The sequence below is a fragment of the Nesoenas mayeri genome (genome assembly GCF_963082525.1).
Source record: "Nesoenas mayeri genome assembly, chromosome: 1".
NCBI lineage: Eukaryota > Metazoa > Chordata > Aves > Columbiformes > Columbidae > Nesoenas > Nesoenas mayeri.
In genome coordinates this window covers 184,239,412-184,311,500 of record NC_137541.1, presented here as the reverse complement: position 1 = coordinate 184,311,500, position 72,089 = coordinate 184,239,412, and the positions used below count along the sequence as shown (strand labels likewise).

The following is a 72,089-nucleotide window of genomic DNA, read 5'->3' as shown; positions in this document are numbered from 1 at the left end:
ACAGAAAAATATTTTTATGATGAAGTTTTTAAAACTAAAAATAACTTTGTGTAGACCAATAAGTGTTTCCCACAGGTCTTTTTAAAATTTTTTTTACACATATATTATTACAAGTTCTAAACACCCAATCTCATTTTTTTTTCCTATTATCACTAATACTTGGAAAACTTTGTTTGAGCAGGCTGCCTGAATTACTCTTGTACATAGTACTGTGTGACTCTTTTCACAACCATCTATTTTTCTAATAGAACTTATAATGTGTTTTAAAGATAGAAAAAATATTATATGCCCCACAAATATTAAGGGGACATCAGACAGAGTAGAGATGTGTAGCCACAGATTTCTGGTAACTTTTTTTTTTTACTCAGTGAAAGTGTTGCTTTGCGATTTTATTTTTGTTTTGTGCATTGTTGGCAGGAGTTACCTAGAATTTTTAGGTAACTGATGTGTTAATACATAACAAGCTAGATAAATTAGGTTTCAGAAGGAATTACTTTATTGAAAAATATCTTAGTTTTGGATGCTGGACAATTTCGGAAATGGTTAGAATAAGCTAGGCACAAAAATTTCTGCCCATGTTTAATAGGGTGTAAGGCAATGTCTGTAATTATTTTTTTTTAACCCTTTATTGTAAGTTTTTTAAACACTCTAATTCTAATAAACTTTGGACTATATCTATTCACTAGACAGTTGATAGTATCACAACTGAGAAATAGTTTTGATCTTAGCTTCGTATGTTGCTGTGTGAGAGCTCCAGCAGGCTTGCACGAATATTGGAGGAAGGCAGCAGAATTTGAGCTCTAGTGCAGCTAACACTTAAAGTTTGGCAGTTTTTTTTACTTTAATATTTGCATCTAATAATAATTTAGTGTATCATTTTAAAAATGGGTTCTCTTTATAGAGCATACTAAGTTTCATGACTTTATGTAATTCTACTCACTTTTCCATATCTCAATAATGAACTGTTGCTAGTGTATAAGGGTGACCTCATACATATTAATTACCACATATACACAACAGTAGAAAATGTGCATTATATACATTTAGCTCTTATTTTGTTATAAGTTTCTCAAGATATCTTCTAAAACTGGGGACGATATTGTTAGATTGCTCAAAACTGAAAAATAGCAGTGACTTTCAGTGATCGTTAATAATGTCTAAAGGAAACCACTGTTAGAAATAGAACCCCTTCACCCCGTGACTATTTAGTTTGTTTTCAGACACTGCAATGAGTGTATCCACAGTAAATAGATTATAATAAACTTTTCAACATTGAATCTAGTTGCAACTAATTATTTTATTTAGCATTAACTAAAATTCACTTGAAGATTTGGTCTGAGAAAAAGATAATTACACATCAAATAGGGCTTAAGCCTGTATTTTAATTTTAAGTGGTTTTATGTAGGTCCAGTTTCAATATTATCTTTAAGTATGTTAAATCTCAATATAAACATGATGGGGGGGGCATTTCAGAAGAACTGTTGTGTTTCTGGTTTAAGAACAGAAACTTTTTTTTTAGAAGGTGTAACAAAAGATGTGTGGAATACATGAAAATAATCACAAATCCGTTTTTCTTGTTAAAACAGGGTGCTTAATTATAGTTCCACGCCTGTGAGGCAACTTTTAGCTATTTCTGGAATATGCTCAAGGAATTAAGAGCAAATTTATGGAAATATTTGTAAACAGGTGACCTGATCTAGGCATCTGCTCGTTTATTAGGCATAGGATGTGTCTCGTCAGGGTATCTGCAGTGAAAAAGTCAAAATAAAGTTAGAATAAATTTAAGAATTTGGCTGTGTGAATGCATTATTTCCTCCAGTAGATATTTGGCTATAGTTACTACCTCTATCAAGTTATACTTTGTTCTTACTTGATCATGGCTAATTACTCTCATGGTTTGGTTTTCTGTTTGTTTGGTTTTGTGTTGTGGGGGAGGTGTTTTAAGTTTTAAAATTTTATTTCATCACTCAAAGTGTGTTTTATCACTGTAATATTTCAATTATATGTTTTAAAGTAGCAAATCTTCGTAGGCTACATTTTAATAAAGGCAATAATGGTACAGCCTTGAAGAGCAAAAAAAATTGAAGCTCCTCAAAGAAAAATACTGGAAGTTAAATACTTAACAGTCAACAGCATATTTTAGGAAATATAGCAGCAGTAATCACATCTCCATTGAGTAGTTTATACTTACCTGTTTGCTTGTTTGAGGGCGGAGGGAGAGATTTGGTGGCGGGGGGAGGGAGAACAACACCCTCCCCTCCTCCCCCCCCCCTTTTTTTTTCTTCCTCTTTCATCTTAAAATGCTGTGGGAAGAATGAAAGCAGAAACATGCTAATCTGATTTGTTTCAGGAGGCTTCTGATAATAAGTAGGCATATCACAGGTGTTCCTAATCAAGTCAGTTTGCTTAAAAAAAAAAGTATTTTTAAAATTAGGATTTCCTGTAACATAGACAGTGCGAGGGTCAAGCCGATGACCTACATCTATGTTTGGGGATCAACCATGAAACTGTGGGTGTTAGAAATATGTTATAATACATGACATTTTTATTGCAGGTTTCGACCTTTCAATAGAGAGCTGATTTTGGAGAATGGCTTACTCCTGTGACTGAAAAACTCTCTCTGGAAGGTTGATGGAGCATAAGCATGGTATATATTATATTAACATTTCTCTTATTACATGTGTTTTTTATTTTTAAAAAGTATACAGTGGTATAACTTAGATTATTCAAAATAGGCCTGTTCTGCTGGGTTTGCTCAATATTTCTTTACTTGTTAAAATAATTCTTCTTTACACTCCTTCTGTGAAATTATAAAAGACTAAGTAAAAGTATTCGCACAAGCTATGCTCAGAAGGAAATGAAGTGTTCAAAAATATGTATAAAAAGCTGAGTTTGCAACAGCCTTGATCATTGGAGTTATATAAATTCTCCACATAGTATTGTTCTCATGTTCTTGCCTTGGGAATTACTCCAACTGAAATGTTGCTAATCCAAAACCGAAGTATGGATGATATAGTGTTTATTTTTAAATAACTTTATTTTTTTTGTTGGGAGGGTGTGTTAAAGAATAGAGACTAGCTGAGTGAATTTCAAGGTACTGTGCAAAATTTCATTTTAAAAGCATTAATAAACAAGCTGCCTGACAAGCAAAGATGCAGAAAACAGGAAAAAATGGTCTTCAGAGCCCCACACCTGTACCAGAATGGTCAGAAATTGTATTTATTTTGTCCATTTGTCAGTAAATAGATATTATATAGTAAAACGGTGAACACTTGAGAATAATTAATATGGACTATGCTACACTCATATTGCAAGTCCTGCTTTGCACTAGAAGTACTAATTTGGCTGAAACTGAGAAATCCATTCAGAGTAATCATAGCCTATCTACTTGTATATGAATAATCTTAACTAACCATTTACATAAACAATTGAAATTAAAATAGTAACTGCTCTTGGATTTAGTAAATTTGTTTAAATACTAAATTCAGGAGTGAAAACTGTAAGACTTTATCTTCAGCAAAATATAGTACAGTACAACAAATTTTATGACCATGTTGTGACTTTAGCAATTCTAGCTTTCAGCTGGAATCCAGTTTTTATCCTTAATCGAATCTGCCTTCAAGAGCACTTTTTTTTTTTTGTAGAAAGTAATTGTACCATAAAATAAGAGAAGTTTTAAAAGCCAAAATTTTAGTTTATCCCAGTTACTGCTAATTTATAACAGGCAAATCCAGTGAGGTGTAAATTTCGTATTTCCTCAGTGTTGTAACTAATGTCTAGTGTAACTGAAGAATTGCTGCCTTTTACCAGTAAAATACCTCCTGTTACAGAAGTAGTTGAGGCATACATGTTTTGAATTTTTTTTTCATATAATATTATGATTTTAGGGTAGTTAAGACCTCCTATGGAAAATTATCAGTGAGAAACAAAACTTCGAATACAGAAAGTATAGGAAGTGAAACATAACTTTACAAGCTTTGTAGTTTGTGATTATTGCATAGGTAATTCTTTCATTTTTAATCTTGTCTTTCTTTCTGTGATTAAAAAAAATCACAGTGAAAGTATTTTTATTAATCCTGCAACAGTGTTTGGGTAACATGCCTAAAATGCTCCCAAATAAATAAATATTTCACAGTCTGTCCAGAAACTGCTCTGGCTTGCCTTTTTTTTTAAACTTTCTTTTTTTTTTTTTTTCCTCCTCTCCCTTTTTTCTTTTTGTCCTCTTAGGAATATTAGGATTTCACAGAACACTTCTTTGAATTTGTTCATTTTTTCCTTCTCTTTTTTTTTTCCTGTACAAAAGCAATTACATTCTTGTTAATGAAAATCAGGATTATATTGCAAGGCAAAGGTATCTAAGGCTCCCTTGTGACATATTTAAAAGGTGAAAGTTTGATGGAGTGTTCCTTGGTCTGACACAAGTTCAGAGCGTTTCTCATAGGTTCTTATTCAGAAAAAAAATATGGTTTCTGGTTCACAACTGTAAATCAAAGGGGTTTTAAATTCTGGGCCTAATCCTGCAAATTTTTAAATACACAAGTAGCCCTAATGACTCACTACCAGGAATAAGGATTTGCAGAATCATGTTCTCATTAGATGCAAACTTTATTTAATTTAATGAATAAAAGATAATAAAGTATTCTGAACTTCGAGACAAGTCTAAATAATTGTTATGGAGTCCAAAGAGAAGAGTTTTGCAGTAATATAGTAATTGAGTCTTACTCATTTACAAGCTCAAATAGCTTACAAGAGAGCTGCAGTTCTCAGTTATCATTAGAACCCACTTTCTAAGTGTTGATTTGCTCTAGAACATTTTTATTCTGAAATTTGGCTTTTTTTTTTTCTAGAACTGCTTTGTATTTGGTAGTCAGCATGGCTGTTTCCTGACCCAAAGAGTAGGTGAAACTGTCGAGAGAGATGTGGGGTGTGTTTGTTTTATTTTCTTATTCTTAGCCTCTGCTATTGCAGTTCTTATTTAGCAAAACTACCACTTGTTTTGTTTGAGGTTGAGCCTGAAATAAGGGCTGCAGTGCTGGCCCCTTAAAAATTGTTGGTGTGGCTGTTGCAAACTGTATGCTTGACTTTGTAAACTGTTTTGCAAAATCAAATTGTAATGAAGCTGAACAGATAAAAATGAGAAGCACTTCAGCAAAGAAGTCTGTACATGTGTAACTTTTCATGGCCACTTTTACTATTCGTACTATAGATACATGCTTGAGACTCTACAGACCTTGTTGACTGAATCACAATTTGAAAGCTGACAATGTTTTGCTTATTGCTCATCTAAAAGCACTGTTGCAGGTTACTTTGTCAACTCGTCTATGCTTTCTTTGAGGACTTCTCTTGCTATTAAAGGCAACTTAAATAATTTTCCTGAAGGAGATACATAGCTATAAATGCAACCCCTGCCTAGTTATTACAAAACATGTAAAATCAGCCATGATATCTTAAGCATGGCTGTTTTCAGTTTTGAAATCTGAAACAACTGAATTTTCTGGATTTTGTTAGTTTAAACTAGATCCAACCCTAACATTATTTTTAAATGGAGTTTTGTATACTATTAGATTTAAATAGACATTAACTTTTATTATTAGATTAGACATTTAATGAAACATGTATATAGGAAGGATTTAAGACTGGTATACTTACACCTCATTTTTCCTTGTCTGTTGATAAAATGGTTTTGCAAGGCAATAGGAAAAGAAAAACAAATGACATACACATTCTTAAGGAAAAATAGTTAAAACATGCTAACTGGGATAGTTAAGTGCTTATTATTCTCATTCAAACACAAATATATGAAAGTAAGGTATTACCCTTTTTATTATTTTAGATTTTATTTATTTAATTATTTCAACAAAATGCTAAGTAGAAGTTTATGTAAACCCATACATTTAAAATATAATTGGGCAAATGAGAAATTTAATCAGAGTTCTTAAATGTTCAGCTTCTGTATTGATGTCTCATTAATCCACCTTGGTTCAGACTGCTGTAGGTACACTAACATGAAAAAGGCCATGTATGAAGATGCAACTGCTGAGTAGTGTGTTTGAACAAACCACTGTTTCTAGCTTTTTTTTTAAATGTTGAATTTATTTTAAATGCATGGATATTCACAGTAAATTTTTTTCCAAGTTTGTTAGAGGTAGGATTTTTTTTTCAGACAACAAGTTTTTTCTGTTGCATTATTCTAAATTTTACAGCCATATTTTAAGAAAATTAGTGCTTTATAACAAAACATACTACAATAATATATTCAAAGCATAAAATGAGCAATAACTATTTTTAAACTTGTGCAGTACTTAAAAATCTTAGTAGTGTGCAAATATCTCTAAAATATTTACACCTTTCCATTAACCCACTAAATTTTAAGAGCTTGCTTTTTATTTCCTGTGAGTGTTCTCTTGGGGTTTGTTTTGTTTTGTTTTGTGGGTTTTGCTGGGGTATATTTTAAGCCTTCAAGCAAAAAAAATTCATTATTTTCTACATCCACTTCTTAGCTGATATGAAGAGTGTTGGTTTTTTTTTTTTTTAATTCCCCCTCAACCCACAGAAAGAAATAGATGTAAGTATTATATAAAAGTTAATATAAACATTTTGAAAGTATTGTAATTATGAATATGATTGTAATCTTCCTAAATATAACTGATAATTTCCTACTTCAAAATATATATAGCATAATATAAGTCACTTTTAGATTTAGACAGGACATCCAGTGGATCTGATAAATGAAAACATTTGCTTTAGAATGTCTGTATTCTTTTGGAGCAAATTTTTCTCTTGGTAGAATAGGTAGATACCATGGTCTTAATTGTGTTAACACTTTAGTAATTCTGAACACACTTTGCATCTTTTACAAGCTAGTCCATATTTTAGTCAAGATCAAAACTTAGAATTAGAAAAGGAGGATGCTCCATCTGTTGTGAAACATTGTAATGGCTCTTATGAGAAAGTCTATCTCTAAATTAAAATATGTATTAAAAAGTCTATGCAGAACAGAGTTCTCTGTTGATACTGTCACACTTGTCAGTATCTTGCACAGGCATAAAAACCTCCTTATCAAAATGCTGGTTATATACTGGTTATCCTGTCCCCACGCTCCTCAAAAACAAAATATTTTTTCTGGGTTCTCAGGACAAGAGAAAATTATGCTTTTAATATCAAGCACAGGAGTTGCACAAGCAGCAGTCAAATGTGTATTTTTCTTCATCTGTTTTATCACCTAACTCTAATAATATGTTTCAGTTCTGAGGCAGAGTGAGTAATAGGGATTTTAGTTCTCTATGACCAAAGTATTTTTTTAAACAGAGGGTCATATGCTCGTCTTTAATGCTATGTATGTAGAAATCCATAGCCTGGATAATATGCAAGAGTTACTAATATGTTTTCCACACTTCTTAAAGTCTTCAATTCATGACCCCTCTGATCAGTTCAAGAGCAGATAAAATATAGTTTGAAATAAACTCACAGGAAAATGCTTGTACTTTTCTTCCTGGAATTAGCAGGTTTAAAATTTGGATCTTCATCTGCATTGTGCCTGTTTTGCATCCAGGTTTAGAGTGTAACTAGGAGACTCTTGAATTAGCAGTGAGAGAATAATTCCTTCCAGGGTATTAGTACTGTTGGACTGTGTTCTTTTTTTACACCAGCAACTCTTCAATTTTTGTTAAGGTTCTTATCCCAGCTATGTCACTGTTACTACAGTGAATTTGGCTGTTAATACCGAGTGTTTGTTTCAGAAATTGATATTTTTGTGAAACTGCATAAGAAACTAACAGAAATGTAAAATACAAGAATGTTAGTAAGTTATCTCTTAAATATATTGTCCTTGTTTTGGTTTGGTTTTTTGCTATTTAGATATACAGATTTCTTCTGACATTTTTGGTGTGTAATACTTAATTCATCAGTCTTGGAGTTTTCTGACCTGAAAGTGATTATTCCAAATGCTGTCCAAATTTTTGTTGTTGTTGTTTTATTTTTAGATTAATATAACTTATGTTGCTGACCCACTTTCCATTATGCAAAAACCTGAACAGAATTTGTCTTTTGAGGTAGGACTTCATGAATGCTAACACTAGAGGGCAATTCAAAGCAGCAGTTTACCCCAGAACGGTTTCCGTGCCTGTGGCCCAGAGTTGAAAAAAAGGGGAGCCTATGGAGACCTTGCCAGGGTCACCCCTAGGCAGGAGCTGGTCTTCGTGATTACCCTCCTAAATCATTTATTTAACTTGCTTTTCGTATCCAGTAAATGGATCTTTGAGTGCTCCACTGAATGAGGAAGAAGTTAAGCCAGTTCTTATGCTTTGCTGAATTAGAAGTTAAGAAACATCTTCCACAGTGTCTTATGTCACTCAGTCTTGCCACTGTCAAAAAGGCATAACTTAGTCAGTGGTGGTTTTTTGATTGTTTGTTTTTAATTTGCTCTTATGTACCACATTGAACCCTTTGAAAGATACTAAGGTTTGGGAGGTAATGTAATGTTGCAATGCAACTTATATGCCTTTTGTTAAGTATCAAGGAAAATTGAATATATGGTGAGTAAAAAATATTCTTGTAAAATTCTTACACAATAATGCAAGATAATGCAAATTAATTAATAAGACAGTAAAAAATAATTCATTTTAGAGAAACAAAACAAAACAAACCACCCACACACACCAAAAAAAAAACCACACCAAAACCCCAAACAAACAAACAAAAACACACACAAAAAACCACCACAATACAAACAGCATAAGGCACCAGGCAGGTAATTTATGTCCATAACTTTATCAAGGGCAATATATTATATCAAATGTTAAAAAAAAAAAAAAAGGTTGAAGATGAGGAATCAGGTGCTGTATTTAATATTTAACCAAGGAGGAAAGATCATCTGTGTATATTATGCACAATCTAAACAATTTATATAACAGTGCATTACATAATAAATTACAGTTTTCACAGTTGCAATGTTCATCATAGATTTACAGAACATCCTAAATGCTTGTAAATAATAACCTGCAATGCAAATGATGTCATGGTTCTTGAAAAGCACTCAATTCTTATTTTAGCAACGCAAATTCTCTCATTATATTGAAATGTATGCACCCAACCATGTATATACTTGTGTCACAGTACAAATTTCAACCCAAGGGCATTTTATGTGTGTGTTTATACTTACCTCTCTGTCTTTTATATACATATATATCATATAATATGTATTTTATCTATACTTCTATATATTTAAAAGCTCATGTAAGATTAAAATGCTATGATCATTCCTAATCTCCATGCTGTTTTTTCAAGTAGTATTATCTTCGCATTTTTTTGCACAACTTCTTATAAATATCTAAAACTTATTTTTGCTTTAGCTTTTCTCAACGTTTCTTTTATAAATAATACTTAATTACAATCACTCTGGCAGTGCCACAAATCTATAGAAATACTACTATGCACTGTTACAGTAAACATTTACACCTGTCTTCTGCAGGTCTGATCAGCAACTCCAGTGCAATTTGAATATATGTAATCTGCTGACAATGATGTGCCCAACCATAATCGGTGCTGGAGCCTTGGGAAGAGAGATTGTGTCATCACACAGTATATAGTCCGACAATGACTGACTTTGATGAATCTGTGAAAGAAGAAAATAGTTTTTTCACCTCTTAATTTGGAAAATGCACACAAAAAAAGTAGAATTTAACCCACTGAAGTTGTTAGATTGTCTGGGCTTCGGGGGAGGTTTTTGGTTTTGCTGGGAGTGGGGGATGTTGATGAATTAGTTGATAATCATGTACAGTGATAAAGAGGAGTTAATCACACACATGAACTCTTGATTTTGATAACATGAATATTTATAGTGAATACCGAAGTGCTTAAATCAAGCATACATGTAAGTTTTAAAGGAACTGATTCCTTAGTCTTTTGCAGGTAAGACATTAACAATTTAAGCATAAGCATTTTCATGCCAACAAGGCTCTTGTCTCCTTATTTTCCTTTTACCAACTTCATTTTTGATCCTAAATCAGAGAGAGAAGTTCTGTTGTTAAGTTACAATTAAGAAATGTGTTTATTTGAACAAAGGAAGAACAAATGTGTAAGTACCAGCAATGTGCAGACCAGTATTGCAATATTGGTCTGTTCTATCTTTAAGCAGGTGGTTTCATGTGGCAGGCTGCAAGAGAGACTCTTTTTTTCTTCCCAGCTTTTGACAAAAAAGATGACGCATATGACTCAGAATTAGAAGGGGAAATCTGCCAGTTTGCATCAGTTCCTTAACTTGTGGGCTGCTATTCACCACAAGGAAAATCAGTATACTCACACCAGTGCTTCTTGAGAGATGAGGAGTAATCATTTCCTTCAGAAAGTGTAGGATGATTGGAGTAGGCCTTTCATATCTTACACTAGGTTTGTCATATAATAAGATATTTTACAATTGTATTAAATTTTTAGGAAGAAAAAAAGTCAGATGTTCTTAAATGCTACATCTACTGTTTAAAATACAAATCAGACATATTCTAGCTGAATTCAGAGTAAAAGCAAAGGATCTCTTCTGCTTTTTGAAAACATTTCTGATGGCACAGAAATTCAAAACCCATTGTAGATTTCCACAGTTGAAAGGTAAGTTTTTTTTACATCTTTTTAACCTAATTCCACATATCTGAATCTCCAGTTCCAGCTTTTAAGTAAGTTAGTAAGCCTGAAAATTAAATATAGTATCTTTGAGGGCAGAAGCCATCTGTTTTGAAGGGGAAAATAATTATTTGAAGTCAGGAAGATCTGATTTTCATAAATGCCATGCTTTAGACCTGCTAAAAAAAGATAATGGACAATGCAGAGATAATTCAGATTCTTTCATAGAGGTTTGGGTTATGATGGAGGGAGACTTCTTGCAATACTGATATTTGCTCAAAGAACGTATTGTGAACTCGCCTTTTTATTAAAAAAAAGTAAAATGCTAATTATTGAGATATTAATGTCTTCTTGGTTTGTGGATATTTACTAGACAGTTTTATAGGGCTGAGAGTACAATTTTGATTTTTTTTTTTTCTTGACTGCTAGTGTGCTTTAGGTAATGGATTATAAATCTTTTTTTTAATATATTAACTTCTAGTTAATTCAACATGGTTTTACTTTAAACTTTGTTGGTGAAATATTGAAAATCTAGCTTAATATAAAGCCATAAGAGGCACTGAGCATCCTTATCTTTTTTTCTTTTTCTCCAATGAATAAAGTTCCTTTCATTTGGCAAAACTGTTGTTGTTTTGAAAAAACATATCCTAAGTTAAGTTTATTTTCTAGCTGGAAAAAATGGATTTCACTGCTTAGAAATCTGTGTCAGCCTTAGAGAGCACCATTTTATTTTGCATTAGCTCAGTTCTGTGAGTGGTGGGTCTCCCTGATGGGGAAGTGGGGAGCCAACCCATGAACATTTTTGAAAGGGTGTTTACATGTCTGTGTGTTAGATGGTCTGTCTTCTATGAATATTTCACAGAGGGGTAGGGAAAAGATTAAAACAGCCTTCTGAGTTGCTGCAGCAGCATATTTCTTCAGCTACCATTGAATAAACGATAATCAAAGTGGATAATATGACTAGGAATCTGTACCCCCAAATGTGTTAAGGACATTTGAAACTTCTACTGAAGTCATTAAATAATGAAGTTGTAGAAATACAGCTAAGGGTTGGAAAAGTTACAGTGATTACTTGGAGGTGTTCACCTGCTGTTAACTAGCAAATTCCCTTAACAGTTGAGTTGATTTCTTCTCATGATTCAGTCTAACCTTTTGTACAAAAGTCATACAGTTGTCTGGCATTTTATAGCAGTCAGGTAAGGATGATGTCAAGAAAAAGACAAATTTACTGTCTGAGCCAGAAGGCAGGCTCACAAAAAGCAACTTCTTTCAGGACACGAGAAGCTCTTTGTTCTGTGGCCTTGGTCTTTTTGTGCTTTGACCCTTATTTTATGGCATTGTCACTCTGACCCTAAGTCTTTGAAAGGAGACATGCAGCAAATTTAGCCCTTTACAAGTGGGGTTGAGTTCTAAGCTATGGGCCTGGTTTTTGTCTTTAAGGGCATTATAGTTCCATACAATGCTGAGATGTAATGAGATCAAAATTTAATATGTATGGTTTTGTGTAGTGCAAGTAGTAGCATTTACATATCAGGCCACATTTTTAATATAGATTGCTATATTACTGTTCTATGATTTATGATAAGTGACCAATTTCAGATAAGATGGCAACCATGAAGACAGCCTGATTAACACTTTGGAAACTGATCCTGTGCACAGACCACCAGGGTTCCTGCAAAATGCTACCTGACTATTAACTATGCTATTGAGGACAAGAAATGCTTTGCTCTGCATTATACAGTTAGAAGATTTAACCAGCTGCATGGTTTGCTTTCCCAGAAGACTGGGTGCCAGCTTAGGGAAGCACATTTTACACTAGGCCTGCGACTGCTTCCCAGGCTAAATGAGTAAATCTTCTGAGAATGTAATAGAATTAACTTCTCTTTTTTTTCTTTAAGAAAACTAGAAATGAATGAGAAGGACAGAAAACTAATAGTTAGCTTATATGTTTTGATATGTATATTTATATTTTAGGAAGAATCAAAACTGTTTAAGAAGAAAACCTGTTTTGCTATCTTAACTTTCTATTACATAGCTGGTTTGTATTGTATGGGTATTGTTATTCTGAGAAGAATTGTTCCAGTTTCTTTCTTTTTTTTACCAGTAATTATTCTATATACTTCAGGTTTGTAAACTTGAACTAAAGTGACAGGATAATATTTTCTGAAGGTAATAGTGTATAATCTAAGGATATGGTTTTTGGAGAACTTGGGGGGGAAAAAAATACCTTTTTTAAAAAATATTTTTTAATTTGAAAAGGTGTTATGATTTTTTTTTTTTAATACTAATACAGAAACGGCAGTATTTTAAGACAGACCTGACTTTCTTTTTCATAAACCCACTAGACTACTAATATTTTTTGTGATAAAATCAGGAGGAAAAGAACATTTTAATTACAACTATAATGGAATATAAAACTTCATAGAACTTAGACAATAGCTTCTTCGTTTTTCTTAATTTTGTATGTGTCCTTTCAAGCAGAAAGAATGCTGGTACAGATTGAAAGTGTTCACACAGTTTTCTTCCTGTGTGTGTGCCAAAGGTTCAGGAAAGACAGATTTTTAAAAATGGTGTGCAAGCTATACCAGAGCTGTCAAGAGGGACCTAGAAAGCTCTTCTGAAATACAACTTCTACACAATGTTAGAACCCAGAGCTTGTTACACTGTACAAGTTCCCTGTGAAGTATTTCATATAGCAGTCTAGTTACTGCATCAACGTCTGACAAAACACTCTTTAGAAGCTGGGAAAAGAAGTGGGAGGAGTTAGTCTTATTCAATTTTGTTTTTAAGCTAGAGGTGACACTAAAATATACTGATAATATACTAAAACATGCATTGATGATATTTTGGTGTGCTGCATCATCTTCTCTTAGTTCTGCTCTTTGAGCTAGCAAGCTATAAAAACTGTTTGACATCCTGTACTTGTTCAAGTCAGAACTAACTACCTTCAGTCTCTTGCCTTCCACATACATCCCCTGCATTTTGGTTGCTGTTCAGCGCTCCAATAGAAGCATCGATATGGCAGTATCAAATAACTCTCTTCACTTAGGTTTGGTTTTGTGATTGCAGTGGGGGGAAAAATGCATCTAATACAGACGAATATGTGAGTCAAGCTAGTGTTAAGTAGTGACTGGAGCGCTGAGATGAAGTAAAAAGGAGTTAAAACTGAATATGATGCCAATAGACCATAACTGCACTTCCAGATTTCCAGGTATTTTTATACTTCTGAATTTCTTGATGTTTTACTTCCTGGTTTTTGTTTTTAGCTGCCTTTGTGATTCTATGCGGTAGTTCTCCAGCTAGTCTAAATACGTTGGTTCATGATCCTTAAATTTGTATTCAGAAAATTACCCAAAGTATTAACTGTGACTTTTAAATACAAATCAATAATAGTCTTAGAAATATTCAGCTGCTTGGTAGGAGGTATGGGAAGATCTATCATACATGGAGAGGGTGTATAAACTCAGTCCTGAATGACTGCTCCTTTTTGAAGTGAAGTGGAGCTAATTCATTGCTGGATTACAGTAATTTAACAAAAACAAAACAAACTAGCACAGAATTGCTAGGTTATAGACAGATTATTTTTTAGAATTGCAGTCTTAAATGTGAGTTCAAAATCTTAGTGTTACTTCAGGGGAGTAGCAAATAAGGTGTACAGTTTTATTCTCTTAATTCTTTTGCTCTGTGACCACTAAGTAGTCTCAATTAAGTGAATTAACTGAATATCATAGGCTATACCTGAAACAAATAATAACACAATAGTAGCCAAAAGCACACTGATACCTTTAAAGTAATGCTTTGAAGTATTTCCATTGAATCTTTCCTCATTTTTAAGAAATATATGCATATCACTTTAAAGGCTGCTGACATTAAGAATTAGGAGGAAAGAGTCCTTAACAACCAGAAGGCAGAGGTAAAAGAATATAAAACTTGCTTATTCTTAAAACTTACATTTAGAAGTAAATGCAAGAGTTATAAATTCCAGTGTGTTCGCAGTATATATATTACAGTGTTGAGTAAGTATATGACAAAAATAAAAAACTACAACAGTTTAAACAACTGGCGGGGGCAGAGTAGGGAAGTAAACAATATATTATCAAGATACAGCTACCTATAATTCCAGATCTTACAATTTTGATGTTTGAGAATAGAACTGTTTAGATTTCTTAATGCTGAAGTGACTTTATCTCTTTAACTCTATCTTTTGCTTGGATGAATCTAGTAAAAAAAATATATGTATGTATGTATTTGCAGCAAGAGCTGAACTGTTGGTGTGTTTATTCATATTCAATGGTGTATTAGTGGCAGTGAACTGTCAGCTGTGAGAGCTTTGCAAATACACCAGCAGTTGTCAAAAAAGCAATCACTGCAAAATATTTGGTCTACTGTCTGAGTAAGTTACCTCTTCTGGAACACACAGGACACGCTTGTCCAAACTGGCCCATTTTCTTCCTGTGCCATCTGAGTGCAAACCCCATCTCATTTCCAGTTTAAACTACGAAGCTGAACAGGGAAAACTGAGATCCGGAGATATACTTGCTGATGTCCATGCTATGGGGGCAATTAGCACCGGTGGACAAATGTAATGCTTTAAACTGGAACACTGACAGTCTTTCAGTGTTTCTCACCTTCAGATTTCCAATTTTAAAGTGAAATAAGGTTGGGAAAGGGTCACAATGAACAGTGAAGCAATAGCATTGCTTTCATAGTGGATTTGCATTTCTTCACTTCAATGAGGAAGTAACACAAAATGCAATATGGTTGTGTGCAAATGCTATGACACCATCAATGGGGAAGGTGTTTGGGGCAAGAAATATCAAGAGATGGCTTTTGTTGTATGAGTAAAAGGCACAAGGTAAATGTTTAGTCTTAGATTGTGTTCTTGGACATCTAAGACAATATACAGTATTTAATAGAAAGAACTTGATTTGTTTTACTCCAAATCACCGAACTATCAGATTGGTGACTAGTGGTACCTTTTTGGATACAATATGTTACACAGAGTTTATTAGTAGTTATAGTAGTCAGAAATTCACTTGTAACTGGTTTTCATGGTGTCAGAAAGAGATTGGTTTTGTCTTGGTGTTGTTGTAAACTCTTAACCATAAACCAATAAAAACTGAACATGATATTTTATACTAGGCTTGATCTCTGATAAATCAGCTAAGGATAATGAAATCAAGGAAAGGCTCCTTCCTCAATTTGGAACGCCCCAGTCACACAAACACCCTTTCTTTCTTTTTGGTAACAGTTTAGTTGCTTTTTCTAACAGCATTCCTGACTTCTGTGTATGTGTAGAGAGCCTACTTGGATGGAATTTCAGTTCTGCATCTTCAGAATCCTTCTTTCTTCCATCTTCCTCAGCAGAGCTCTCACTTTCAGGGACTTGGAGGGATCTAATGAAGCTGCTTGCATAAATGATTCCTGGCTTTTATGATGATGATGATGATGATTATTGTATTTCTTCTGTCTGTCTCACCCACAGATCCCAGTCTTAAAGGTACTAGAGGTAGGAGAATCACTTTTGGTAGCATGATTATATTTGCTTTATGACAAAAACATAGACCTACAAAGCTTTGTGCAGACCCTCCTGGATTTCAGTAGATTTCTGGCTTAGTTATCAGTAAACATTTTATTTTTGTCTTTTTCCTTCCATGTTTCTCCCATTCTTCAACTCCTTCTCTCTCATACAATGTCTTCGATTTTATGTGAAAACTTGCTTATTCTCCTTACAGACAAAATATATCCTTAATAGCAATGTAGAAGATCTACAGTCATGTTGTGTTCGGTGGTTTGTTTTGGTTTATGTTTTTGTTTTGTTTTTTGTTTTTAGTTTTGTTTTGGGGCGTTTTTGGTAGTCAGGTTTTAAAACAAACCAAAAAACCAGTCCTGTAATGCATGTCAGGTTTTGTGTTCATGTTGTGGGTGGAATTACCTGCAAGTTCTCATACTAGTGTACTTACTGTAGAAAATAGCATAATAGTTTTGCCAAGCCTTTATTTCATGGTGTTTGTAGTTTAATTTTAGAAGGATTTACTTATGCAACAGAAAAAACCTCCATGCTTAAGCTAGAGGCTAAAAACAAGTAGGCAATTGAAACAACAGTATGTAGTTAAACACATAGTTTACAAATGAAGAATTTGGCCTGAACATACAAATGAGAAGTGTACTTCCAAAGGTATTAAATGTTAGAGCTGTCTTATTTTAAAGAGTTCCCTTCAATCTTTGAGGTAAATCTACAAGTAAGAAACAGTATTTTCTCTAGCTGGAGAATGTATTTCATATTCTTTTTCCCAGAAAAGTTTAAGTAAGTCTCTTACTGCTAGTGTTTTTGCTTGCATCTATCTTTTTCTTTATCTTTGCCTTTCATGTTATATATAGACAGTGGAGATTTTTCTTTACCTCTTCCTCTCTTGGATATGCCCAGCACAGTTTCTTCAGGGGAGCGACCAATTGTCACAGCATACCTTTACAGTTATGTTTATTTTTATTTCAGGTATTACTTCACCAAGGTACTGAGGAAGTTGTGTCTATATAACCTAGCTTGCCTATTTTAGCTCCTATTTAAAAAACAAACAAACATAGGTAGTAAGGGAGGGAGGGAGAATGTAAATATAGTCATGCATGTATAAAATATACCAGAAATGGCTCTTTTATGCAGTTCCCAAAGTAGCATTCACACATAGATGGCTATATAAAAACCTCAGTGTTGCTGCAGCTACCTGTAAACTTACGCTGGCAAATCTCACTTTAATTGGCACATCTGTAGCAACAGACGCTTCTAGCAGAGATCATCCTGCTGTGTTATTGTAGGAGCAAAAATAGGAAGGGAGAAAAGGAAAACTTGCCAAACTTCCCCCTTTGCGGCCTGCCGAACTTCTTGTGCTTACAGATAGCCCTGTTGATTTACAGAAATCGTATTATCGTGAACTGACTAGAAGGCTCATTACAACAGAATGGAATACTTGGGTCTGGTCTGTGTAAGTAGCTTTTGTCTCAATAATTTGGTATAAAAACATTAATGAAAGCATAATTCTTGTTATCTAGGGAAGCAGTAGAAGTACTGTACACACTTGAAACGCTGGCATACTTTAGTATAGGAAAACGTTACCTGGCAGGGATGTGAACTCGAGTCTCTTCCCTACCTCTTCAAGTAGAGTAGTACAATCATTTGAGGCTGGAGATAGATGAACTCCTCTCCTGCTTCTAATAACAGATGAGTTACTGTTCTTGCTAACAATCTAGTTGGGTTTGTTTTTTTTTCTCCTCCTCTGAAATTAAGAAACACTTGTAAATGTGTCTGCCCAAAACTGTGGCAAGGGTAACCCACAGAGGTGACAAATGGCTTGAGGACTGATACAACACTTGACAGAAGCTTGTTTTGAAATTAGTTCTTATTCTCTTAGACAGTTGTCTTTTTCAGATCAGAGGTTTCCAGATGACCAGAAGTTAGGTTAGAAAATAACCCAGACTTTTTTGTTTTGTTTTGAAGTAAACATCTGTAAAATCTTTATTTCCTGTAATTAGACACACAATTGTCCAGTTCCTGTTTCATGTCCCATTAAGGTATTATGCACAGTTGACAATGAAGTCTAGAGCTTCACTGTAAATAAACAGTCAGCTTGGCAATAGACAATTGTTTTATAAACATTTTGTAGTTTATTAATACAGCTGATGTCAGTACAGGAAAACTACTGTTCAATAAGAAAATTCTGCATTCTGCTTTCAGCGTATGTTTCCATTTCCTTGAAGTATGGTAGACACCTTGGCATAACGTAGCAGCACATAATGGTTTGTGGGTTTTGAAAAGGTGCAGGCCATATTGTGCTGCCTCAAAAATACAAGGATTTCATCGTCCTGAAGAGAAATATCACTTATGAACTAGTCAATCTTGTGATGCTGATGTCTGTCATACTTTAGCAGCACGTAAATATTGGTGTTAAGACTGTAAATATCTCCAGTATTAACTGTGCTGCTGAAGTAAGGCTAGCCACTTCTGCATGTGAGTCATAGAAAAGGATGTTTCATGTATTTCCTGATGCTATTTTGTTGTTATAATTTATATGTTGATTGTTTATGAACATTTTCTTGGCTTTCGTTTGTATTTTCGTCTATTCAGAAACAATATTTAGGACTTCATAGTATCTGATGATAAATACAGAATAGACATATACACCTGCGAATGGTTTGGTTTACATTAAAGCTGAATTTATTAAAGGAAGCATCTCAAGCTACATCTGTCTAATAATGCCTTGGTAAGTGTGCCTATGTATTTTAAAACAAGTATTAAAAATGTATTACTTTAAATGTCAGTATTTCTTTATTAAATCTCTTAAAACTCTGTGTTAATTTTTGCAGCATTTTCTTAATGAATGGAACTGGGAAATATTTTGTCATGTTTTTAGCAAAGTGAGCACATAAAGCAAAAGTGTCTTCCAAAATTTTTAACAAAACTTATAGAACACTTCATTTCTTAAATCACCATGTCTATAGACAGGTAACAGTTTTATGGTTAGAAGTTTAAATTGTGTATCTGACTGTGAACTTATTATTTTTTTTTTCTCATCTTCCACTAAGATGTTTCTCTTGCAGGGAAATCTTTCATTGAAATGATTGAAATCACTGCAATGAGAATGGAAATTACTTGGGTCCTTTCCTTTTAAAAACTGCATGCAAGAACTGTGTGGTGAGTCAAATGTAGACTAATGGTTATGTAAATGTCACTAATTTTAGATACAGTCAAGGTCTGAAAGTGTGTTTCCTTTTAAGATTTTATTTTGTTCACTATCGTGACTCAGTATCACTCGCTAATGTCATTTTATCAGCCTTGTTTTATTTTACCATTAAAATACACATGCCTTCTCCAAGTAAGTACTCACAGCTTCAAGTTTATACATCACATAGATGTTTTAAAAGAGAAAAAAAGCTTATCTGCACTGGGGATTTGGTTTGACTTCAGGCTTCACGGGCCTGCTACTAGAGCAGTTGCACAGGTACAAACATGACTAGATGAATATGAATCCAAGTTGTTATAACTCATAAATCTGCATTATTTTACCATATAGAACTTCAGCCTGGTGTATGCACTGGTAAAAATCACACTTTTCTTGTCTGCCCCTGCTATGGATTTGAACTGGTGAAACTACAAATAGCTAAAATTTCCAATTTAGTTGAGACCTGAGCACTGCCCAGCAGTAAAGCCATGTGGTATTAGCCAACAACTTTTCATAAAGTAGATGCTTCTGTGTATACATATACCTGCAACAGGTGTCTTAAGATATGTGGCCAAAAGGAAGTTGACTACTCAGAAAAAATATGCTATCTGGCTCAAAGTTGGATACCTTTTTCCCTGAAGCTTCTTTGAGTAGCACTATGTTATATTTGCTTACCTGTAACTGCTTAATACTAAAGACCTGCATATACATTTCAGCCATTTGAAAACTTAAAATATGTTTGGAAAGACCAGACTCTCTGGGTCTTAAAAGAAAAATACATTATTCTTCCACTATTCTCCTCCTTCTCAAGGTTACTGATTTTTGTTAGCCAAGTACAACTGAGGTGTTCATCCTGTTACTCTTGTAGATCCAGTATTATAAAGTCGCTAGGTTTTTTTTCTAGGGCTTCCAAGAGTAGATGTGAATCTAAAGACGAGTCAGAAAGATTTGGAAGTATGCAACAAGTAAGTCTGTTTGCACGGCTTTGTTAAAGTCCAGTGGCCAAATAATTTGTTCCTGTCTACTTCATTGTGCCAATGCAGACCTTCTTGTGAATGGTGAAATGGGCTCCTTCCCTCTGATTCAATCTGCAAACCCCTGTAACTGGCACAGGTCAGGGGATGACAGGGAGTGGGACAAAGCAGAAGGAGAAAGGTCACACTGTCTTGTTTGGTGGCCCTAGCAGCTTATAACAGTTTAGTGAGATGATGAAAATACAATTTGAGGATTTGCAGAACCACAGTTCAACTGAGGAACCAAAGTTCAAGTCTGGATTAAGAAAAGGACTTCAAGTGTTTATGAGGGCCCATTCAAATTATTCAGATCCTAAACCTTTGAAAAGAACATCATATTTCTTGCATGGTTCACAGTTGCCTTAAATAATATTAGCTATTGTATTTTCCAGAGGTTTACCTGCATGGGGAATGCCATAGCAACTTCCTCTGCATTGCAGCTCTGGGGTCCTAAGGATTGTGCCTGAATGTAAGAAAGGAAGGCTTGCTGTTTTCATTTCAGGTGCTTATTTTCTGCCAAGCTTAGCTGCTGTATGGGAAAAATAAGCTTAATTCATGTAGAAGGGAAAGAAAAGATAGGCCTGCTTGAAAGTAGACTAGCAGCTGTATAGGAGTGAAGACAACTAGTGAGAGGACCATGTTGAAAAATCTAATGTTGAAAGGTTAGACTGGAGCTGAGAACTGGTATAGGAAAGACCGATATGACAAACTGGAATATTGAAAAGATTGGGAGAGGCTGGGAAAAGTTGTTGGTTTGTTTGTTTTTTCCTTTGAATTGGAAGAAGCAGCAGCCTAACAGAAGGGATCTGGCCTGAAGCAAAGAGAACACGAGTCAGGCTTGAGGAAAGGGGCTTGCACACCTCGGATCATTCCAAATATTCACTAAAATGCTCTGGATTTCAGATCCAGAAGAGAATGCAGACTGTTTAGTAGCTTTAGCTGTTATCTCTTAAATCACTGTTGATTTCATCCTCCTCATCTCATTCCACACAGAAAAGGGCAACCTTATTAGTGTTCTCAGCTACTTCATGAATTTTGGTCCTAAAAAGGAATCCGAAAATGACAAGAGTAGTTGAGGCTCAAAAGTATCTCTCGAGATTTAGTCCAAGCAGGGATAGGCAGAGCAGGTTTTTTAGGGCTGTGTCCAGCTGGGTATTGAATATCAAGGATGGAGACTCTGCAACCTGTCCTGTTCAGGTAGAATTTCCTGCATTTCGTTTTGTGCCTGTTACCTCCTATCCTGTCGCTGGACAACACTAAGAGCCTGGCTATGTCTTCTTTGCTCTCCCTTACCCCAGCAGCAGAAATTTATAAACTTTGATAAGATATCCACACACAAGCCTTTTCGTCTCCAGGCTGGAGTACCAGCTTTCTCAGCTTTTTCTCATGTAAAAGATGCTTTGTCATTCTCTCATCATCTTTATGGAAGTAAATGAAATGTTTCAACTAATGTGGGAATTGGAACTCAAAGTGGGGAATGCTCTTTGGGGAAAATAAACCAAAACACAATCTAATAACTTAACTGTAAAAACTGTAAAAAGAACATGAAGATCACAAAATGAAACACTGATAAGTTAGGTAACTCCTGCCTTAAGATTCTGCAATCTTCATTTGCCCCCTGGTGTTAGTGTGCTATGAAGCAATCTTCATGATCATACAGAATATTGAATCTAAAGATGGGATTGGCCTGGTGTGGTGCTGAGCCAGGAAAGATGTTTGTGGGCTCTGCAAGCAAGAAGCCTGATGCTGCTATATGTTTTACAGAAATTGATAGGAAATTCTATAAGCAATGCAGCAAAAGACTGCAAGTAGAGGAAACCACGTTTCATGGTTATGTCAAATGAGAATTCCTAAGAATTAGATATGATGTTTATTTTTCTGCCCCTATTCCTATATGACACTAAACAAGTTACCAGGCTATTGTTTTTGTAGTATTTGTATTCGTCACTTCAGAGGTGTCTGACTTAAGACCTTCATGTCTGTTTGAAACACTGGCCGTTCAGATTTGCAGCTGAGCTTCTGAGATGTAATTTCAGTTAAATAAAATAAAATGTTAGGTCTGACAGTCTATCTTCTTAAACAGGGTACCTTAAACTGTTGCATACTACTATAGTTTCTACATCTCCATGTCACATTTAAAATAGGAATAATAGTCACTTATCTTGAAGGGCTGTTGGTTTTTTGTTTGGTCTAAAAAAATTTAAAAAACCCTTTGTTTAGTATCTATACTACAGTGATGCATTTTCTCATGGAGTTTTCTATGTTACTTATTAACTCTGGTCACAGAGGAAGAGGTGAGTATTGTGCATCTTTTAAAGACCAGATCTGCAATTAACTTTCCTTGTTATCAGCTCAAGCTGAGAAACTGAGTTTCCACATTGTTGATTCATGGTCTAGTCATCTAGTTCTGTGAACTTCAAAATACTGATTTGTGTCCCATCTTGTCACTGGTTCATTTTTCGCACCTATAGCTATTATAATTAAACACTTGTCTCATTTTTGGAATGTGGTTTCACAAGTAAAACCTTCAATATTCTGCAAAATATTTTAGATGCTGAAGGTAATGCTCATGTTTGTACTTCAACGTATTTTATAATAAATTTACCTGTGCAGATCTATGTTGCAGAAGGAATGACCTAGTTAAATTGTAACACTTAATTTCTTATGCACAAGTGTAAACAGTGCATCTTTAAAAATGTAAAGTGACTTACACCTATGTATTCAGGACTTCTACAGGCCATTGTTCTTCTAATTACAAAAGCAGTTTTCTTAGTACTGCAAGTGGCACACTTTACTGAGTGAGAATGGTTCTGTACTTGATATTCAGATATAGAGATCTGAAAATGTTTCAGCTTTTTCCTTAATCATGGTATCTTGTTAAGTGTTGAGGGAAGTCTCTCCTAATCAGGTAGCAATACTAGCAGTAATGATTGAAACGTTTAGACTCTCATTATGTTCTTTATCACCACCTCCTGTCATAGAAGTCATGAGAAATGATTGACAGAAATATATCCGAAGTGGTGATCTATTTTACCACAGTTTAACTTGAAGCAGAGCAGCAATCCTTTATTTTAAAAAAAAAAGAGCTTAAAATGCATTTGAAGGAAAACTTACATCTGATGTATATGTAAATCTGCTTTTGAAGGTGGTGGTTATAAGTGTGTATCAGAACACAATGATTAACTATAAACAGAAACAAGAGGTGTCTGAGAAAATGCAATGACATGAGTGGCATTGTTCATCTTTCCATGAGGGGGCTAATTCACTGGAATATTACTTTTTCACCCAGAATTAAACCATTTATTTCTGTTGCAAGTTATTTAATGGCTCTCAGGTGCAACAACTCAGTACTTTTTCCAAATTCGATTCACTTGTAATAGCTCTATGTTAATAAATCAGATGAAATTTATCTAATACTGCTTCTGTGTCTTAATGTAAAATTGGAACCCTATGTTCAAAATTTCTGAAATTAACAAATTAATTATAACAGCATTTATCTAGCTTGAATCTTTAAATATACAGTGCTGAGTAGCTACAGGCTGACTTACTTACCTTCTGTGAAGAGATAGGAATAATGTATCCGTCAAGTTTTCTTCTGCTGTTTATAGCCATAGGAACAGCCATCAACAGAAAACTTCACATTTCCCTATGGTTTTTGCAGGGCAAACATGTGGCTTTATTACCTATTAAGGAACCTTTTGTCAGCAGCTTTTACACTTTTAAGTGGTTTTAAAAGTAAAAAAGTTTTGAATCTCTTTTATAATACTTATTTTTTTTTAGTATTTTATAATTTGAACTATATAAGGCAAAAATTATAGCATATAAAGTCTCAAATGTATACACTTTTAATATTTTATTGAAATAAAGGCAAAAGATAAACTCGAGGGAATATATTATTGGACCAGCTAGAATAGTCAACAACAATATATGACTGTGGTTCTACAGTCCTGTGATTCTTGAGCCAGGCAAGTTCGGAACTGACACAGTTTTCCTGTTTCCTTCATCATTAGTCTGGCTCTGATATTTCCATGGTGGTTTCACTCAATAACTTCGGGTTAGTTTTGATGAGATCAGCCAACCAAATGTGTTTGCTGTGTGAGCAACAGTGCTGGCGCCCAGGAAATGTTCCTTCTACTCTCAAGAATGGCATTCCAGTATTAAAGTTCATTTCCATTGCTTAATCCAATGTAAGGAATAATCTAGGCCTTATTCTTCCTTTCTTGATACTCCTATAGACAGACTTTGCCTATCTACTCTTCAAATCAGTATCAAAGCCCTAACAACATCTTGGTCTACCTCTTTACAGAAGATTGGTGTCTACGTATGAAACTAACACCAAAATGCTCATACAGATACATGTGGAAGCAGATGTGACACACCTTTCCTGTCATCAAAACAATGTGAAAGTCCCCCTCTTTTCCAATAAGCAGTATCTGTTATTTTCAGACACATCAATAAATATATAAACTATATTATTCATCTTCAGACACAAAAATAAGGGATTTCAAGTAGTATCAGATGAAAAGTAGCAGAAAAAGAGCTCTACTGTTTTGGAGATATGAAATTGGTTAAAAGACCTGTGTGACAACTAGTTTTAGGAAGCGTGCATGGATGAGAGTAGGTTGTACAGTCATAAAAAGGATTTCACTGCAGATTTGATAACATCGTGTAGCCAGACAGCCCCCTGTTGGCTGTATTGTTGTGGAGGTTCCAGAAGTAAATTGTGCTTGAATTCAGCAATTCTTTGCACTCAAAAAGCTATTTTTTCATTCCCATATCACAAACAGGGGAAAACAAACTGTGTTTGTAAAAATTACCTTTGATTCAAGTTTTATCTCTCTTGTGTAGGGGATAAATGTCAAAGCTTGATTAAATAGAGTTTCTGCATTCAGTTTCTTCATGTCTTTATAGAAGCTTATTTTAAAGAGCTGCAATGAAAATGTAGAACAGTAGTTTGTCCTTGTGATCAAACTTAAGACTAGCATACTGTAATGTCACATTTGCATTCTGGCTAATGCAAAGTATTTAGATAAACTTCTGTCAATAATGCAAGTAATAGATTTTAAAACATAAAAGTTGTAAGCTAGCAGGGAACTAGCCAGATAGAGGCTCAAGCCTTATCTAATGAGTGGGACTCTTATGCATGTCTCTGAGAGCTTCTGCTATTTAACAAAGTACAGTTTTACCAAGAAGTTTCTGTATTTTAATTTATGTTTGCTTTGCTTTAATCTCTTCTTTTGTAAGTGGCTTAAGTTGCTACCAGTGCAGTTGGCTGCTTACTTCCAGTCTGTGTTAAGATACCAAAAACCTTGTTCTTCAAAAGAAATAGGTGTCTAAAGTATTGGAAAATTGAAGGACACTTCTTAGGTGTTTTTACTTTTTTTGTTTAAGTGTTTGTGAAGGGAACCTAAAATCTGCCTTGTGATAGTCCTGTATATCCATGTGGTGATGGAGTGCTGTAGATACTGCATGAATGTGTGCAAGCACTTATTTTCTAGAATCTGATAATGCATCTATGCTTAAAGGGTGGAAATAGGTGACCCAATGAAACTTTCCAGGAAGAACCCTGCTTTGGAGGCACAGGATCTTCTGCTCTGAAATAAACAGTACAGACGTGATCTCTCTGCACCAGGTATGGCCTAGGTTATCAAAGCTCATGTTCTTTTGAAGAATTAGATTTGTGCCTAAAACTCCACAGCGTCAACAGTAGTAGAGGAATTTATATGAGAATTAGTCTTCTGCCACAACACAGAACAGAAGAGTAGCAGGATGCTGAGAAAGCCAAAGTGCTTGAGACCTCTTTCTTTCTCTCCTTCCCCTTCTGTACACATTAAAAGATTGATTGTAATCAGATATTGTATAACATTTGGCAAAAACAGCAGAGGGTAAGAATACATACTGTGGTTAAAGAGAGAGAATAGAAAAGGCAGAGACAGACCAAAAAGCTGCTTAAAAATTATGACCTACAAAATTCCATCAGAAGAAGTTAAAAAATTGGCTGAAGCAGTGTCAAGGTGAGGGAACTCTCCCAAGAAACAGAAAACCTGAGCTGCATGTTCTTCAGAAGCCCAAGGGGATTCAAGTTCACATCTCCTGCTTCTGAAAAAGTGCCCAGTGGAAGCTGCCCACAGATGTTCCCCATCTTTCTTGTTAAATCAAGGATATGTGCAAAACAGAATAGAAATCACAGAACGGTTTTGTTCAAAGGTTGTTGGCAGTGATAACTATTACTGTTAGCAGATGAAAGCAAGCTGCAGGTAGGATTTCAAAGGGTAGTGGAATTTGCTTTTATTGGACTAACTGTGCGGTTCCTTGCAAGTTCTTTTCCTAAGATGTTTCCTGAAGTAACAGTAAAATGAGCATAAAATAAATGCAAGTACCTGTTAAAGCTCACTAAAGGAATACCTTATGTTTCCAGTAAATGAACACCAAGATAACTGAATATTTGTGAATTGCATTACAGACCTCTATTATCCCAGAATTCTGGTTTTTATTGCTAAAGAGAGTACCAGTAAAGGTGACTTTAAACTGCTTTATGCTCCTATTTTCTCTAAAGCTGCTGAAAAAGGAAAGCAGGGAGGAACTAGCAGAGTTAAAGAAGTTCATGGCTATTCAACAACCAGCAAAGGGATTCACATCTTCCTTCCTTCACTCTTTTTGTCTTTATTTTTTTTTTTTGTTTTGTTTTAGGGTTGAGGAGGGGTGTTTGTTTGTAGTGGTTTTTGTCTGTTTGTGGGGGTTGGTTTATTTTTCAGGAAGGTTTACAATCTCCCTTCCAAGTCAGTGGAATTGATAAGAGCCTGTTCCGAGTGGAAGAAGATTTAAATAACTTACCCACATGAGAAAAATGACATTTTTCCTCATCTGAGGAATGGTTACTCCATTTCCAAATTAGGATTAAACTTTAGGACTTCTTCAAGGCTCTTGCAGTATTTGTAACTTTTATTTTGTTGAAGCAGTTCTAGTAGCTTAGGACATAAAGGTTACTTGCAGAGCCGTGATATTGAGATCCCATTATTTTATGCTTATTCAGATATAAAGTAAGTAGCCTGAGAAAGGCACTATGTTATGCTATGAAAGTATCCTCAGGCAGTTACCTCTAAAACTGCACTTTTTTCTCTTTAGTTATGAGCGATTGTCCAGAGCAGTGGATATTTTTAATGGTAATTGACAAATTCTTAACTGTATCTTTATTTTTTCACATTTATTTCAGAGTTCCTTTAAAAATAGCATCTGGTCCTGGTGATTTATAGTGTTTGAGTTTCTCAGGCTGCCAACAGGCTCTTCCTTTGAGACATCTAGGCCTGGTGAAACTACTCTGATTCCCCATAAAGCATGTCCTCAGGATAGGAATTTCTCTGTCACCCTCTATATTAAAGCCAAATAATTTATATGGAGCTTCTTTTCCTTTGCCAATTTCTTTCATCCTCCCCTTGGTACTACATAGACAAAACAAAAAAAACCTCCTGGATTCGAATACATTTTAAGAATACTTGGAATTCTTCTGTGTGTGTGTTTGTGCATTTGTTCACAGGCACTACGTGCCATTGTTGCCCCTGCATCTGGTATTCTCGTAGGGGAGGACGTTGTTCAGCTGCACCTGTGGCAGCAATAACCACGTGTCATTGTGCAAGAGCAGCATTGGTCCTGCCAAACTCTTGTTCTAGCCTGGTGGCTACCGGCAGAGCTTTTCACTAGCCAATGATATACTGGGTAGTCTTTCATTATTCACTAATTTATACTTATATTAACATTTAAATAGCTGTTAAAATTAGGTTTAGTTTTAGAAATTGTAATGTTTCTGTTATTTTTCTGTTGGAGAAACAGCTTTAGCCTAGGGAGAGAATTCTGTATTGGTGCATACCCTACAAATGAGCACAACCTCTCTAGCATTCACTTGCTGTGTAATGTAGTGGTGTTTATTAAAGACTACCTGCATAAAATGCATTTTACTTGGCTTAATGAGCATCACATGAATTTTGTAAGAAGGCTGAGCAAGTAAAACATCTTGCCTCAAGATGTCACAGATGATACAGGCACCTGGCCTCTGGTTCTAGTTTGCCTGAGCAGAAACACTGAGAAAGACCAGAACTCTTTTGCTGTTCCCACTTCTTGCTCTAGGCTGTCAGCAAGTCTCCTAACATGGCTAGACCTTGATTGGAGAGTGACAAGGAACAGAACATTTGCAAAACAGATCCTGATTTTCTCCTACTTAAATTCTTCTGAAGTTAAGCATAGCTCAAACCTGGGAACAGCAGACTGTGCAATGATGCAGAGTTGTAATTACCTTAGATATTTCATGATGTGTGGTCTGCAGTTCTTGAATCCCTCAGCAGCCTTGATGCTAGAGCAGAAATTATGAGTAACAATGACACCAAAATTAATTTTGATAAGGTCTAATCACCTTTGGATCCTTCAGCTGAAAGCAGACAGCAATCCTGCACTTCTCTGTCGAATCAGGCTCAGAATCACCCCTTATACGCCTCCACGGATGTCCAGCCTTCAGTATTGATTCAACCATTCTCTATTCTGCTGCTACTGAGAGATCACTTTCTCTAAATTTCCAACATCCTATGGCACTAGTTCCACAGAAAATATTCCGGTGCTTAGTCAGACCCAGAAGAGGACTGAAAGGTTCTTCTGTAAGGTTCTCTTTAGCTGGACATTCTATGCTAGGTGGAGAGGTCAGGTGTGGTTCACACAGGGCATCTTATAGAGATGGAACTTCCTGCATTTTTCAGCATCTCTGTATTCTCATTAACATTTCTTAAAGGCCAAGGGTCCTTGAGGTACCATCTAGACCCTCAACTTCAGCCTTTGAAGAAAGCCTATTGCTGCTATGTCACCAACTGTCCGAGTAGCATCCGTGTCCGCATTTCGTTCTCTGTTTCTCTCTCTACAAGGCAGCTCCTGACTCATTACCTGCATCCAATGAGTACAAAGCCTTCAAAGATCCAGTTGGCAGGACACTTTTACCAAATACCAAAAGCATTACTAAATGCCATCAGACTAGAACATTGTCTCAGGACAGCCTTCTCTGGAAGGAAAGTTGTCTCCAATTACAGCAAAATTGACACTTGGAGCAAAAAGAAGACAAAGTTTTGTCTCTGCTGCAGAAAGAGTTGTCTTCCCAAAATGAGGGTCCTAGACTACGAAGCTGTACAGGCTAAATAGGGTATTATTAATTCATATTTGTAAGTACTAATTTAAAACGGTAGAAATTGTCACGGATGTCTAGGGAGGAATTTACGTATGATGCAGTAGAGACCATTTATAGCAATAACAACTTTTCCAGAGACAGATATCTTTATAGACAACTTCTTCTTGGATTTTTTGAAGTACAAGCAGCTATTCAATGCTTTGCAATCTGTTTGTATAGACAAGGTTGTGCACGCTATTCTCAGGTCCACAAGAGAGAAAACCCCAGTTCCCAAGCACAGGTGTTACGGAGCGTAGGGTTTCCAACCATACAAACCTATGTGCCCTTCAGCAAAGCAGCCCAAAACTTAGAAAAAAAAAAAACACAAACCCTTGTGTGTAGCAGTTCACCTGCTTCTTTCATCAGTATGCCCGTGTCTCACCATTTAAACTGGATGTTCCATCTTTTCCTTTCAACCACTGAAGTGAGTTTCTAACAGGTCAGTGCCTACCAGCTGCTGCAGAGACAGGCTTGTGTATTTTATTTTAGTCACCCATTGACTTTGTTTTGTCCCACAGCATTTTAATCATTAGTAACATCACTTCTTTTCCTATGGAAAAGAAATTCCACTTTATCTTTTAAGAGAGGGGGGAAAGGTGGTAATGACTCCATTCCAGTACAGTGTTCACTTTGCCTGTCCCATATCTCAAGAGACATGAATACACACATCTGAAAGATCAGGTACAGAGTCATGTTGTCAGCTAGCAGTTTTTCATCACCACGTTAAAATGCTCTGCTCAGAGTTTTCAGAATAGTTCTTTCCATGTTGTTATCCACCCAGCCTGAAGGCACTGTGTGGTATTTGCATCAGAAGTCCTCACCTCCAGTAAAGGGTCTGTGTGCTTGTCACCACTTATTTCAGATGAACAGAAATCCACATCTTCATGTCCTGGATGCTTCAGATGTGAACTCCTATGAACTGTCATTAGATCCTCCACTCATGGCTGTATCTTGGCACTGAGAGTAGACAAGAAGTCAGCACAGGTGCCTCCAAAGAACATAGGTGATGAAAACCATAGCAGACTGATGTTCCTTTGGTCTTGTACAATTTCATGTGATACTCAGCTTTTCTGTTGAATCTCCAAGCCTACCTCAGGGGTTCAGTGAGAGCATGTGTTGGGTTTTCAATAGCTAAGCACAAGAGACTGCCACAGCACAGCTTGTAGGGGAAGCTATAACCAACAGAGCGGTTGGTTAGTGCATTTTCGAGCCAAGGTTCTGTAGAGAATATCTGAAATGAATGATGAGTCTAGCAAAAATATGATCTTTTGCCCATCCATTTCCACGTGTATCTGTAGAGATCTTGGGACTGCTTATGGATCGCACTATGACACTTCAGTTGTCAAAGAAAACTCTTATTGAATAACAGCAGAAAACATCATTAGCCCAACCAAAGCTGGGAGAAGAATCTCAGTTACATCAGGTACCACGGAGTTACAGTTCTTCATTTGCATACTCATCATGGGCATATTAACCATTAAGCCATTAGTGTATTCCAGGGATCCACAGATTACTATGCCATCTTCAGAAGACAGTGTTTTGAACAATAATAGGTAGCAAAGGAAAATTGTATGGCCTAAGGATCAATTTGCAAATTTGGAAAACAAAATAGAAAACGTTGTGTTCCAGAAGACACATTTCCAGTTTATGGAAAATTAGGAACTTATTAATAACAGGGTTACTGCTCACCATAATGCAACTGGAATGGAAACAAAGGCCATCAACAGTACATATCCAGTAATTATCCAGGAGGCTTATAAGCCCAGCACCGCCGAAGCAGTGCTGATTTTCTGGTTTTCAGAGTTTGTCTGGTTGGCCACCAGAAGCCTAGCTTCTGTTTCCAGATGTGAGGTACCAACGTGTTTAACCCACCTTATGGCCAGATCCTACAGTGTTTCACTTCATAGCGCAGGTGCAGAACTGACCTCCGAGAGAGAAATTTCGTTCTTCGGTATGCAAAACATTGGTGTAAGATGTTCTGCAGATACACTTACCCAATACATTGGAAAAAATAAAACAGCCCTGTAGTATCATGAACACAAGTCGCTCATTCTGTGTTGTTTTCACGTTCCTTTAGCAACTATTGCCCACCCATTCATTCACCCCATAAGATACTCTGCTTTTCCTTGTCCAGTGGCGTTGACATTTCTGACAGCTCTGTTAACTGTCCTCCCTTCAATACAATAAATTGTGTCTCTTTGCTCACACAAAGGCGGCAGCTCTTTCCAGCTGAATTTTATCCCTTAACTCCCTCTCTGTAATGGGAAATAAGTGAATTTGCTTTCTCCTGGGGATCTCTGCCTGCCCTTATCATGTAGCCTTTTCCTCTGTTCCACCAGTGACCAGTCCAACCAGCAAGCTAGTAAAAAGGTACAAAGATTAAAGGACGTGAGAATCAGCATGCTTTCTGTTTGCTGTCGAATACAACGTTGTCAATAAAATGGTATGTCAGCAATTATTTTATTACTCAGTTTAGTTATCACTGGGGAACAAAAACCAAAACTGTAGACCAGTCTTTTCAGAAGGCCCTCAATGAAAGCTACAAACTGCCTTTGAAAATCAAAGGAAGTTGAGATCCTGACTCCAAATTACTAGTAAAACTCCAGACTTTATGTTTCCAATCTTCTGCCTTTTTTTTCCCCCAATGGAGAATCAGAATGGAACAATGTTGCAACTTTTAATTCTTCACAGTTTCAGCAAGCACTCAGCTGACTGCTGTAGCAGAAACTTGCTTAGAAAGCAAAGCCCTAAATTAATTCTCTTAAGTAGACTTGTTCACATCACTGTTTCTAACCTTTAGGGCTACATCCATCATCCTTCTGACCAGAAAGAAGTCACCAATTATTGAACCATTGCGTTAGAATGGAAACTGAGCAGAACTGGAGGAAGGATTCTTGGAAAAATTTACACATCAGATCACACTTCAGGGGGTTATTTCAGCAGAAACTACACCGTGGTCTAGAAAACCGACATTCCTTTTCTTTTTTTTTTTTAATAGAAGTCAGATTTATTTGTATTTTATGCGATGATTGGTGATTTACATCCCACCCACCCATTTGAGAATATTCAGGGCTCCAGGCATATCTTCAGCCAGTTCCAGACTACTCAAATTGCTGTTGGTCCATCCATTTACTCATCACAACAAGGCCTTCTGTGACTAATTATGGCCTGACTGCAGCAGGAGAGGCAGCTTCAAAGAATGGGAGTCTTCAGATGCACTAGCAGTACCCTTGGTTCCCAAATTCTTTATTTATGTGGATTACACTGAGTTGACAGATTTAACTGGGCTGATGAAGATACGGTCAAAGAAGCAGAGTCACTCCCTTCCCTTTTATTGTTTTCTGAAGACGTAACAGTCATACACATCTGTCACTGGAGAGAGGAAGTTCTCCATCACTGGGCTTGATTTGGGCTTTTATACGCTGTTTCAGTAGCATCTGGGAATAGATCAATATAATATTTGGTAGGGAGTTGTATTTCCTCATGATGCACTATAAATCTTTTATTGTAAATACTCCCACTGTTTATTGTTGAAAATCAATAAAAATAAACCTTGTAAAGCTAAACCCTGGCAATTGTTCTGCAGAAAACAGAGAGAAGGAGTAAGAGGCAGAGCCTCCCTGCCCCTCTTGGATACCTCCCAGCTTGTTTCCCTATGAATATTCAGTAACACTTTCCAGCAATTTGGGAACAAATTAAGAAAAAAAAAAAAATCAAAGTTATGAACACTTCATTGTGATCTCAAAGAGGATTTCTGATCCACTTTGGTGGCTGTTACTGAATTCAGCTGTGAATCAAAACAGAATGTCACCCAGTCTGTGTTGGACATACCTTTGGCTTTTCACTTCGAGGGACAGACAAAAGCACATCAGCCTTGCTCAGCTCAGATTATACGAGCTATATTTGAACACTGGAAAAGTGGAACCTAACTAAAATAGGTAAAAAGTGGGAACAGCCCAATGTGGAGAAAAGCTCCTCCGAAGTCAGAAGCAGAAGTTACTACCCCTGTTTGCAAGCCTCTAGAAGCAGGGCAAGATGCAATTACTCAGTATCATTCTTTTGCCCTATAGCTATTAATTCCTCATATACTTCATCTTAGGGTGGAACCTTCTACTATTTTCATGAGATTCAACTACGCATGGAAGCGAAAACCAGTCTGGAATTATTTAGTAAAGGGAAAAACTTCCCAATACTAAGACCAGCACTAAGAGATCAGTCTTTTTTTAGTCTAAGCATAGTATAAACTGCAATAGCTTTATTTAAACTTCTGGTCTTAATCAGTTATACAGTCTTAGGAGCACCAGCGGTAGAACCTGTAAGAATGCAGTGACTTCACTTCCTAAAATAACAAAAACCCTCCTGAATTGTCATATTGAAATCAATACTTGAAGAACAGGACGGTGTTTCACGTCAGACTCTCTCCTCCCTGGTATCAGCAGATTCCTGAACAATTCATGTGGTAAATAAATGACATGTCACCAAAAGACATCAGAAGGACATAAGAGAATTTCCCAGTATGTGAAGAAGCGGACAAAAAGTTACTTAAAAGCACAAAAATATAATCAAATACTATGAAAGGAAATCAACACGGTGCAAGAACGGTGGGACAAAAAAAGTGTGGTGTCTTTGTCCTGTCGGGATATCCAACAGGCACCAGAGGACTGTTTTGATAAAGCCCTTGATAGTCTTAAATATAGAAATACAGGATGAAATCCAACTATGAAAGAGGGAAAAGTGACTAAAATAAGAAAGAAAATGTAAGACAAATGAGGTGGTGTCTTGCTGAATCATCTGTCTTTTGCAAATCCAGCAAGCTGTTCTCTCTTATCTACTTCTGCCATGTAAATTTCAGTCTGTGTAGGATGGAATGATGGTGTTCTTACCTTTTAGCTTCCTTCCCCTCTAGTGAATTTACTGTTCTGGTGGTCCTCTTGTGTGTCAGAGCAGAAGAGAGCTCACTGAGGGCTGTAAGTGAGTACTACGGCCATCAACTCCAAGCATCTCAAGCAGCGGAGCAGTTTGCACATTTTTACTGAATCCAAGGCAGAATAAAAAGGCAAATACAGCAGTAACTTTACTGAAATCAGCAAATTTTGCACCTTCCCAGGAAAAAGGAATTCTCTTGAGAAATTTGGCAACGACTTGAAGAAGTAGATCATGTCAGGGATCACAAATTCCAACCTCATTGGAAAAAATGTCTAAATGTTTCAAAATCCCGTTCCTATTTAATCAAAAATAGAGCTAGATATGAGTGAGCAAAGCTCCTGGTTCTGTTGAATGTAAAAGCATGACCAAGTCACATACAACATACTTCTGGTCCAGCAGAGATTGTGTTATGAGATACTAGAGGGAGATACCAGAGTGAGATACCTGCCAAGATTTGGGTGAAAGTACTCAGTTTAATGCATCATCTGGTTTTGACCAGGCGGCTTTTAAAATGACTCAGACTCATAGCTAGTCTGGGCTCCCATCAACCACATTCACTTCTATGTGTGTACAGCTGTTCTCTTAGAATGAATCACAGAATGTCCTGAGACCCACAAGGATCATCAAATCCAGCTCCTGTCCCTGCACAGGACAACCCCACAGTTCACACCATGTGTCTGAGGGTGTTGTCCAGTCTTTTCTTGAACACTGTCAGGCTCAGGGCCATGACACCTCCCTGGGGAGCCTGTTCCAGTGCCCCACCACCCTCTGGGGGAAGAACCTTTTCCTAATGTCCAACCTGAACCTCCCCTGGCACATCTTCCTGCCATTCCCTCAGGTTCTGTCACTGGTCACTAAAGAGAAGAGATCAGTGCCTGCCCCTCCTCCTCCCCTTGTGAGGAAGCTGTAGCCACCGTGAGGTCTCCCCTCAGTTTCCTCCAAGCTGAACAAACCAAAGTGACTTTAGCTGCTCCTCATATGGCTTCCCCTCCAAACCCTTCACCAACTTCATAGCCCTCTTCTGGACACTCTAGCAGCTTAATATCTTTTTCATCCCAGTGGCACCCAGAACTGCACACAGTGCTCCAGGTGAGGCTGCACCATTGCAGAGCAGAGCGGGAAATGCACCAGCGTCACACGCTCTGCTGCTGATGCACCACAGGCTGCTCCCTGCTGCATCCCTGCTGGTTCAGGACCTCAGAATGGCAGGTGCAGAAAAAATATTGGCCACTACTTCCAAATAACTGTGATACGCATGCTGCACATGCTGCAAAGAAGGCACAGAAAAATCACAATCCTGGTTCAGCAACACTTTACTGTAGCATAAATAATCTTGCAAGGTGGAGGGCAGAAGCCATCCAGGCCAGCTGAAGACCGTTCTAGTAAATTGATGCTATTTTTATATGCATTTGTCTGCAAACAGACATGCTTTCACCCCTTCCTCTGTAATTACTGACATATAATTGTAGCTTGAAGATACACCTGGAGCTCTACCATCACTGCTTCCACTTTTTGTACAACAAAATCCAGCAAGGTGCTTTTCTTTGACAAACCAGCTTAATATCAAATTATCTTAAATTAAAAGCCATGGTTATCCTACCAGTCTCTGACACACATACACATGCTCTCAAACTTATTTAAGCAACTATCAGTTAAAAAATAAAAACACACCCAAAAGCATTGTATAAGAGCCTCATCACATTTCCTGCAGATGCACAAATGACAAAAGGTGGCACTTGTCAGTTCAGTGCTAAGTGAGTGCAAACGCCAGAACATTGGGAATCCAAACTGGCTGATGCTTGTGTGCTTCGCTTCAAAAAGCTGCGTAGCCTCACAGTACGTTGTCACACAAGGTCCAGGTAAGCACGTATGGCTCTCTACAGGACAGGAACTTGCACTGGTATATTTTCCCAGAGCCAAAATATTACATTCATAGAGCAAGGTTTGTGCTGAATAAAAATTAACCCACAAGGGGAACTAGAAAGTGTTCAGTACTAGCCCATCATAAATAGTTACTGAAATGGTTGTACCAAACATTCATTTTGCTAAAGCCATGGAGCATGAGTGATGGCATAGGGTAAAACTCCAGGGCTTTTTAAAAATTGAAATATTTAATATTTTCTTTCACTTTATCTAAACAAAAAATTCAAACTTCAATTTTCACAGGGGTTGCTACAGCACGGAAAATAAATTCACTACTTCTGCGGTAGGTGGAGTAGCCTAATTTTGTTACTACAAGGCGTTCTGAAACTACTCTCAGTTTACACTGCTGCTGTCAGCGATTGTTTAAGGTGGGATGTTTAAATACAGCCTGAAGTCCTTTCTTTTTCCTTTCCCTGTAAAAAGTTGTCACCTTTGTGTTTCTTGCTATAATTGGTTAAGTCCCTTCACCAATAACATTCACAGTCACTGACTCACTCAATACTCCTCATCAGTATTGGTTCTAGTTCTATCCCAATTTGAGGAATGGGAACTTTTCTGGAAAGTCAGTACAGGGACCTCAAAATGAACTTAGAAAACAAGGAGCATTGTCTTTGTGGTGCAACAGCCTGTTGGGACAGCCGTCCCACACAGCTTGTCTGCTGTGTCACCCCAACGCTGCCATCAGCAGTCTGACCTCAAAGTCCACCATGATTGTGGCATGGAGGGTGTTGGTCTGTTCTTCCAAATAGCAAGCAATAGGATGAGAGGAAATGGCCTCAAGTTGCACCAGGGGAGGTTTAGATTGTTTATTAGGAAAAACTTCTTCAAGGAAAGGGTTGTCAGGCATTGGAACAGGCTGCCCAGGGAAGTGATGGAGTCACCATCCCTGGAGGTGTTTAAAAGATGCGTAGATGAGGTTCTCAGAGACATAGTTTAGTGGTGTACTTGACAGTGCTAGATTAATGGTTGGACTTGATCTTAAAGGTTTTTTCCAACCAAAATGATTCTACGATGGGCCTTCTGTGACACACCTTCACAGAATCATGGAGCAGCCCAGGCTGGAAGTAACCTCAAAGTATCATCTGGTCCAACCTTTTGTGGAAAAGGGAGCCCAGGTGAGACTATCTAGTACCCTGTCCAGTCGTGTCTTGAAAACCTCCAGCAATGGGGACTCCACCACATCCCAGGTTGTTCCAGTGAGGTGGTTCTGTGAAAAATGCTTTGTATTAAGACAAATATTAACATCTTGACACTACTGACAAAAAAATCCTATTTGAAGTGAAAGCATCCACACTTACATTCCTCAACATTTATTACATAACCTGTAAGCAGGTTAGTGGATGTAGTCCCATAATCGCATTATTCTCAACCCAGAAAGCTCTAGAACAAACAAGGAGGACCCCATTGTTGCCACTGAACTTCTGAACTTGTGTCAAGCTAAAATGCACCACAGTGGTAGCAAGAGATGTCTCATAGTGGCACCAGCACTCTGGGAAGATCCATTTCGTTGAAACTCCCAAGGGCAAGAAGCAGACCCACCACAAGAAGATTCCCACCACTCATCCCCATTTTTAGATGCTTCAAATAAAGTAAGATTTCACCTTTTAAAGCTAATGAAAAGCCAGATCTAATTAGCCAGGAAAGCCCAAATGAGTTCTACTTGGCTGTTTGTAACTTTGGAAAGATGCATCAACAACAAAAGTCAGATTCAAGTAACAAATCTCTGAAGTTATTGCTATCTTCTTTCCTTGCCTTGAAGGGAAGACAAAAGGTTGTTAATTTATAAGGCCTTGTTAACTTACCTCTCCTGGTACCTTAGGTAATTTTGGCATCTTTATAAAGCATTGTACAGGATTAACATTCCCAAGACTTTTAAAGCCACTTCTGCCAAGCCTTCCCCCTAAATATGTTTTGCATTTAACAAGTGTTAAGAAATCCTTTGTACTATTTTATTTAAAACTGCACTAATTCTTCCATCCGAAGGATCATCACATTCTCATGCTTTTTATAGTTAAAGCTCTAAAAATTAACTGATACTTTGTTCACAAAGACCTTTGTCATTGAATTCTCAGCACTGAAGAGCAGCTTTAATGCCTTTGGAGAGGACAGAGGGGTATTCTGCAAGAGACAGTAACACCGTTATGTCACAAACACTGCTGGTGGCTTCACAAAGCCACTTTCTCATGTCTGGAGCCACACAGCGACTCGACGTGGGATGTTTGCACTACACCCCTTTCAGCTGACGGCATCAGTGTATGTGTATCTTTTGAAAGGAGAAGCAATATTCAATCGCTGAGGTCTGCATTCCTCCTCCAGTCACTTCTCCAAACCACTGGGACGACAGCTGTGTCAAGTTTTTATTTCTTCATGTATTATCATGTATTTAAAATCTACTTACAGACTAGCATAGAACACAAAAATTATTTTCTAGAAGGAATGGCTGATTTTTGCCAGTACTGATAAAAATTTTAGCCCCAAACAAAAACCCTTGAAAATGCTGGAATCTGGTCCACAAAACCAGGATTGAATCTCTGACTAAATAAGAGTTGAAGAGGGTGGAGCGGTAAAAGGCAAGAAAGGCGGGGTTTTTTCCTCAATAGTTGAAAACAAAAAGTGTTTGTTACTTCCCTCAATAGTTGCAGTTTCAAACAACCCAGCAAAAACGGCCACTAGTGCTGCCAAAGCTCTTTTCCACCTTTGAAAGACGAAAGCAAAAAGTTTTATTTCCCTTTCTGCACTTTCTTTGCTTGTGCAACCCTGGAGCTCCCCGGGGTTTGGTTCACCGTCACTGTAAGGCACGCTGGCCTCTTCATCCTTTCCAAACTGTAGCATTCGACTTTATCTTCACTGGAGACCGTCCTGGTACTTACGAGGTGAAATCCATTTTTGAATAAAGTGTCAAGCAGCAAGCCCAGCACATTAGTACCGTTAATCAGCTTTCTGTCATCAGGCTTTATGGAAACATACCTGAAATAAGAAAAAAGCAGTTACAACAACACGCTTTAATTATTTCTTAAAGAATGGAATCAGATTATTTTTTTTTAAACAAACCAGGTCCTTGGATGATGCAAGTCAGCACAATTGCACAGGTTTACAGCAAACAAGGTTCTGGGGTTTTTTTTCCTCCTTTAAGGACACTTTAACTCTTTCACTTGTTATAAGAACAGTAATTCCCAGCTTGTCCATTTATGCATTAGAGGAAACACCTCTCAGCATCTCAATAAAACTTGCTTAAGAAATAGCTGTGATAAACTACACCTTGTTTCATTGCACGGAGGTGAATGGGATGCTCTCTATAGTGCTGCAAGTTTTTCAAGAAAGCATAAATGATGGGAGGGACAGAGAAGCCACATTCAGCCCAACAGCATCACCTGTCATGACACGGGATCTCTCACTACAAACAGTGACATTTATTGCAAAGTTACCTTGTACAGCAGGTCTTGTGGTAACAAGTATGAAAATCATTTTCACATTGCCTGGAATGATTTTACTTGATATAAAGTACAGTTTAAGAACCTATCCAGACATTTGGAGGAACAGAAGTCAGGTAAAAATACCATTCCAAAATACATAAGCTGACAGGGGTGAAACTGTTCCAGAGTTCACAGAAAGTACACCAAACATTCAAGGAAAGCACAAAAAAGGCGAAAGAGTCCATGTCACCACAAAGTCAAGAGAAATTCAAAAGGCAACATAATCAAACTCAGCTTGTTCCATTAATCAAGACAAGCTTTTCTATTGATCTGCAAAGGAAAATTTTTACGAAGTCTGAAGCAAGAAAGGAAAGAATCAGAAATATTTTCCTCACTGTGGAAGATGCAGAAAGTAACCTACTCAACCAGTTGTTAGTCCATTCAAATGACTAACACATTATAAAATTAAGGTTTGGCACATAAATGTATGTTACTTCGCAAATGCAAAGTAGCTTTTCTTCTACTTGCTTAACTAAAGAAAGCTAGAAGATAATCTTTATTGATTATTTTTTTTTTTTTAATAATCAAAGGACTGGTGTGCTGATTCATATAGTCAGAGAGAATAACTCTTTTGGAAAAATTTCAATGAAATTTCCATAAAATCTCAGTTGTCCTAACAGCCACAGAGGACAAATTAGGTTACATTTTCTTAAACTGTAAGAACAGGTCTCCATACAATAAGGATATCTAGTAAGAGCTTGTTTTAAAAACGTAAGTTATCATTAGAATACGATACTGCTATCACAAAAATCACTGATATACAGTAATCGCAATAAAAACAGAACCTGGCTCTGAATTCAAAGAAAACCCACTGTGTAGCATATAGTTAATAATCTACTCCTTCTCCCTCCCCACTACTAAAAGGCTCTACAAAAGCTTTCCAGTCCCTGAATTGACATCTTAGTTTTACTGGTGTTTTCAACCCTGGTGAGCCATTCTCTTTGTCCTCTTTTCCATATGAAAGACCATGAGCTAGTGGAGATTGTAGGCTTCTCCAGTCATTCAGTCCTTATTTACTTCCTTTGCTTAATTTTACTCTGTGTTTTTCAAGTCTTCTGAAGGTCGTTGATACCCTGAAATTCTAAAGCCTGGGAGAGCAAGTGAGGAGGAAAAGGCAGAGAAACACCCAACAGGACTCAAAAATGAGCATTGAGAACAGTATTTTAGAAAGCTGAAGAACAGGCAAATCAGTGTAACAGAAGTTCAACTGGGTATTCCAGAACTAGAAAAAAATATGACATTAAACTAGCAGAAAGAAGGAAACATCTCTCTTTTCTCTCAGCTGTCCGATAGTTTCTTTAGGACAAGCTTTGCTAGCATGTAGCATGTACTCCATGAACTGCATGTCATGAAGACATTTCCATAATGAGAAGTCACACTCGAGGAGGGTACCTGGCCACAAACTGGTCACCAGCAGAGCAGTCAGTACCACACTGAAAAAACATGTCGTGATGAGAAGGTCTTTCCAAAGGAAGTGGAACAAGTGGTTTCTGAGAAGAAAAAGGGCTGTTCCAGCTCTGTCCTGACTGCTGCCCTGTAAACACAGTGATCTGGTCAGCTAGCGTCTCAACAGTGGTGCTGCAAGAGCCGAAGATCCGGAAAAAGGCCTGCATCTCTTGGAGAGAAAAACGCACTTCCAAGATCTCCGACCTCGGCCTCAGCAAGTGTTCCTGGCTCAGGACGTCAGCCAGAAGGTAGAGCCCATAGAATTCGGCTTCTCTCTGCAGCCTCTGGTAGTCTGAGAAATTAGTAGGTAAGGAGACCTGGAGAGTCCTCAAGAAGTCCATGATGTAACTAAACAAAGTTCCATCTCTGTCCACAAAAAACTCTCCATTCACCAGTTTGAATTCCTGGTCATCATGATCCAACATCCGTGCCAGCCTGGACTCTGGGAACTGCTGCAAGGTGGAAGCCCGGGTTACAAATCTCACACCTCCCACGCTCAGAACGACCACCTCTCGATTACTCATCGTTATCTTGGCCACTCAAGAATTTTAACTCTCTGATCTACATGTTTGTGACTTGATCTCTCCTGATCGGCAAGGCACCTGCAGCTGCAAGAACCATTCAGTGCTTTTAGCAAGTGTTTGGAGTGAGGTGTGGAGCAGCAACAGGACTCTCAGGCAACAAAGATGTAAATATCATGTACAATAGTTTTGTTTGCAGGGTTTGGTTGCTTGGAAACTTTGATTCTTGGAATTTAATGTTTTATTTTCCAAACAAACAGCTTGCAAGGACTACTGCAAGACACTGAATTGACCACCACAACTTACTAAGCCTTAAGAGAGGCCAAGGAACATCCTCAAAGTATGGCACCCATTACATTTGTTTCCCAGAAATGTCAACTAAATGTTTTCATTCAATATATTGCTGTTCATAGGGCCACTGCAAACAGAGGTCAGATGTGCTTCAAGCAATATATTTCAGTATCATATGCTCTTAAAGAAGGGCACTTGAGAGAACTCAAGCTTACAGTTCACTTTAAATCACTGTTATCCTATTGCTAAGTCAGAAAATTCAATTCACTCCTCAAACAAGGTACATGAAAATACAGTAACAGTAGAAGAGCCTATATATATCCCAATCCTATAGAGCATTTCCAAACACCAACAGCGCCCATACTCCTGTCACATTATACACTCTGTTCCAGGGAATCACCACATCTTTCTCCCCAGCTCTTGGAATTGCAATCTGGAGAGACAGAGCAAAAGGAGAGAACCTGCTCCACTTGCCAGCTTTGCAGGGTTGGAGCATCAGCTGCCGTCCTGGGGCTGACCCCCACCTGCCTTTCAGCCCGCTCCACTGGTGACATTAACGCCCCTTTTTAAGAACTTGTGGCTTCAGAGAAACATGGATCTAACAAGACAGCTCAAATACTCCAACAATTTGATGCTGGAAAAGTAAGCTGCAAAGTAGGTACTAACTTGCAGTTTGTTCTTCTCTGACCAACCTCAACTGATTTTTCTTTACCCCTAGAATTTACGTTTGCCCTGAAGTTGTATTTTAGTATAGAACATGTAAACAATAACCAATACCTACAGTAATCTGGATGCACAGGATAATTGTGACAATTGGTTATACAAAAAAATACATACATCTATTTCAAGTGAGGAGTAACATCCTCAGATAGAAAGCAGTTCCAGAACACGCACGATGCGCTCTGTATTTTGCAGTGGAAGGGCAGTGCTAACCAAGCCTCTCAGTAGAGCACTCTTCGCAATCACAACTGTTCTTCCTGTTTACAAACCACTTCCCAGTTAGAAAAAAACCTTTTTAACTATGACCTCTCAGGAAGTGACACTTCTTATCTTACTCTACAATTACATTAAACTAATTACACAGTTTGGCCTTGCATTTTGGTAAGAAAAATGATTTACAGTGAATAATATTCCCATAATCACCACTGAAAGAAGCATCTAGAACCAGTGTGTTTTTCAAAGTTCCACTTCACCTTCCAATTTACCAGTGCTCAAACTACATGAACAATATGAAAGTTTTGGAAACATTTTGAATCTTCAAATGTTTTCACTGAAAGGCTTAAAACAAATTAATTTTACAAAGTTCTATGTTTTCTTCACCAGATCTCTGTCACATTTCAGTAAGGACTTCACAACAGTTTATATTTGCACACAAACTGAGCGACATTATCCAGTACAACCAACGTATAGTTTTTACACTTTTCTCTTAGAAGTGAAGCTCCATCTGTCATCTGTTCCCAGTAGAAGACTGCATGATCTGCGATCTCCACTGTATCTGCCAAATAGGACAAGCTAATTGTAAAGAATTGAGATTTCCAGCACTGGAGATTGTCAACGACTGACTCCACAAAGGACATTCTGGTGACAGCAAGAATAAGCAAGCAAACAAGAGAGGTCAATATAAATCTGCGTGAAAAGACCGAAGGAATCTTGAATTTAAGAGTGTTGTTTTCCTGTGGCAAGGAAAGTTTGTCCACATCAACTAGTTTTATTCCATTCCACTGGCTGGTATCAAAGCTCTTTATTGTAGGGCTGATGTCCACACTGGAACATGGTAAAGGGGTTTCTTTGAGCACTTTGATTTTTTCCCTGAACTCCTGCATCTGTTGCAGAAATATGATGGGCTCAGACACGTCTTTGAAGGCCTCTGCGATGTTAAAAGCCATCCGTTGCTCTTGCAGAATTGTGTTCAGTTTATTGATTTCTGGATCGTAGGCCTGCATCACTGCAAGCTTCATGGTCTCAAAGTCAGAGAGAATCTCATTTCGTTTCTGCTCCAGTGTGTGCTGCAGTTTCTCAAAGAACTCCTTCACTTTGTCAGAATCCTTGGTCAGCATCTGCAGAGCTTTCCTCTTACTGGTTTCTAAGGTATCCAGCCGCGAGAGGGCATCTCCACAACGCCAGGTTTCAAAGCCCTGAAACAGGGTTTCAAAAGCCCGCTTCTCCTGGGAATACGCTTCTTCAATAGAACAGAACACGTGCTTCGTGTGGTCACCACGGGTGGCACAAACCCCACAAATGAGCTGCATGTCTGTCCGGCAAAAAATGTTAAGGGGTTGCGCGCTGTGTACTTTGCACACAGGCATTTTCGGAGTTACTTTGATTTTGTTATACTTCTCCACGATACCTTTCAGGGAGTAGTTGACTTGCAAGCTGTTGACTCCAGTAACGGGAGTTTCTTTCCTGCATGTGGGACATTTGAAAGGGGAGGGCCTCCAAAGCACATTCCGCACATTTCCTTCAAGAATTCCTTCCAGACACTTTCTGCAGAAGTTGTGTGAACAAGGCAGGACACGAGGATCATCAAAAAGGCTACAGCAAATGGGACAGGTGAGATCTTCCTCTAGGAGCTCCATCATATCCTAGGAAAGAGAAAAAATATAGTAACGGAACTTATAACATTTATTTCTCCTCACAGGAAACCATGCAAAAACTTATCTCCATCTGAGGCTCAGCTCAGTGAGAAAAGGATCCACTTTCTTCTCCCATATCCTTAAGATAGAGCCTCTGCTGGGTTCTTGCAGCCAGTCCAGTTAGCTGTGGTATCTGGCCAGCAGACAGCAGGCACAAGAACGGCTCACTGTCCAGGCAGAACCATTTCTGGAGTCTCAACTAAAAATGCCAGAAAAGAAGGCTTGCCAAACCCAGCAAGGACTCTGAATGAAAATAACTCATGTACTCATAGCAAGAGTTCAAGACTTGAATCTTTCCTCACTGATGCAATACCCAGAAACTGGATTTTCACAAAAGATACCCAGCCGGTAAGCCTTGCTAAGATTTGATTACTCTCTGCTTGCTCAGCTCCTCCAAAGCTTACAGTTTCAAACCTCATGCACTGCTACTGGAAGAAGGTAATATTAAAGGTGACTGGAAAAGACCAGCTTCAGAATTTCTTCAGCCACAGAATATGTGGTGTGGCCCTTTGCTCTACCTGCAAAGACAAAGGGGCGTCACCACTCACTTAAAAAGTTAGCTTTTCTCTCACTCCTGCAATATTTTAAAATAACCAAGCAAATATGTTATCGCTGAGCTACTCAGCACAAAGTTCAAATACTTCAAAGAACGACTGCCCAGAATCCTTCATAATTCATCATGAAACAAAACTGGTAACCATTTTTACCCATCCACAATCTCCATTCCCAGTTCCACTGTCACAGCGTTCGTGCCTCAGCAAGTTCTTTTTGTGGACGGGACGTACAGGAAGAGGATTTCTCTTGTGCTCCCTTGTATTGTAAAGTCTCAGTGAAGGGACCCAGCCCACTACTCTCCCAGTGCCTCTAATCAAAGCCAAGTGCTCAGATGCAGACACCTTATAATTTACAGCATGCTCTAAGAAAAATAATAGCTGCTAATAAAGATCAAAATGGATGATGTTTTTTATTCGCCAAAACCCTCAAACACTTAGTTTTGAGCTATCATTAGAAAGATGCTTCCCTTGTATAAACTCATTCCATACTATACAATATGTATTCATACATATATGTAATAAAATTCAACATGTACCACAAAAAAAAAAAAGCATCAAAGTAGCCCTGTGACAGTAAGGCACATGAATGAGCTCTTTTAATTAGTTTTGATGTTATTTCTAAGGCTACTGTCCCCTCAGATATAAAGTGGCCAACATGAGAGCCAAAAGACCTGCAAGGGAACATCTATGCTGTACAGGACAAGAAGAGCACTAAAAGAAATATAGAAGCAAAGACAACTACAGGGAAGAAAGGCAAGGTCAGTTCTGAGTTTCCTTCACAAGAGGACAGATACAGTACTAGCAAGACTTTGCAGTAAAAGAGCCGTTCTTGAGAGGTACAAGCAAACCTCCCGTGCTTCACCAGTGATGAGGAGGACGGGTACTCCCCCTGCTTGTTTGGTTAAGGGGAGTTTCAAAAAGTTGCCAGCTTCTCTACTTATCCTCAGGACTAAGATCATCAGGCAGAAGGAGCCACCGTTACAGCCAGGGATGGAGACCCAGAGAAACACTCCAATGACTCCATTCACCGCCAAAGGTCTCCCATGAGACCGCAGATCCCATTCGGAAGCTTCATTTTCTGTAATAAATTAATTTTGAAGTGCCTCTCAGTGCTAGAACAACCAAGGTTTGTCCTCCACCCTCTTGCTACTGCTAAAAAGAATGGGATGACGGGATGAGGATAATTTTGCTCCCATACTCTTGAGTCTTCCTGCTTGTCTCTCTCTTTCCAACTTGTACTCACAGCTCTTAGCCATGGTACTAGCACAAAGATCAGTTTTGCGCACACATTAGGAGGAAAACAACTACAAAACTAAAATGACAGCTCTCCATCTCCAGTAAATGGAAATTCACAATATGGAAAATATTTGCTCTGGTCTGTCTCCTTTACCAGGGGGGATTTTACTTTTTAGCTAGGGACCTGGAAAAGCAGCTTTGCATGCCTGACAGCGAGTGCTGCAAACCAATGCAGAAAACGCTTACTACAACATGTTCCATCAAAATTGCAGGGCAAACACTGAAGACTTTCATGCTCCTAAAAATATAAAAAACATATACAGAAAGGTTTTGCGATCCAAATAAAACTGTCCTGGTGCATTCCAACCCCACTTATCCAAGTAAATAATTATGCTTTATAAATATAACTGAATTTCAAAACCATTGTATGACATAATTAAAACTTCGGATTAAAACCAAACAAACAAAAAAAAAACCAATAACAACAAAAAAACCAGACAGGTCTACGAGTTTTCCCCCCCACCTCTTACAATACCACCAGTAACATCAAACCACAATGTTGAAAACTTGGATGACTGGTTGGGACAGCTGAATTTCTTTCTTCTTTAGGACATTAATTTCAGAGAGTAAGTTGCCTGTGGATTGAAACATCCCTTTGTATTAGCAACCTGGTATTTGTGTGCTGAACTACAGGAACATTTTCATTTCTCATTGGGAATTTTTCTGTGTAACTTCTGATTCAGGTCTGGATGTCCCTGGAATTCCCCATTCTGAGCACATGGGCCAAAAGGCACAGCGGTTTCTTCCTTCAGCTGAACTATACAGACTCTCCAGGTACAAATCCAGCATATGTCACCCATCAGAAAGAACAACTTGCACAGTTTTATCATTATTAAGAAGAATGGCAAACCAAATCAAACCATAAATGCAAAAACAACCACAGTAGCTTTTTCCCATGCTCCAGAGAGAAATTCATCCAGCACTGAAGTTGGGTTTATCAGCCAGCAGCAGGCTGAAAGCAGAACCAAAATTTCACCAAACTTCAAACAAAACAAAAAGATAGCTCTTCAATTGCAAGTGTCCTGCAATGGTAGCCAAGTATTCCAAATAAAACCTGACCAAGTCAGGTTGCGTTTCCACAAGCAGCTGAGCTAGTCAGGAGAGGGCTCGCCTCCCTTTCCTTCGCAAAGGCCCTGGTCCTTGACAGGAGCTCCTGTGAGCCATTCCACCAGCCTTCTGTCAGACGGGTGTCCAGAATCAGCTGTAAAAGAGCCTGGCGCAGGCAAGGCGGAAGGGAGACGTGAGCTCCTCCTGCTAGCAGCAACGATCTTAACGCCACTCACCCCACCGAGAGGAACCACAGCCTAACAGAGGGTCAGTGTAGACATTTTAACAGTGAACGATTGACCTTCAGGGGCAGCAGGGATCCAGGCGGCCAAACAGAGCTAAGGGAAGTGGCCATGCTTTCAACATGTTATTTCATGACTAAAGCTTTTTCTTCCAGGTAGATCCAACACGTTCAGAAAGCGCTTGAGAAATAAATAAGCAATTCTGACCCAGTGGATTCACAGCCCCAAGAAAGCCGGTTCGTCCACAGGGTTTTACCGCCTGCCAAGAGCAGGACACAGGGCCAGCGCCAACACACGCTCCTCCTCACCTCTCGGTCCCTCTGCCCGGGCCGGAGCTCCTCGCACCTTCTGGTCACAACCCCCTTCCATCCAGGGGTGGATCCCCGGCAACCGATCGCACTCCTGCCAGGCCCGGCCGCGCTCCCCAGCCGCCGGCCACGGCCTCACCGGCGGTCACAGCCGCTCCGTCGGGCACCGCCGCTCGGCAGAGGGCGGCCCTCGGCGTCCCCCTGAGCCCCGCAAAGAGCGAGCGGGCAGCGGGGCCCATGCGGGAGGAGGGCTGAGAGAGAAGCCAACGGCCGCGGCCGCCCTCGGCTGCTGCCCACCGCACAAAGCCGCGGCCTGCGCCCGCCCGGCCGGGCCTGCCCCTCCCGCCGCCACCGCCCCGGCCCGGCCCGCGCCGCCGCCGGCCCCCGCTACTCACCATGGCGAGCCGGGGCTTGCGGAGCGGCCGGGGGAAGCGGCGGGAACGGGCCGCTTCGGCCGCCCACCCCGCGCGGAGCCGCGGCCGGCCCCGGCCACCGCCCCCCTCCGGGCCCGAGGCCGCCGCTCCCGCCCCCCGCCGCCCGGGCCCGGCGCCCCGCTCTTACCTCGGCCGGCCGCGGCGGCGCGGTCAGCGGCAGCGAGCGATGCCGGACGCCGCCATCCGCCGGTCGCCCCGCCGCACGCCCCTCCTCGCCGCGCCCCGCCGCTGCCGCTCGACCCCGGAGGGGTGGGCAAGGGCCCGGGCCCGGCCCGCAGGAGCGACCGGCCGGGAGCTGCTGCCCGTCGGCCCGGAACGGGTGCGCCCACCCACCCTGGCCGATCCGGCCCCCGAGGCTGCCCGGGAGGGGAGCGGGCGGCCTGGCGGGCAGGCGGCGGGGGCTGCTGTCTGAGCCGGCGGCCGAGCTCCGCAGCCCAAAGCAGCGGTTGCCTGTCCCTACACCGAGATATTGACGGGTTTCTGTTTTTTATTAACTCTGCTAAATTAGACTTTGGATTGCTGCTCCAAGGTGTGAGCTTCACACTTTAACCAGGGTGGCAACCCCGCCGAGCATCCATCTTCCACCTCCTGAGCGCTCTTAATAAAAAACAAAATATTATTTTAGGCAGATGTCCTTATGTGCGTTGTAAAAGGATGGAGGCGCATTCATTTTAACACACTAGCTGTACCATTTCCTACTGGGGAATCTGCTGGAGAGTAACATGGCCTGCCAAACCTGCACAGCTCTCCTGCAATAACACCGACTAGTCCCAGGGAGACGAGCAGCAGGGATCCCGCATCTGCCTGGGAGGACTCGTTACAGGACTATGAAACTGCAGCTGGAAGTGCCGAGACTGCAGAGAACCTTCATGATTTTTATCTTTTCTGCAGTCCTTCCGTTAGTTCTCAGTCGACATGTCTTGCAACAAAGCCAACTGAACTTACTTTCGAGTTAGGCTTTGTGAAACACCACATCAAGAGCTGTTCCAAAACACGTGTACTCTGCATCCCACATCCCTGTCACTGCTCTGCTCTTCAGTCACCTGCTGCAGTCCCGTCACTCATTGGCACAGGGGAGATTACTCAGGTTCAGGACACCCACACAAGTAACGGCACAGGCCAGACCGCATTTCTATCAAATGCAGCTCCCTCACACATCTGACATCTTTTTTTCCGGTTGTTTAGGAATCTGGATTTTAAAAGCTGTTCAATAACACGCCAAGGCTGTGGTTCCCCAGTTTACTGCAGCCAGAAGAGGAAGAGCTCTCCTCTTCCTCGCCTTCGCTGCTACTGTCTCCATCCGAGCTGTCCTGCCTGCTCAGCTGGACTCAATGGGAACAGTTCGATCAAGGACAAGTATTTTCAAAAATACCCTTCAGAGTGCTCACACACTTGGGCATTTCATCCACTGTCTACTGGAGAATGGTCCCAAAAGACAGAGTTGCTGCACAAAAGCAACCAAGACCTTGAGGTGCACTACAGTGGCCTGCTTATTTCTTCTTAATTGTCCGGCACCTTCTTTACAATTAAAAATAAGTAATTCCAGGTAGTGTCTGAAAACTGACAGCTTAAATCATTCCCCAGCTACCCAAATTGCCTTCAAGTGCTATCCCAATGCTTGCACCTTTATGTTTTCCAAGTACTTGTTACTTTTCCGACAGCCTTTTTTATACTAAGAATTTCCCAGTTCTACTAATCTGTTTAATTTTATGGTTAAAGATATTAACAACATCATGACATTTTTGATTCCTCACTCACTGTAAGTTCATATATTTTTGGTATAACTTGTTATCTGGTTTATTTTTAGAGTACATTTTATTCCTCACTAATTCTTTTGGCTGGTCCTGCTCCACCTCCTTAGAAAAGAAGGAGCTGTATGGGCATGAGTGGATGCCTTCCCACCTGGGATATCCCCTCTTCATTAGGACTATCTCAAGATGTGTGTGTCCCTCGTTTCCTGGATTTTCTTCTGCCAAAGATGAAAACTTAAACTTCGGGGCAAACACAGCACGGGATTTCTGTGCTTGGTGCATAGAGACAGTGCCCAGCCAGCACCGTACCTATGTGTACCATGGCTGTCCTGAGCAAGCTCAAATACAATTTGGGAATTTTACTGCTTCTATCTGACCAATAGAGTTGCACACAACCAACTGTTTTGCACACATATGCGAGTCCATCTTTCTATACTCTTTGCAAATCTTTTGTTGTTTGTAGATTTTTTTCAATTGCAATTTATGAGCTCGCATTCCCACACCTGAAAGCAGAGTGTCTTCCTGAAGCAGCATCAGAGGCCATTCACTGGAGCCTCAGAGAAAAGATCTGGCTAACGGAAAAGAGCATGAGTAGATCTGTGGCAATATTCCCTATTTAATAAGGAAACAAACCCAAGGGAAATCAAGGCTCAAAGGAGAGGTCCAGCTTGAAGGGAAGCGTGAGGATAACTGTCACTTACCCATGAGAGGGTTGAAAATACAGGGGCAGGAGATTAGAAGGAATTATAAAATAGTGGCAACTTGCAGCTTTTCAAGACAAACACCGTGTTTGTTGTGAGACAAAGGGATAGCACCTGTTGTCATCTTTAAACTACAGAGAGGACACGGATTGTGGGTCTTCTATTAAGCATTATGACAGGAGATTTCCAAGACCGAAGCCGAATGCTGTGTCTCAGTCAGTGACCTCAGAGCTGCCTGCTACTGCCCTCCCCGCCTGCACCAGCTCTGCCTGCCGCAGCAGACGCTTTGCTGAGCTGATTCCACCCTCTAAGCCAGCAGAACGCTATTCCCTTCTCTTCGCCTGGGTTAGTTTTCTGCTGACTGAATGAGCTAAACCAGCCCAGTGCAAGATTAGACAATCATCAGGTCTAATATCAGAGTGAGGAAAAGAGGAACAAGATTTTCCCCTTTTCTGTGGAAGAAAGCCACTGAAGTGACTCAAGCTGTAATAGGTAATTTTACCCTGAGCCAGATTCTCTGGGGGTTAAGCCAAGCTGAGACTGTGCTACTGGTAAAAGAGATAATTCCATCCTTTTCCCTTCCCTTAGCCATGCTTTCCTGATGCCTTCTCTCCGCTGGCTCTGACATTCATGTGGCCACATGTTAGGCTAGATCCACTTGCCAACAGAGCTGAAAGCTAATCCAGTTTAAAAAAAATATATAAAAAATAAAGTTTTCAGCAGGACCAATTTTGGCAGCCAGCTGATCCCACAGCCAAACAAACACCCGTGCCAAGAGGAACCAGCGAGAAGGCCTGTTTCGGTGGCAGCCGGTACACACGTCAGCATAAACCAGAAGTGCCCTCACAGACCATAATTTCACAAATGCTTGCAGCCAGCTATTGCCGGCACTGCTGCCAAGAGTAACACAGCCTTGCCCTTCGGCCACACCAGCTGCTCATTCCGGGCCCCAGGAACCCCCTGTGCTGTGCGGGGGAAGATGTCTAACACAAAACTGATTGATAAATGTAGCTGGAGTTAAAAGCAGCTTCCTCCCACCCTCAGGTTTGTGTTCCCTATCCATTCTCTGAAGCCAGGCTAACAAAGACCTGTCAGATTGTAATTGTCTCCTAAGGTGAAACAGCAAGGAAAAGAGGTGAGTTCATGATGTTTTCCAGTCTTATCCTTGGTGGTGAGCCTGCCTGGTACTCCCCACTGAAGGAGGTTAAGGCTGCACGTCTTGTTGCAGAGGTGTCAGAGCACAGAGTGCAACTCTGGCATCAGGACAGTGGCGTATTGAAGCACGCTGCTTCACTCAGCTGTGCTGGTGTGAGCATCCCCTCAGATGGAGACAGACAATCTGACGTGCACGAGGTAGTTGCTGTGGGGACCTAAATATGGAAATAAACCTGCAAGAGCTTTGATGCCGATAGCAGCTTGGTAAGAAGATGCTGTATGATAACACAAATAAAGAAACTATTCAAAACAGCTCCATGTGTCAAACACCTTCCTCATGTATAAATGTTTCACAACTATATCATATCTGACTACATTTCTTTTCAACAGATACATCTGGACTGTATTAACACTCCAAACGAGGGATCAGAGAAAGCAGTTCCTTGTAATTGTTCCGTAAAAGCTACTTTTAATGTGCATTGTAGAAATACCAGGCACAAAAAATCCATGAAGGATCATCAGGGACTGAAATGATCAACTGCTGTTTTGAGGTCTAAATTTCAGACACTGCCTTGATACCTGCCGCGTCTCCAATGACCCTTTTACCAGTTCTGAAAAGCCCTGCAGCTTTACATACAGAACTTTGACCCACACAGTTAACTAATATTCATCACTTTCCTGCAAGTTGGGGGGGGGGAAATCGATGATGAATTCTGTTATCTCCTTAGCATAATCCTATTTATTTGCAAAGAATGTACAGCCACGTCCCATTTCCTTGCACGCAGGGGAAGCAAATGGGAGGGAGCACTGCGCGGCAGTCCAAGTTGCTGCTCCAGCCAGGATGCCTGCCCAGAAGAAGCTGTCCCTTGGCTTTTTCTCAGGGCCATGCACCATTGCTTCTCCCACTGTCTGCTGGCTCCCGCGAGGTGTTTCCGGCCCCGGACACGCACACAGGCAAACACAGCTGCAACCAATCTGGGCTCTCGCTGCCGCGTTCGCAAACAGTCCCTGGAGAAACCTCTCTGACTTTCCCCAAATTAGTGCTTGCTCATATGAGTTAGCTCATCTCAGCGCTTGGCTACGTAGCCCTGTGCCGTGGGCAGCGGTTTCTAGTTTTTAGCTGTCTTACGCCATGAAAGAATTTAATTGCTCCTTCCTGAACGAAGCGTGGCCAGCGTGCCTGTCAGTTTTAATGAGGTTTGTGATTGCCTGTGGATCAAAGCTCTGCTCTGGTGGGTTTTGCTTATATTGCATAAAGAGAAAAGGAAAAGTGACCTCCAAAGCAAATAGAACAACAAGGAACAAAATTAATTCTCATATACAATTTCTTCTATGACTTGGCAACTGTCAGATTGACTGTATAAAACAGAAGACTTCCTACAGAACATTAATCCTCACAAGAACACATTATAATGAAGATTTCAAAAGTACAAGCACAACCTGTTTTTCATCTGAGACCTTGTCTGTATCATCTTCCAAACCACAGGTCTGACCCTGGGAGTGGAAGGACTGCTTTCAATAAACAAACCTTGATTTTCCAGTCCTGCACCATCATTGACTTCTGTGCAAGATGCGCGGAGACATTACTAAATCCATTCCAGCATATTTAATAACTACCTTTTTCCATTGGTTTTCACAGGTGTAAATGCCTTCATAAAGCTGCTGGCAGCAGAGATGCAAGTCCCAATGGTTTTAACCAGCAGGGTGAAGAGGAATTATTTTTCTGAGAATTGATTAGTTGTGTTTTATTACATGCTGTAACAACAGGAGAGAGTTCCCCTTTCTCTCGCAAATCTGGCAGTATCAGGGAACCTTTCTGAAACATACTCATCTGCAGCCAGTAGAGAGCTTTGCAGGTCTAATGAGAGACAGTTGTATTTTGTAAATGAAGCTCTGAGCTAGAGAACAAAACACGTCAAGAACATATCATGTTATTTTGGCAGGACCTCCAAATACACCTGCATTTGTGAAAGGGATGGGACCGGTAATTTTCCTGTTCTTCTAACATGGTTCCCTAACAAAATGTCTCTGGTGCTACTGTTCAAGGAAATAAAGTTAAAACCCTGTGAGTAACAAACATGTTTAGGCATGCTGAGCATAATTTTGCTTCCAGTGTGGGAGGGTCCTAAATACTTGGCCTCCCCAGTGAAAAAAATGCACATTCAAGGAAGGCAGAAGCTGAATTAACCCCTCATTACCAAGCAGAGTTATACTTGTAAACACTGGAGCCCAGATCTTCACTTCCTTGGGGCAGTTCCTTGTGCACTGCAAAAATTCTGGTGTTCCAATATGCTCTAAAGAGGCTGACAAGCACATTTACAAATACAGCACTATCCTTCTGGAATCGCTCCCCTCAGCCTCCAAGAAAGGCATATGAACAAACCATGTGTCTCACCAGCTGACTTCTAACTTACTTCCACCAGACCAGCGTTGTTAGCCGCTTGATTTTGTCCAGCACCAGAGCCTTCACTCAGGGCACGCAGACATCTTTGCCACTGCTCCTGCAAAACGCATGGTGACACCGAGCTGTGACCAGCCGCTGTCGCGGTGCTCAGCACCCGGGCTCCGCGCCTGGAGGGAGATGGGGCAGGCGCAGGGGTGGGAGCTGCACTTACCTGGTTCCCCCGAGGCTTCCTGCCCGCGGAGCACATCGGCACTGGAGTCAACGTGCTCCAAAGCAGCACCGGCAACTGTTCCAAGCTGTGGTGTGCGCTTTGCCCCACACGTGCTGCAGTCTGCTGGCCCGTAAAACCAGCCTCTCGAGTTAAGGAAGCCGTGGAGCAGGAAATGGGCCCGAAGGCACAGGCTCCCCACAGCCCCAGCCCCTTGAGCCCAACTGATTTGGCAGCACTGACTTCACATGGCAAGATGTGTTTGTATTCCCAGTGCTCATTTGGGGAAAGAAAGGACTTGCTTCTTTCGGCACAGAGGAAAAAAAAATGGGACAAGGAGTCATTTGGAGGTTGAGTCTCTTCCTAAGGTCTTTTTCGTTTTGCTTTTTAACTATATTAACATTTGTCGTTTACTGTAACAAACCCACAGTGTGTGACAGACAATAAAAATCCCACAGTGACTTAAATGGGACTAATTATGTGAACAACAAGCTACCAATGAGAATCGTGATGCCCTCCATATGAAATGAATAAACATCAGCTTCCACCTAATATTTACTTCTTAGAATTTCAAGACTAATCCCATTTGGCATATTTTAAGGAAGTGAGCTCTTGACCCCAAATGTTTATGGGCTGTAACAGTAAATCTAATAAAAGAACGGAAGCATATTTTAAAGCTGCTCTTAAAATCAGATTGGTTTTAGGCACAGTTTTGAGAAAGACAGCGTTTCACCTCATGTTTCACGTAAAGGGGTAAGTGTGACTGATCCAGCCCATCCAGACCAATGAGTAATTTCTTGCTATGAAGACTTCTTTTAACAAGGGTTTTTGAATATCTGCTTAACCCCCTACATCTCCCAAGACAGATAACATTGTACCACATGGGTTACCTTAGTTGCATATTATACACAGTAATAAAATGTTAATGGAGCTTTATACATGAACTGCCACAAAATAAGACACCAGCAGAAAATCATGCGAAACAACAATTTCATCCCAAATTGGTTTGGAGGTAAATAAGACTTTAAATATTTCAGTTATCTGGTGCCTGCAAAACATTCAAGATCAGCAGTTCATGGCACAACATTTATTGGATATTTTTCTGTAGATAAATAAAAATGTAAAGTAGGCACAGGTCAGGTTCTATGGCCATGTTATCACTATTTATTATATTTATTGGAACCTGTTTTGTAGCCCCTGTTCTGTATGCTGCTTGGTGTAGGGACTGCTCCAGGGCTTTTGCTAAAGAAACGCTTGTGTAACCCAAAGACCATAAGTCAAGCTGCAGCTTTTCAAGTTACCTGACTGCCATGGAAGGACCCCAAAACGACTCCAAGTAAATGTAAGCTTAAACCAACTTTAATTCGGAACCGAAACCGAATGACAGAAACCAATGCAAGCAGGGGGGTTATCCAAAAATCAATCAGCACTCCAGCAACACTTAACAAACTGCAGGTTCAATATACCAGTTAGGAAAATTATTACCATACAGCCACACAAGGATGATGATCCACAGCATGCACACACTCATAAAAAGAAGAGACCTCTCTCACTCAAGGGTACCCAGAAGAAATAATTGCTTGCCCAGGGTGGGCAAGGGCTCACTCAAGGATATATCCAGAATAAAATAATCACTCATCAAAGAGAAGGCAAGGGCTCCCAATCATGGGAAGTCTCCTTAGGTGGCATCGGGCAGGGCTCTGTTCACAGACCCGCTGCTCCAAGACGACCACCCAAAGGGGGTCTTCAGCATGGGCCCCGATTTATAGCCAGGTCGGATTTGGCTGTGGGCATAGAAGCACTGAAGGGCCCTGTCTATTGACCCTCCTGCTGCCCCAGCTCGGGGGAAGTGACTGGAGTCACCATGCCCCAGGGACGGTCAGCATGGACCAAGGTGGACAGGCATGGTGTGGCAGAAAAGATTCAAAAGAGCCATCAACTGCTCTGTTGAAAGCTCCGGACCTTATTGGAGCGTGTGCAACTGCCACAGTGGTGTTCTGCCTCGGTGAAAGGGACACAAAGCTGACCCCAAAGTGTGCTTTGCAAAAAAAGTGTTAAGTGACAAGATAGCGTGCTGGCTTTTCCCTGCAGCAGTCTCTGCGGCTGAGTTCAACTGGTCGCGAGTAAATCAGGAAAAACACTCTACCAAAGCTCTCGAACAGATGAGAAAGTACTTTAGAAGCAAACGGGACTCAAAAAGTTCAGAGTTAAGGCTCACCAGCCGGGCAGGTCTGGAAGATGAGGAGAAAGGGCAATTTGTAGGGAGCAAACACCACGGACATGGGTGGAGAGACCCTGGGTTGAACAGGTGGCCAGACCCTGATGGGGTGAACCTTTTTCTTTGAGGAGTCCTGTCTCTTCTGACTTTTCCAAGAAAGAAAAATAAAAATAAATAAATAAATTTTAAAAAGAGATAGGTAAATGGGGTTCTTGTTACTTGGAGCCAGGAATAAGTGGCCAGCACTGTGCCCTTGTGGCCATGAAGGCCAATGGCGTCCTGGGGTGTATTAGAAGAGGGGTGGTTAGTAGGTCGAGAGAGGTTCTCCTTCCCCTCTACTCTGCCCTGGTGAGACCACATCTGGAATATTGTGTCCAGTTATGGGCCCCTCAGTTCCAGAAGGACAGGGAACTGCTGGAGAGGGTCCAGCGTAGGGCAACAAAGATGATTAAGGGAGTGGAGCATCTCCCTTATGAGGAAAGGCTGAGGGAGCTGGGTCTCTTTAGTTTGGAGGAGACTGACGGGTGACCTTATTAGTGTTTATAAATATGTAAAGGGTGAGTGTCACGAGGATGAAGCCAGGCTCTTCTCAGTGACAACCAGTGATAGGACATGGGGCAATGGGTGCAAACGGGAACACAGGAGGTTCCACCTAAATATGAGAAGAAACTTCTCAGTGAGGGTGCCAGACACTGGAACAGGCTGCCCAGGGGGGTTGTGGAGTCTCCTTCTCTGGAGACATTCAAAACCCGCCTGGACACCTTCCTGTGTAACCTCATCTGGGTGTTCCTGCTCCAGCAGGGGGACTGGACTGGATGATCTTTCGAGGTCCCTTCCAATCCCTGACATTCTGTGATTCTGTACATTTCCATGGAGTGCCTTCCCTCACAGCACAGTGGTGCAGGGTTCGTTGACCTGATACCACCTATCTGCCTAGCATGATCAGCAGTCTCTTTTCTATAAGTATCTATACACGAATTGTCCTTCATCTGTACATACAGATCTATGTACAAACTGTCCTTTGGGTGGCCGTGTGCTGCGGCTGCAGGCGGCCAGTGGGGCACAGCGCTGCCTCTGGCCGCCGCCACGCATGTGTTGTTTCTTGTTGTTTTTCTTTTTTTACACTGTACTCGATTTCATGGGCGCCCCGGGCCGAGGCCGCTACTCGCCATGTCCCGCCATGTCCCGCCATGTCCCGCCGCGTCCCGCCATGTCGCGCCAGGCCGGGCAGCGCGGAGGCGACACCCGCCAGCTCCGCCGCGCGGCGCCACCTCCCGCCCGCCAGGGGGCGCTGCGGAGGCTCCGCCCCTCCCCTGCCCCTCTGGCCGCCGTTGCGTCTGCGCGGCGCCGCGGGTCCGGCCAGTCATGGCCGCCTCCGTGTTCTGCTGCTTCTCCTGGTGCAGGGGCGGCGGCGCCGGACACATCCCGCTGAAGGAGATGCCGGCGGTGCATCTCGACACGCAGCGCATGGGTAAGCGGGGCGGGACCGGCTCTCCGCCCGCAGCGGGGGCGAGCGGGCGACTGCCCGGCTGGGAGGCCGCAGGCCCGGCCCCGGGGCGCGGCAGGAGGTGAGACGGGAGGGGCCGGGGTTGTGTGCCCCCGGCAGAGCTGGTTGTTTTATCATAGAATCATTTCGGTTGAAGAGACCCTCAGGATCATCGAGTCCAACCATAACCGAACTCTAGCACTAAACCATGTCCCTAAGAACCCCGTCTAAACGCCTTTTAAACATCTTCAGCGATGGTGACTCAACCACTTCCCTGGGCAGCCTGTTCCAATGCCTGACGGCCCTTTCTCTGAAGAATTTTTTTCCTAATGTCCAATCTAAACCTCCCCCGATGCAACTTACGGCCATTTCCTCTTGTCCTATCACTTGTTATTTGGGAGAAGAGACCAACGCCCTCCATGCTACAACCTCCTTTCAGGCAGTTGTAGACAGCGATCAGGTCTCCCCTCAGCCTCCTTTTCTTCAGGCTAAACAGCCCCAGTTCCCTCAGCCGCTCCTCATCAGACTTGTGCTCCAGACCCCTCACCAGCTTTGTCGCCCTTTAATGCACTGCAACTGTACTGGCCGCAGTAGGGATGTGTGCCAGCCCTTAAACTTCATCCTCCACTGAGAGGTGCTGGGCAAGTCACAGTATGTTTGGGATTGGAAGGGACCTCAAAAGATCATCCAGTCCAATCCCCCTGCTGGAGCAGGAACGCCGAGGTGAGGTCGCACAGGAACATGTCCAGGTGGGTTTTGAATGTCTCCAGAGAAGGAGACTCCACAACCTCCCTGGGCAGCCTGTTCCAGTGCTCTGTCACCCTTACTGAGAAGAAGTTTTTTCTCATATTTAGGTGGAACCTCCTGTGTTCCAGTTTGAACTCATTGCCCCTTGTCCTGTCATTGGTTGTCACCGAGAAGAGCCTGGCTCCATCCTCATGACACTCAACCTTTACATAATAAACATTAATAAGGTCACCCCTCAGTCTCCTCTTCTCCAAGCTAAAGAGACCCAGCTCCCTCAGCCTTTCCTCATGTGGAAGATGCTCCACTCCCTTAATTATCTTTGTTGCCCTGCGCTGGACTCTCTCCAGCAGTTCCCAGTCACTTTGGGGCACTTCGTTAGCTGGATTTGGCAGCTTTCAGAAAAAAAATAATTCTCACTTTGGTTTAAATTCAGTTGGAGTTCATCAGCAGAATGAGTGTTTGGAGAGGTGCCTCAGTCTCAGAGAGGTATCTCAGGGGAGGAGGCTGCCTGTGGGGACTGAAGGTCTGGGTCAGGTTGGGCAAGGGATGGGGGCTTAGAGCAGAGGCGACAAGTTAGAATCATAGAATTATTTTGGTTGGAGGAGACCCTCAGGATTATCCAGTCCAACCGTTAACCTAACTCTAGCACTAAATCACGCCCCTAAGAACCTGGTCTATATGTCTTTTAAACACCTCCAGGGATGTTGACTCCACCATTTTCTTGGGCAGCATGTTCCAATGCTTCACCACTCCCACCCTCTCCACAAAGAATTTTTCCCTAGTATTATGGTGATGAAGACACAGAAGGAGCTAAGCCATACGGTGTCTTTGTCGATACCCCTCTGTGAGCATCACCCTTAGGACAAGCATTCACAAAAACGTGCCCAGGCTTTGTTGAGAAGTAATCTGGGTCAGCTGCAGCAGTGCCGGGAACGGACCAGCAGGAGAGCAGTCTGAATGATCCAGGGTCCGGTGTTCAAGTGCAATTATTAGCCTGGTTTTATTCAGTTGTATCAGTGCACCTTGACTCTTTCCCATGTTCTTGACCATGACAGGAGTGCCTAAGATGAAGTCTTTCACTGGAGAACGAAAGCTTAGTAGAGGATGGGCATGCATGGCAGACATGATTCTAATTAAATGATTTTTTCAGAAAATAATAAAACACCTTGCAATTCCACCCAACATTTCTACCCTATGTGCCTTGCCTTTTCCTTGCAGTGTATAAAGACCAGAGTACAGGGCTTTGGTCTTACAGTGAACCCTTTCTGACTAAATTGTAAGTTATACTTCTGAAGTGGCTGAGCAAAGGTTGTAATCAGCATGGTGCCGTAAAACACAAGAGGTGAAATTAGAGCAGCGTATAGATTTTAAATAAATAAATCCTGGTTGAAAGATGAACTAGCCTATCAACAGCCTTCCTTTTCTTACTTCAAAGTGTCGTCCATCATCATAATTCTCATAGATTAATTAAGCTCTTACTTGGGGCAGAAAGAACAAAAACTGTTCTCAGTGTTTAGGGGTTTTAAGGGCTACTTCCAGACTTCTAAAAATATTTTGAAGTTTTGTGGGTTTTTTTCTTCTTCCAGGAACGGATGTTGTTATTGTGAAAAATGGCAGAAGAATATGTGGCACAGGAGGCTGCTTAGCCAATGCACCTTTGCATCAGAACAAGAGCTATTTTGAGTTCAAAGTCCAGTCCACAGGTTAGTTAGCAAAAATGTACAACTTTAAACTTGGAAGGTATGTCAGATTGCCTGCTGGAAGTCATATCTCAAATACTGAGCACATGCATCTTTCTAGTTGCATCCTTGAACTTGTGACCATTGGAGAATTTTATAAGTTGTCATTGTGTAAAAGCAAATTTCTTTTTGTTTTTTTTCATTATGGCTCTGAAATATTGAAAAGAATGTTAAGTATATTGCTGAAGGAGTGCAAATACTGAAACACCATATGCTTTTGTACGCTGTTATATGCATGTTTTTCAGTTAGCGTATTTTGGAAATGTTTTTTGGTAAATAAGTGCTTATGGCCACATAAAACACTGTAGCTATTAAGTATTTTTTAAAACAGTGCAGTTTATCCAGCAGTATTTGTAGCTATTTGAAGCTATAGCTTCATTTGCTTTTAACATGCACTTAGCTTGCCTGAGCAAGGGTAACACTCCTTGTGCTACATTTTGCTCTTTGAATCAAATGTGCAGCACTTATTCCAACACTGCCTTATCAAGAGGAGCCTTTCAGCACCCTGTTTCTGTATTTGTTTTGCACAGATCTGATGCAAGGCAGCTGAAAGTGGATGAAACTTGGAAGCCGTGTGCTTTTACTAATACAGTCAGCTTCACTAGTACAGAGTGCACTCCAGGCTTGCCTGTATTCTAACATTAAAAATCAGCCTGTATTTTTTAAAAAAAACAGACATTGTAAAAATGAAGCTGCTCTTTCCCTAAGTGTGTAGGGGGAGGGAAGAAGAAGGGATGTGTTAGTCCAGAGACAGGCCTTATGATACCAGCTGGAGCTTGAACCCGGCGCTTTTTGGGTAAGGGTCATTCACATTCGGTTGGGTTGAAGTACAGGCAGCAGGAACACACATCTGTCCAAAACACCTTGCAGTCAAACCATTTGTTTAGTTTTAAAGTGCATGTAAACCCCAGATCAGTCTTAACATGGCAATTTTAATACACTTTCTGTTGGGGGAAGAATCCACGGCAGATGTTGTTCATATATGGTCATTATTTACACAGATACAGTGTCCAGCTGCTTATACTTGAGAAACACAGGAAATAAACTCTCCTGATCCCTATGAGCCATGTCTGCTCTATTCCTGTGCCCCAAGGAAGGAGAACTGTAGATCACTTCACTTAAAACTTCAATTTTCTGAAGTGTCCCTATGCAATCTATTATGGATCATCTGTGGAGCCACCCTGACTATTGGAAGGTTTTCTGAAGTCTAATCAGAATCTTGTTCACACTCTCATCCTTTTCATTCTGGGCATATAAGTCATAGAATAAATTGTTCTGCAATTTTGTCTTTTGAAACTTATTCTATCTTTGCCTCATTTCAGTCTTCTGTAGATTAAACAGTCCAAAGGTGGTTTTTTTTTCATTGTCTCCTTATAGAATCATAGAACTATTTTACTTGAAAAAACATTTAAGATCATCTAGTCCAACCACTGACCTAACACTGTCATTAAGCCATGTCCCTGAGAACCTCATCTATGCATCTTTTAAACACCTCCAGGGATGGTGACTCAATCACTTTCCTGGGCAGCCTGTTCCAATGCCTGACAACCCTTTCTGTAGAGAAGTTTTTCCTAATAGCCAGTCTAAACCTCCCCTGATGCAACATTTCCCCTTGTCCTGTCACGTGTTACTCGGGAGAAGAGACCAACACCCTCTATGCTACAACCTCCTTTCAGGTAGTTGTAGACAGTGATCAGGTCTCCCCTCAGCCTCCTTTTCTCCAGGCTGAACAGCCCCAGTTCCCTCAGCCTCTTCTCATCAGACTTGTGCTCCAGACCCCTCACCAGCCTCATTGCCCTTCTCTGCACTCTCTCCAGCACCTCAATGTCTTTCCTGTAGTGAGGGGCCCAAAACTGAACACAGAATTCGAGGTGCAGCCTCGCCAGTGCTGAGTACAGAGGTTAGATGATATAGCTGTAGATGATGTTTTTATACTTTTGATCAGTTTAGTTGTTTCTTCTAGAATATCTCTAATTGACCTAATTTGTCTTGAGGTATGATGCTTCAAATGAATAATCTGCTCCAGCTACAGTATCAGGAGATGTCCTTCATCTGTGCATACAGTATGTCTATTTTATATGTACCATACATCCAGAAGATTTTCAGAACGGTAGGGCACAGACTCACAATCAGCATGTGGTCTGTGGTAACTCCCTGTGAACTGGTTTCCAAGCCACAACTGTATTTATGCCACTTGCTATTCCTGCTTACCTGCTGTTCTTCGTAGTTCAGACAAAGCAAATGCATTTCCCTTATTTCAGACCTCTTAACCAATTTGTCAGGATCATTTAGAACTTGAGGGGCCTCTGAAGAGCTTGCAGTCTTGTCAGTTGGTATTGGCAGCACATTTAATAAGCACATTGTAACATTATCCAAGTCGCTAATGTGAATACAGAACAGGATCTGACCTTGTGCATTCAATGCAAAACCTCAAACCCCACTTGGGTCTTCTTTTTTGATTTGACAGGATGCTACTGATGAATAGTCCTGGAATACAGTTTTCTAACCAGTTGTGCATCCATATTGTAACTGTCTAGACCGTGTTTTCATAATTTGACTGTTTCAATGTTGTATGAGCTTCAAAAATGTTAGTAAATCAAGATCTGTCATATTTACAATTTCTTCTTTTTCTCCAAGACTAGTCTAACCAGTTGAAAAGGAAATTGTGTTGTTCACAAATCCATGCTAGTTGGATCTGGTTTTTACATCCTTCTACAGTCTCAGTTTGTCTTCAATATTTTTCTGGGAATAAAAGTTAAGCTAAGTAGTTGCAATTCTATTAATCCTTCTTTTTCAGGGTACATGTTGTTTATCTTCAGTCTCTTGTGGCTGCTTGTATTTGATCCATCTGGGATGGAATTAATTTTCTTCATAACGGCTCCTATGGTGCTGTGTTTTAAATTTGTGATGAAAACAATACTAATAACAAACTAATGTTTTAGCTGTTGCTGAGCAGTGTTCACACAGCACCAGGGCCTTCTCTGTTTCTCACTCTGCCCCTCCAGTGAATACGACTGGGGGTGCGCCAGAGGCTGGGAGGGGACGCAACCAGGCAGATGACCTGAACTAACAAAAGAGATATTCCATGCCACATAATGTCATGCTCAGCAACAAAAGAAAGAGGAGGGGGTTTGGGGAGGTTACCCATCTTCTGCTCAGGAATTGACTGGGCATCCTACCCGTGAGAAGTAGTGAGTGATTGCCATTACATCACTTTGCTTTGTTTTGTTTTCTTTCTTCCACTTCTCCATTGCTTATTAAACAATTTTTGTCTTTACCCACAAGATTTCTTGGTTTTATTCTTCTTTTCCGCTTCCTCTGTCCCACTGGGGGCTGTGGAGGGAAGTGATTGAGTGAGTGGCTGAGCAGTGCTCAGCTGCCTACTGGGGCTAACCCACGATAGACCTGGTATTTCCAAGAGAGATTTACTGGTAGTCCCACTGTGGCACTAGTTAAAACCACATTCTTTATGCTGTCCTGCTTCAGTCAGGTAGTCTTCAAAATAATGTTTTTTCTTACCATGTTAATGTCACGTTTTAGGGATTTGGGGTATTGGAGTTGCAACCCAGAAAGCAAACTTGAATCAAATTCCACTTGGTCGAGATGTCCATAGCCTGGTGATGAGGAATGATGGAGCTCTCTACTATAACAATGAGGAGAAAAATAGACTACCAGCAAACAGCCTTCCTCAGGAGGGCGATGTGGTGGTGAGTTTCTTAAGGCTTTTTATTTCCCCAGCTGTTCCCAGATTTACAGCTCATATTTACAGCTCTGTGGTCAGACTGATGGTTTCAGTCAAATTCTTCGTTCTGCATCTCCTAGTTTGGAAAGTGCTGATTCAGACTCCTGTTGTGTTTGAACCGATGAGCAGCCCGGATGTCTGTGGCCTTCATTCCCATCATTGATACGTTTCTGGATGAGGAGCAGACTTTACTGGTGTTTGAAAAGTGGCCTCTAATGCTCTGTTGAAGTCTGGTTGTAGTATCTGCCTGACAGGTAACTCCCATCACAAGGATCCTTGTTGTTTGAGATGGGACCTTCCTGAACAAATAATGTGCTGGAATGCGTTACATAGCTACACACCATGCCCAGCTGAACTCAAGATCCTGTAGCTCACTGGTTAATGATTAGAAGGACAGAGCTGAGCAGAGATAGGTCCTGGGTGATAGATGAACTACATTTTTGGCCAAACTTTTGTAGGGAAAGAGAGATATTAACTGGAGAGGGAATCGTGCTTACTGAGAAAATTATTAAGAATGAGAGAGAATGGAGAATTTAAGATTTTTTTGTGCCTTACTGTTCCAGGTTTCTCAACACATCTTTAAGTGACTTTGTTCAAAGGATTGTGTTTTATTGCTGTCTTTTTCTCAATGTCCTGTTAGAGTTTTATTTTCAAAAATACATGGTAACAATGCAATGAAATTCAGACCGTTTCTCACCACTACTTTTTCTTGCTGGGTAACTTTGCCTCTGTATAGCTGTGGTTAGAAATTTCTTATTAAGAAAGATCAACGCTTCCAACCTTTACCCTCAGATACTATTATTATTCTTTTAATTTCCTTCTGAAATTGTTTCTTTGAAGGGTTGCAGACTGTTTCAGGGTTGGGTCAAGCTATGTAGTCTGAACAGCTTCAGGTAATCACAAAAAAGTAGCTGACAGGTTACTGCTAACTCACCAGTTTTAATAATTTCAGTTTATTCTGTCATGAAAATAGATTCCTGAAGTACTGAATGAACAACACAAGTTGCTACACTCAGCCATACCAAAACAGTGAGAAAAATCATTAGCTAACAAATGAGTAATTTATTACCTTGTTAGTGTTTCCTTTCTGCTCTGTAGTCAACCTATTTATAGCATTGTGTATGAACCCATGGACTGTTGCTGCTGGCAGAGTAAATGAGCCGAGAGAGGATTCTGTATGGAACTATGGACAGATAAACTTAATTCATAGCATCAGTATTTATTATTTCCATGAGGAGATATAAACAAGAAGACTGCAAACTGCTTAATATTAAAAATAATTGAAAATTTTGTGTTACTTGAACACAGTGAAGAATAATTTCAAAATTTGTTCTGTAAATGTAGTAAGATGCAGTGTGTGCTACTGTGCTGCATCCAAATTGAATGAGCATTAAGGAATCCTGAGTATTTGAAAATACAGATGTTACTGGTCATTTATTAACTTCTAGTCCTTTGCAGGAATATTTCAAGTGAGGTTTTCTAGGATGTTGTGGTTTGCACAATGGTGTTAAAATTTGCCTGTGGCTAAGAAAGCCAAATTAAGTAGCAGTCTTATATGTATAAACTTGTTGACGCTTTTTTTTTGTTAATTTTCTGTACTTCATAGGGCATTACATATGACCATGTAGAATTAAATGTATATTTAAATGGGAAGAACATGCATTGTCCAGCTTCAGGAATCCGAGGGACTGTCTATCCAGTGGTCTATGGTAAGTCAGAGATTTTCAAACTGTTTCACAAGTATAGACAATATTTTTATACCAAGTCTGTCTTGTAAGCTGTGCATTCTTCTTCTCACTTAGATGGAACACACATCCATCATTTCTTTTTGGCAGCTACAACATTAGATTGCATGAAAATACAAAACTAGGAAAATACGAAAGTATATTTTCACCTCATTTTTAATGCTGCTTACCACCTAGAAAATATACCACCATTTACTGACTACTTACAGTCTCTACTTGCAACAAACTGGGGAGTTTCTGCACTTAGTCTAAAAATTGCCAGATAAAAAAAACTGTGAAGCAGATGAAAAAAAAGAAAAACAGCAAATTCAAACTAATGTAGACTTGAGGACTAATCTGGTTTATCTCTGAAACTTGCTATTTATGGCTATTAATTTCATACACTCCATGCATGTTAAATATGTGTTAAATATTGATACTGAATTGCTGTTTGTGTTTTCTTTTGGAGATAAAAACTTTAATGCAGTACTAGTATAGCTGCTTGCTTTATCATGCTACAGCTCTTTGCTGCTTTACCAAATAGATGCCCAATTCTGAAATCCAACAATTGGTGAGTGAATTGTGGCTGTTTGCCAGCAACCATCAATACAACACAGCAGTTTTGAACAAGAAACAAACACCATATCCAATTAATCCCTGCACAGGCAGTTTAGGAAAGAATTTATGAATTATTGAAGCTGGAATTTGGCCAAGACATGTGTTAACAATTTGCTCTTCCGAAACTTGGCGGTGGTTTTGTAGTTCCCGAGTAGTCAGAATTCTGTTTCACATCTCATGGGAAGGGCAGCACATCCCTTGGCTCAGTGCATAATCAGCGCTGCACTCTGGGTTGCCTTGTAACTTCGAGCAAGTGATAACTGTTTGTTGGATTCCCTGTATGACACCTACAACCATCTCCAGTTTATCTTTATTCCTGTGTGAGCTTCATCTGAGGAACAGCCTCTTCCAAAACGGTTTCACTCTTCAAGGTACCATCAGCTATGTGATGTGGATAATTTTTTCATTTCTTGGTTGGTTCCTAATGAACTTTTGGCACATTCCCATTTATATCTTGATACATTTGTAACATTGAATTTATGAACAGGAAGAAAACATTCTAGATGTGTAGTAGAGCCTTTGAAGTCTCTAAAATGTAGCTGACAAATGGTATCTTTCTGAGCTGTGAGAGTGGAGATTGTTTTAGATGTTCATTTTGTGATGTGTCCTCAAGCCACGTGATGGCGCTGCTAAAATGTGCAAAGGCTTGGCAGGCGGTGAAACAGATAATTGTGTGATAATTGAATGTTGCACCTTCCACGCATTTTGGAAATGCTGTTACATAGAGTGGAGAATGCAGGTCGCTTTCAGAAAGCATTTGGTGGCATGCTAGCCTGCTGTAAATTGTCTCTTTCTCTAGCTGAGGCAGTTCTGGGCCTGGTGAATGCAATGACCTTTTGTTGCCGGGCTCTTACTATTACTTTCCACAAGTGGACATAATTTTCTGATAATTATGATGTTTTATACATATACGACTGAGGCCTGTAAATTGCTTTTTCATGGTACTTACTTGGTATAAACTTGAAATATAATTGTCCTTAATTTAATGTGAACTTCCTCTAGTCATGGGAAAGGATTTGACCATAGAGAAGAGAGTTTCTTACACATTTACCCTAGCTGTAATTCAGACTAGAACTATAGGTATATTTTTAGAAGAAACATGATAGAGGAGGAAAACATAGTGTCCAGTCTGAGAACGTAAAACAGAAATTGAACTTGGAGATTGTTCCCCTCAGCGGCTGTACCTCAGACACTTTTGTGTAAGTGCTATAGAACCGTATAAATATTCTGCTAGGAGTTTTAACTGAGCCTAGGAGGGACAAATCCCAGCCTTGGCTGGGAGTTAGTGCTTGTAACGCTCCCAGTGAAATCAGGTAGCATTCTCATTGACTTCACCAAAGACCATTACTGATTAAATAGCAGAAGTATATGTGTAGCACTTTGGCAAATGCATTGAAGTTTCTTTTGATTGTATATATGTCATGGATGTATTGGAGAATGATCTCCATGGTTTGAGCATAGTATATAATCTAGTAAGGTAGTGTAACAGAGGATCAAACTGTAAGTGTTCCTTCTCTAATTCCTTCTGTGTGCTTTTCTTCTGCAGTTGATGACAGTGCAATTCTGGATTGTCAGTTCAGTGAATTTTATCATACACCTCCGCCAGGGTTTGAAAAGATCCTCTTCGAGCAGCAAATCTTCTGAATGTCTTCATACTGAAAATTTGCACCCTGCACTGTTACAAAAGCATTGTCATCTTAAATAAAGCTTCACGTAACTTCTAGGAAACATATCTGTATTTTTAGTAAGTACTTGTGACTGTTGTCTGCAGAATTAATGTTAACTGCAACACCAGGTAACTGTGTTGCAAATACAGGATTTCTGGCAATGTTTTGTGGTTGAAAATGAGTGTTTGGGGGCACGTTTTTTCTCCGATTTGTACTTGATGCATAAGGAGACTAAGGGATATTATTGACATCAGTATTACATTCAGTATTTTGAATGAACTGGCACTCTGTAAAGCCGATAGTTCTTATGCATATGATAGCTATGGAGATGGATAGTTTTCACAATTTTTTTCCCCAGCTTTTTTCACATGGAAGTTATGTACTTCGTTTAAAGGAAGCACTGTGTTTCTAGTCTGTGATTTGGAGTTGCGATGTCCCAGTTGTGCACAATAACTAATGATACGATGACATAACTAGCATCTAGGTAAGTTTTGGGCTTTTTTGCAAGGTGTAATTTAATCTCTTCTCTCAATATAACATCTGTTTCTCCTAGCTTTTCATTTGCTTTTACTGTGACAAATAATAGGACACTTTCTAGTCATACTTTTTTGTTGAACTTGAAAAGTAAACCTGAGCACTGCCTGTGTTTTTGAGGACCACCTTGCTCTGTTACTGTGATAGGAGAGTAAGTACTCAACTTGGGTGTGCAAAGAGCTGGGTGAAGGGTATGAGATGTTATGGTGAAGCCTTACATTTAAACTGTAAATTAGATTATTCTTTTATGGAATATTGTATTTAATTTCTTTGTGAATCATTTATAAGTGATTAATGGCTAAGACATTGTTCTAAAATGTGATGCCCTTGAATATAAATTGTGAGATGCTTTTTTCCCATCTTGTCATATATTGAATATACTTCCTAGAAAAATTTTTATTGTAAAGAAAATCTTCATACTGGATGTTTGGTTTTTTTGTTGTTTTGGCTCTTCCTGGGTTAATGCATTTGCATAAATGAATTATTTTATTTAAATATTTTTAAAAATTATCTGAGATTTTCAAATACAAACAGCCTTCTCAAAGCCTTTCACCTTATGATTTTCTGCATCTGTCTTTTCATTCCTAGTGGCCCGTGTTTTCCTTGCTTGTAGCCTTGCTATTACATGACAGTGTTGGGTAGAACTTTTCAACCTGAAAGGAACTATGCCCTTGTGTCACCAGGATGGTATAAAGCTCGGGAGATCTGAGTGCAGTTTTACAGTCTCCCCTTGAAATCCGCTCTGCTTTCCTGTGATCAGATACATCATCTTAAGTTATACAAAACATTTGTATGTTTAATTTCAGTTTCCCCAGTAGATGTGGGAGCAGCTGTCCCTGCAAGGGCAGAGGCTTCCACACAAACTGAGCTTCAGGTGGCTGATGCAGCCCTCCAAGTTCCAGGTTGCAGGGAGTGCCTGGGACTGCTCCTTGAGGCCAAGAGAGATGAACAAAAGAACTCCAAGCCAAACTCAAACACAAAAAGGAAGCATACAGAGGGTAGAAGCAAATACAGGTATCATGGGAGGAATACAGAGGTGTTGAGCATCCAGGGACAAAGTTGAAAGTTAAAGCACAAATGAGATTGAATTTGGCTCAGGATGTCAAAAATTACAAGAAGAGCTTCTGTAAGTACATAGAAGACAAAAGGATGACTAGGGAAAATGTGCACCCACTGGTCAGTGAGGTGGGAGACCCAGTGACACAGGCCATGGAAAAGACTGAGGTACCAAATACCTTCTCTACCTCAGCCTTTACTAGCAAGATGAGACTTCAGGAATCCCAGAGGCCAGGGGGAAGGTCAGAGCAAGGAAGATGTACCCTTGGTGGAGAAGGATCAGGTCAGAGAATACTTAAACAAACTGAACATCTGGAAGTTCATGGGCCCTGATGGGATGCACTCGTGTGCTGATGTCATTGTGGTGCCACTCTTGGATAATCTTTGATCAGTTGTGGTTGGGAGAAACACCTGAAGACTAGAGGAAAGCAAATGTCACTGCTATTTTCAAGAAGGGTGAGAAGGAGCACCCAGTGACCTACAGGCCAGTCACCTTGATCACTGGGAAGGTGATGGAGCAGCTAATCCTGGAAAACAATTCCAGGCACATTAAGGACAAATAAATATCAGTAATCAGCATGACTTCATCAAGGGGAAGTTGTGCTTGGCCAACTTGATAAACTTCTGTGATGAAGTGACTGACCTGTTAGATGAGGGGAGAGCAGTGGATATTATCTATCTGGACTTTATTAAGACCTTTTTATACTGTCTCCCATAAGATCCTTATAGACAAGCTGTTGATGTGTGGGCTGGGTAAGCGGACAGTGAGGTCGATTGGAAACTGGCTGAATGGCTAAGCCCAGAGGTTGGTGATCAGTGGCATGAAGTAGTGTTGGAGGCCCTTAACTAGTGGTATACCCCAGGGGTAAATACTGAGTCCAGTCCTGTTCAACATCTTCATGAATGATCTGTATGATGAAGCAGAAGGTACCCTCAGCAAGTTTGCAGATGACACCAAACCAGGAGGAGTGGCTGACAGACCAGAGGGTTGTGCTGCCATTCAGAGGGACCACAACAGCCTGGAGAAATGGGCTGACAGGGACATCATAGAGTTCAATGAGGAAAAGTGCAGTCCTGCACCTGGTAGGAACAACGCGAGGCACCAGTACATGGCGGGGGCCAACCAGCTGGAAAGCAGCTTGGCAGGAAAGATCCTGGTGGGCACCAGGTTAAACATGACTTAGCAACATGCCCTTACAGAAAAGAAAGTGAATGGGATCATGGGCTGCATTGGACAAAATATGGACAGCAGGTTGAGGGAGGTGATCCTTCCCTTCTGCTCTACCTGGAGTGCTGTGTCCTGTGCTGGGCTGCTCAGTACAAGAGAGACATGGACATGCTGGAGAGAGTCTAAAGAAGGGCCATGAAGGTGATGAAGGGACTGGAGCGTCTTTCCTGTGAAGAAAGGTTGGGAGAGCTGGGACTGTTCAGCAGAGAAGGCTCAGGGGGGATCTGATCAATGTATACACACACCTGAGGGGAGGCTGCAAAGAGGACGGAGCCAGGCCTTTCCAGTGGTGCCCAGTGACAGGACCAGGGGTAATGGGCACAAACTGACACATAGGAGGTTCCCTCTAAACATGAGGAAAAACTTTTTTACTGTGAGGTTGCCCAAGCATCGACCCGTGTTGCTCAGGGAGGTTGTGAAGTCTGCATCTTTGGAGATTTCAAAAACTGTCTGGACATGGTTCTGGGCAACAGGCTCTAG

The 72,089-nt window shown here is 40.2% G+C and overlaps 3 protein-coding genes across 6 annotated transcripts; 1 reads left to right on the top strand and 2 right to left on the bottom strand.

The window, feature by feature from the left end:
- Positions 1-39,106: 39,106 nt before the first annotated feature.
- KCNRG (potassium channel regulator) lies at positions 39,107-41,829 on the bottom strand (the record flags this gene model as incomplete). Its single annotated transcript, XM_080361326.1, has 2 exons — positions 39,107-39,353; positions 41,252-41,829. 2 exons carry the CDS (start codon positions 41,827-41,829, stop codon positions 39,107-39,109), a joined length of 825 nt encoding a protein of 274 aa, XP_080217452.1.
- A 1,637-nt stretch (positions 41,830-43,466) lies between these two features.
- On the bottom strand, positions 43,467-48,649 carry TRIM13 (tripartite motif containing 13; the record flags this gene model as incomplete). Of its 2 annotated transcripts, none has more annotated exons than XM_080356291.1 (2): positions 48,593-48,649; positions 43,467-44,699 (listed from the first exon to the last, which is right to left on the bottom strand). In XM_080356291.1, exons 1-2 carry the CDS (start codon positions 48,593-48,595, stop codon positions 43,467-43,469), a joined length of 1,236 nt encoding a protein of 411 aa, XP_080212417.1. In that variant the 5' UTR covers positions 48,596-48,649. The 2 variants fall into 2 exon arrangements, with proteins under 2 accessions (XP_080212417.1, XP_080212418.1); XM_080356292.1 differs by lacking the exon at positions 48,593-48,649 and adding an exon at positions 48,198-48,295.
- A 9,772-nt stretch (positions 48,650-58,421) lies between these two features.
- On the top strand, positions 58,422-69,882 carry SPRYD7 (SPRY domain containing 7; the record flags this gene model as incomplete). Of its 3 annotated transcripts, XR_013923586.1 has the most annotated exons (6): positions 58,422-58,539; positions 60,888-61,004; positions 64,581-64,747; positions 66,389-66,491; positions 68,671-68,868; positions 69,150-69,882. XR_013923586.1 is itself a non-coding variant. In XM_080363448.1 (5 exons), 5 exons carry the CDS (start codon positions 58,434-58,436, stop codon positions 68,766-68,768), a joined length of 591 nt encoding a protein of 196 aa, XP_080219574.1. In that variant the 3' UTR covers positions 68,769-69,882. The 3 variants fall into 3 exon arrangements, 2 of the variants coding, with proteins under 2 accessions (XP_080219574.1, XP_080219575.1); XM_080363448.1 differs by having other exon boundaries at positions 68,671-69,882; XM_080363449.1 differs by lacking the exon at positions 60,888-61,004 and having other exon boundaries at positions 58,434-58,539; positions 68,671-69,882.
- Between the last annotated feature and the right edge of the window lie 2,207 nt (positions 69,883-72,089).